The sequence below is a fragment of the Phoenix dactylifera genome, chromosome 3 (genome assembly GCF_051530095.1).
Source record: "Phoenix dactylifera cultivar Ajwa chromosome 3, Ajwa_hap1_PhDact_Kaust_v1.1, whole genome shotgun sequence".
NCBI lineage: Eukaryota > Viridiplantae > Streptophyta > Magnoliopsida > Arecales > Arecaceae > Phoenix > Phoenix dactylifera.
Genome location: NC_143192.1, coordinates 2,622,269 through 2,683,216, shown reverse-complemented (window position 1 = coordinate 2,683,216; position 60,948 = coordinate 2,622,269). Strand labels below are relative to the sequence as shown.

The following is a 60,948-nucleotide window of genomic DNA, read 5'->3' as shown; positions in this document are numbered from 1 at the left end:
CAAAGGGTTTGTGCTGTGCTTCTTATCCTTGTTTTGGATAAGAAATGCTGACTACTGTCAGTGACTCTCCCATAACTACCACCCTTCCAAAATTGCAGCATAGACCCAGTCAACCAACCGTATCGTACTTTCCACCGGGTTTTTTTTTATTATTTTTTCGCCTATACTTCAAGCTTGCAGTACATGGAATTCCTCAAAACAAGGAAGTCGATCACCAAACCTTCACAAAAGCACAAGACACCGTCGAAACCCACAAATGAAATGATCTTGCTTTAAAAGTCGGGCAACCTCCAACTAAAACTGGCCATCCCTCCCCCATGATCCAAACCACTATTCCCACAACGCCCTTAAAGAACTCATCTCAATCTTGTCTCGAGATTGGTGCACCGATCATGTGTCCATCCATTCCCTCCCCTATCTCAACCATCATCGTCACAATTTCCCCGCCACCTCGTTGCCACCTTTTAACCCCCAACCCAACGAATAAAACAACCACCAGACTGTACTTCCCCCCTGTATATTTTTCGCTCCCCGAGTCGCGGTTCCTTCGAGGTCTCCTCTTTTCCAATGGAATCGTTGTCGCCGGAGAACGAGAGTTGGTCGTCGTCGTCGTCGCGCTTATATTTGAACGAGAGAGAGTTTTCTAAATAACGAAAGGAAGAAAGGAAGACATGGGGCTGCAGCGGCGGCGCCACCCCGAGCGGTGGGTGATCCCGGCGGTGCCGCCGACCTACGTCCTCTCCACCGCCGCGCTCCTCCTCCTCGTCGTCTTCGCCTTCCTCTCACTCCTCGCCCCGCCCCTCCCCGACCACCCATCCTTCCCCCATCCTCTCTTCTGCCACCGCTGCTCCCACCTCCCCTCCCTCCTGGTATTCTCTCCATCCGTTCTCTCCCTTAATCTCTTTTCTTTGTTCGAGTTTCTCATTGCCATTTTCGGTTTGCTCAAGAATCCGGTGGAGCTGCAGAGGAATGTGGTTGCTGCGGATCCTTTTCGTGTTCCGGTTCGTATTTTTGTTCATCATCTCGATTGATCTCAATGTGTCCATGTCTGACAGTTTGTTCAGCTGGGATTTTTATTTAAATTTTATATACATATATATAGAGTGGAGGGGGGAGTCCGGTGAGTGATCTCTGGGGTTCGAAGCAGGCCAAATACTTCTACGGATGCAGCAATGCGAGCAGTGAGTTTGCGAGTATGTGTTAGCTTTTGATTTGGTTTGGTGTTGTTTTGCTGGAAACTTGCAAAGGGAATGCACAGATTACTTGGAAATTGATGATTTTGAGGTTTATGTTTTGTGTTGGTTGAATTTTTGGTTTTAAATCATACTATTGATTCATTTTTATCCTATTTGATTATACTTCTTTCTAAGCAAACTGGTATTTGTTTCGCGTCATTGTAGTTGGTTAATTTCTTCTATTTTACAGAAGAGGAAGCCATCACTCAACCCAATCGGTATTTGATGATCGCGACTAGTGGAGGATTAAACCAGCAGCGAACAGGGGTGAGATATTGTTCTGGTGTCAATACATTTCTTTCAAAAATTTTTCTTTTTTTTTGTATTTTATGTGGGATAATTTTGATTCAATTGGAATTCCATGGGAACTTTTCACTGAAACTAGTCCGATCGGGACCATGAATTTGGTGATGTTTGACCAAACCAGCTATGGCTTTGAAGTTTCTATGGGAAAAGAACTTGACCTTGTTGAATGATCTATGATAAGTTCGTTGGAACTTGACCTTTGAATTACTGATTGTATTTGCAGTTTGATAATATAAATTATTTTCCACATCATTAGACCATCCTTTTACTTAAAATATTAAGATATTTCCATCTCTGTCCCAGATTGGATTACTGATGTTCTTAAAGGCAAAGAGGAAAACATTGATCACCATCACTGTTTTGATATGAGACAGATTTCCGGCAGTGTACCATAATCATGGGAAACATGTTTCTTGTAGTTGCTAGCTGCTTTCTTGCTTGTTTTACTCACTTCTTTTTGATGTTGCCCTCCTAGCAATCCTCCCAAGATACTCCAATGTGGAAGTGGCCACAATGTCTGCCTTGCCCATGAAGTTAAATTCAGTGATAGATTTGATTTGAATTGATCTTAATTCCTATCACCGACATGATCATTAACTGCTCTGTATAATGTTGCAAACCTTCTGCCTCAAATTACATTGTAACAATATATTATGCCTTTTTATCACATCTTTTACAGAAGCTCTGAATCTCAATCTGTTCGACATCATGGAATCCTTTCGTGGCAGAGTCAACTTTTTAGTACATTCTTCTACTTCAATCCTCCCAGTTCTATGACAGATCATGTGCACTACTTCTATTTGCAGATGCTCCTGCTTATGCCTGCTTTTCCTTTTCTTTAGGAATCCATCTGAATGCATCACCAAATTACCTGATATTACTAAGTCATCATTGGAATCCTGTGTCTATGTCATCATTGTTTGAAGAATTCTCAATTGGAGCAACATAGATCCTTCATTGGCAATCATTTCCTTAAAGTTTGTTTGCTGTCCATTTCAGTCTATGGCAGTCTATTGCTACTATTACTCTGTTTAAAAGGTCTTTCATGCATTTTACCCCCAACCTCCCCCCCACCCCTCCAACAAAAAAAAGAAAAAAAGAAAAATCCTTTCATGCATAACTTGTTATATATTGTTTTTTATTTTATTCAGGATTATCTGCGGACGTGTTATGTATTTTTTTCATTTTAATCAGGATTGTCAAGTGAGCATGTTTAGCCTCACTTTGTTTCTTGTGAAACATGCTGGTTCAGATCCACAGGTCATTCTGTCTTTGAACTATAATGTGCCTTAACCTTGAGAACCATATCATGCTATTCTAAAAAGGTGAAGCAAGATAGATATTACTGCATGAGATAATTTGATAAATTCATAAATTTTTGTTACTTGTCTTGGAAGTTTTTACCTCATCTTTGCTTCAGATTTACAGTGAGCATTTTTATGAAGTATTCAGTAGTTCAGTAGGTATTTCAGATTGGATGATCTAGTATTTCACTATTTGATCGCATTGACTATATTAATAGGTTCACAATCTGCCTTTTTTTTTTAAGGTTAGGAGGAGCTAATCACTACCTTTACTATCCTTTACCCACCCTACCCTTGGGGTTGACTCCAACTGTAATTGAACCCCTGTCCCCTTAAGTGGCAAGGGACGATTCCGTCCGAACATGAGCTCGATGGTAAACTCCATACTTGTTTTCAATTAAATAATTTGTATTTTTGTGTTTTGTAATGAATAAAAATGTACTGAAAATTATGTAATGAGGTCTACTTTGAGTAAAATTGAAATTACACTTATAAAATGTACCTATAAGCTAAAAGTAAACATTGAAAATATGGTTTTGGTTTCTCCGGTATAACGAGTTTCAACTTTCAATTTATTCATCTTCGGCATTTTTGGTGATTCAGATCCAATTTATACAGTCTTGATATATATAAATAATTTAAACTAAAAATCAAATAACAAAAAAAAGAAGAATTTCTAATAAGTCAACAAAGTAATAAGAAGTCAATTTAAAGTTATCCATATTTCATGAGACCTTTGGAGACAGTAAAAAAATATTTTTTAAAATATCTTTTTTTCTTACTCTTCCTCTAAATCTTTTGGAATGTACTGGTGCTCCCAAAAGCTTTTCAAATCTCATGGAACTACCTTGAATAACGATATGATTCTTCTAAAGAAAATATAAACAAAATTGGCATAAATAGCTCAAATAAAGTTGACCACATAAGTCAGTTTCACCTCAAACTTCCAAACTTGTGCCCGTTTTTGGAGCAGTTCTGACTGAAACTGAAATATTTTGTTTTTCAGTTTTGGGGTGTTAGGCCTAATGTTTTAAGATTTTCTGTCTTGTTCCAATTGGTAGTCACTTATTTACAGTTTCCATTAACATAAGTTTTTTTGAAATTTGAACTCATCATGGATGATATTTATGATCATTTTAAACTCTATCACTTATTTGTCTCACTTTATGTATAGTTTGCCTTTTAGGGTCCTCTTTGGAGAACTAGCTCTCCTTCATGAGTTAATGGTCATTGTTATTATTTGGAATGTGGTCAAAATGAGGTGAACAGCATTTTGTCTTATTCATACAGCAACACTCGTGGTGCAAATGTAGTTCGTATAGAAGTTTTTTTTAGCATAATTTGTTTGAATGTGCAATCAATATAATGATCCATAATTCGTTGAAGGCAAACTTAATAATGCCATTTTTGGCAAATAATGGAAAAGAGTCACAAAATTTAGTCATTCTGGTTACCGGTAAGAAGGAATGTTTTGCTTCAAACCATTTTCCTAAACATTTTTGGACACCATCAGCCTCATCCTTCTCATTTGAATGTGGTGCTCTGAGATAAATCAATTCACCATCGGTGATACTCTTGGATCCTTTCTCCATTGACTTTTGTTTAACCCTGGTTCTCTTGGATCATCTATTCGCCCTGGGGATAGTCTCTAAGGTTGGGCACTAATCAGTCCTACCTTCTATGCTTTATGCCAGTGTAAAAATGGAGGACTGGCTAGAGTCCTAAATGGTTTTTATATTTCATATTAGCCATCACCAAAATACTCTGGTTTAGTTCTTGTTCTGCTCTTCCATTTGGTCAATATCCAAAACTTAAGCATAAGATTACTGATGGAAAATTTGCTGCTACTTCTGGTTGTTTCAGATAACAGATGCTGTTGTTGCAGCGCGCATTTTGAATGCGACGCTTGTGGTTCCTAAGCTGGATCAGAAATCATTCTGGAAGGATGCTAGGTATGCTCCAAATACTGTTCATTCTAGCTTCTGAAACAAATGAAGCACTGATAAAACAAGTCATCAAACATGTACACTGAATACATTTTGTGCATTTGTTTATGATTCTATTGTGCAGTGATTTTGCTGAAATCTTCGATGTTGACTGGTTCATATCCTCTCTCTCAAAGGATGTTAAAATTATAAAACAGCTCCCCAAAAAGGGTGGAAAAGTAATTGGAACCCCTTACACAATGCGTGTTCCAAGGAAGTGTGCACCAACATGCTATGAAACTCGAGTCTTACCTGTTCTTTTGAAAAAGCATGTGAGTTTTTAGCTGTGTAGTATATAAATTCTGATTCTTGCTTTTAGTTTCTTTGATGTCAGTTTGTCATATCCGTTTCGTTGCCTTCCTAATATTTTAGCTTTATTATGAGAAACAGATAAAAATGCAAGCTGTATGTGTGTATCTCTATAAAATATTAGGTTTTCTTTACTCATGTTCTGGATTAATGAAGTATCAGACCTAACAAATCTTTACTGTAAGTTGCATTGTCATAATGTTGGCTTTCTGTTTGGTAAATTTTATGAGATAGATCCACAATAAGTTTGATGGATGCATCCCAGTATCCCAAGGGGATGCAGTTATTTAAGGATGATACTAATAATTATTTTGTATTTCAAAATCTTGTGATTTGTTTCTCCAATGGTATTCAAATTTAATAGCAACATTTTTCTCCATGGCAAGCTTCTTCCAGATCAGCTAGCATGATGTCCTATCATGAGCATAATTGTTTTTTTTTCTTGCAGAAAACATTCTATCATGAACATAAATGGAATAAGTTATTGTCATTTCTTGTGACTGGCATCTTTTATCCATAATATCTAGGCTCTCTATGAACATTACGATATTCTGGTAAATTAGTAGATAAGGTGGACCTTTTCTTGTATTGCTATATAGCCATGTGCAAATACACAGTTAGACTGAAAAGTTTGAGATTAATTGACAATCAAGTTGAGATCGCTGAAATAGAGTTTGGAAGATAAAAATCAATAATAGATAAGTGGGGGAGAGGTGGTTGATCAACGGCACATAATGTTTTAATATTTTCCCTATGATTCCAATAGAATATTTTTTAGAAAACTTATCTCAAATAACTAGTGGCAATTTGGTTGAAATTTGAAAACTTGATATATCCATGGACTCAACTCATACTTCGTCATATGAGCATGATACTATGGTCTACTTTAAATCTTATTTGACATAGGCTGAACCAACATCATAGATGATGCATGATATATTCTTGTTGGAAATTTTGTAGGATGGGCATATACTAGACCACATGGTCTGGCTATTTTTTTTACCACTGTTAGATGCATACCCTCATCCTACTGGATGGGTTATGACCAGTCTTATATATTGTTTGCAAAGAGGCTTGATTGTATGTTTTATGGGTAATTGGAATTTGAGCTGATCTCTGCAGTCGTATGGGGCATCTGAGTAATTGAGTGAAAATTTTGAGCAGCATATGAAGAAACAGTATACCAGAATATATTGAACTTATTTTGTATTAAGTTGTTACATTTGCCATATTATGTCAGTTTCAGAATAATTATGAGATTTAAAAGCTTTTTCAATTTAGAATTGCTGCTCAAACTGATTTTGGGTACGTGCTTAAATATGATCGAAGATTACTTGTTTGAAGTGATACTTCTTGAGACTTGTTTATATTTTTTAACTGTAGTTAAAGTTTACATGTATTGTGGGTGTTGTTAAGTTGAGACCCAGTCTTCATGCATTTTTCAAATTTTAGTAAATCACATACTGCTCCATAAGGCTAAACGCCTAAACCTTGTAATATGGAATATGGCTATTGGTTAAGGCTGAGCGAGTGTTTTATGCTAAACTTCTAAAGGTGCAACTCTTTATTATTTCAAAGTCTTATTACAGAAAATAGGGTTTTCTCAGATACAATAATAGACATCAAGAATACAAATGTATGTGATTAATGTCCTTTTTTTTTCATGTTGCAATGCTATTGTAATTGAGGATTTACTTTGATGTTGTTCTCAATCCTTACTTAGATTTAGTCACTGCTGTATGGTTTCCCAATTTCTTCTGTCTAAATGTATCCTATGGTAAAGAAGTACCTGCTTATTTGGACCTATGCATGCATGCAAAACCAACATTTTTTCTCTCATGATGATGCAGATTGTTCAGCTAACGAAGTTCGACTACAGGCTTTCAAACAAGTTGGAGACTAATCTTCAAAAACTGAGATGTAGAGTTAATTATCATGCCCTTAGATTTACAGATCCTATACAGGAAATGGGCGATAGGCTGATTCGGAGAATGAAGGCAAGAAGCAAGCACTTTATTGCCCTTCACCTGAGGTAAGTTTTTGATGTGGTCACGAGTTGACCTAAGCTAGTAGTTCAACATAGATTTGTGGCATAGTTATTCAAATGATTTAGTTGCTCTGCACTTAGAAACAGAGATTGCTACACAATGATATTGGAGCCATTTCACAGGTTATGATCCTGTTTCCATTCCCTGCACCAAATATTACTTGTGAACAACATTTAATCCATCATTGCCTCATTCTCCTTTCATTCTCTATTTTGCTCTAGTCCCTTCGCCAGTCTTCTTAGGTTTTAGCATCAAAAGATCTAGAATCTGAAGATATATAGTTTGCTGAGTTCCACTTGTAAATGCTGGTATCTGAGCCATACTTTTACCTTTCCCTTGATATTGTGAAAAAAAGTTGACTGAGGCAAGTTGAATTTTTTGAGTCAACCATGTCATGTTTTTTCCAGCGTAAGATGAAAGGTTCTTTTGCACTTTCCTGACCGTCAACCTTTCCTTGCTCCTACCCTTGCTTGCAAACAGTGAATCTTCTGACTCTAAAATTTCCTAAACCTTCAAACAAACTTCTTCGCATATCTTTCTTCCACCACTATATCGCTTGACTTTTCTTTTTCTTCCATTTATTCTTTTTCTCCTCTATTATGTTTCTCCATTTTGACAATTCTTTCAATTTTATATATTATACTATTAATAATCAAAAGAATCATCTGCTGTCAAGAAATTACAGTTTTGAAGAAAATTATGAGCCATACCCCACCTGATGTTCCTTTCCAGTATTTAGTTATTCACACAGAGAGCATCACATGCTCATTCCTTCTCATTCCCTTACATTTAGGAGTCAACATTTGTGAAATTTTTGCTCTTGTGAAAAATTTTGTGAAATTGCTCTACAAAATCTATGACAAAGAGGTGATTGTATGATAAAATTTTTCTTCCCTATTTAAACTAAATGACAATATGCACATGTATTAAATTACTCAACTTTGTCAGAGAAATGAGAAACTAGTGTTACATGTTGCGTTACTATTATCCATAAAATAGTGGAGCTACTTGTGGAAGAACCTTTTTTCTTCAGATACTTATTGGTCCATTACCATGATATGCAATCGGGTCCTCTAAAACTTCTATGCAGCCAAGGATTCAATAAAGATTATAGAATGTCATGTGATAAATGAAAATTTCTGTTGTGGCAGATTTGAACCTGATATGCTTGCCTTCTCTGGGTGCTATTATGGAGGAGGAGAAAAGGAAAGGACAGAATTGGGTGCCATACGCAAGAGGTGGAAAACCTTGCATGTAAGGCCAGCAGTACTCCTTTTGTTGGTGAAGGTGTTATTCAAGAATTATTACCTCTCTATCTGGATGAAACTAGTTGCTTTAATAATATGTCTGCAGACAAGCAACTCGGACAAGGAACGCAGGCATGGGAAATGCCCATTGACACCTGAGGAGGTAGGCCTTTTGCTGAGAGCACTGGGGTTTGGCAAAGATGTTCACATCTATGTGGCATCTGGTGAGGTCTATGGGGGAGAGGAGACATTGGCACCTCTGAAGGCAGTCTTTCCTAACTTTCACTCGAAAGAAACTTTAGCAAGCAAGGTGGAGTTGGCACCATTTGCAGCATTCTCATCTCGCATGGCTGCCCTTGACTTCATTGTATGCGACTGCAGCGATGTATTTGTAACAAACAACAACGGGAACATGGCTAGGATGTTGGCTGGTCGGAGGTAAGTCTCCATTTTCATTGTGCTTACATTGGATAATGAAGAACAACTCCATTCACCTGCTAGGATATGCTCAATCTGTAGGAGATATTTTGGACATAGGAGAACCATAAGACCAAATGCTAAGAAACTGTACTCTCTGTTTCTGAACCGAACCTGCATGGCCTGGGAAGCGTTTGCATCCAAGGTCCGCACTTGTCAAAAGGGATTCATGGGGGAGCCCAATGAGGTTAGACCTGGTAGAGGAGAATTTCATGAAAACCCTTCAACATGTATATGTGAAAATTCCAAGAAAGAATCAGCAACTACCTATCACATTCAGTCAAAGATTGGAATTGAAAATGGGAAGTCTAATTCAACTAGAAGTATTGGGGAACCGACAGACAATCCTTCTAGTGATGAGGAGTCGGATTGGAGGGACTTTGATTATGGAGAAAATACACCTCTAGGGGGCTCACTGAATGGAACAGACCAGGAGTATAACCTCTTCATCAGATCTGAAGTTCCAGACTTGCAAGAAATGCTTTCAGACTAGAAAAGTCAGTTGGCTGTCAAACAGAGCATTGCATTTGACCCATTCTTTTATTATATTTCTTTAGTGTTTTGAAAGCTTTGCCTCATCAAGCAACTGATCTCTGCACCACTGCTCCATTGTTCAACATATTGCAGTGTCTTTTTTCATCAGAGAAAGGTAAATAGAAGGTAAAGCAGATAAGAATACGATACAGAACATGAAACTTTAAATTTCCATTTTTTCCTTTCGTTGTTTGATTTTCATGTGTCAATGGTTATAGTCTTTATATTCCCATTAAATAGGACCAATCATGGGGGCTTTTTCTGCATGCCGAAGTGGCCATCCCTCTACTAGAAATAAGTCTTCTATATAGGCCCTCCTGGAGAACTATGAGATGCTCATAGTTTTATTTCATTGACAGGCTGTTTAATCCTTCTTTTATATCAGAAAGGTCTGTATGCCTGTTCCTAGTCCATGAAGACCAAATAATAGAAGCAGATTCTAATATCAAAGCTTGTGTTATTATTACTATTATTTTTTTGTTTTTTTTTGTTCTTTCTTTCTTGTTTATATTTTTTTACTTACATGATGTTCTTTATGTTTTGCTTTATAGGGAAAGGCACCATAATACCACTGTATATAGAACTGTACGGTACTTCGTACACCTGATCTCAGAATCAAAGCAACATTTTAAATCCGCTTGGATACTGCAGAGCTTTGATGTGCATTGCTGAAACAATTTTTCTTTGTTTTGTTGGGAGGAAATCTGTCATTTGCTGGTGAATTCTGTTCTCCATGTTTTACTTTTTTTTTTCATATGTATTTGTCTGTAAATTTGATGCAGCACTGCAGTTAGGTTCGGTTACTTGCAGTTGTATACGAAGAACTTTGATTAAGTATTTATAAATTTTGGCAATTATCGATCTCTATGTGTGTTGCTAAAATTTGTGTTTTTGTGCATGTTCTTCCTGACTTATGATTCATTTATTCAAAAATGAGTTGTCATGCCTCCAGTATCAAACACATGAGCTTAGGCCAGCATATGCTTGCGACTGTTACAGGAGCAGCCCAATGCATTTGGGGGCCTAAGGCGAACTCACTAAGAGAGGTCTTTTTTCTTTTTGTTTTGTCTTTGAGGCCTTTTCTACAGTAAGCCGGCCTAAGGTGAACTCACTAAGGAGGGCCCTTTTTCTTTCTGTTTTGTCTTTGAGGCCTTTCCTGCGGTAGGCCTTCTTTGAGCCAAGGCCTTAGGCGACCGCCTCAGTCGCCTAAGATTTGGGCCGACCCTGACTGTTGAATCAGGAATGTTTTCAATACTGCTGGAAGAAAAAAAAAAGTATGTACCTGTTTGCTGATTTACCTTGGTAAATGTATCTCGACAGGTATCAACTCTAGTATGTTGATGTAGTCGAGTAGAAATTTGCTGTTCTACGAGGAGTGTGCATCGAGAGATGCTTTCTAAATATAGATTCTACATGTGTGTATATGTATGTAATGGTATGAGATGTCCTGATGTCAACTCTAGGCCAAGATACCTTTCCTATGACTGGGGTCAAGCTGCTGCAAACCAATATGGTTTCAGAAAATCTGTAAATTGCCTCCCTAACAAGAACAGAGACACCAACAAGTAATAACTTGAAGCAGAAAATTTTAGCAAAACTTGTGACAAGCAATCTAATAATGAAACAACAATTGATTAAAATTATAACTCCTAGGCTTTTATGTTTTAAATTTTTTTTAATATATTATGACTGTGAGAGATAAAGAGGTTCCTTTTCTGGTATGGAAAAGGATAAACAAGCCTAAAGGCTACATAATATTCAATTAGCAGAAGTTGCCATATTGATTGCCAAAATACGAAGTTGTTCATATGCAAAGTCTCTATCCCAAACCATATCCCCACCAATGATCGAGTCCACATCCATATCACAACCCCTAGAACAAGTGAAATTTAACATCTTCAAAATCTAAACTATTCTTCAAGTCGTGCGTCCAAAGTGCTGCACAATGGATGTGTCAAATTGATACATTCAAACATAAGAATTTTCCCATTTTTCAAAGCATGTAATCTGGCAATGTTCTCATGATTGGTTGCTTCTTCATTTTATCCATTTTGTTCCACCGTAAAATTAGAATGCAGATTTGAACCCTCAACCTCGTGAAAGATTAAAACCTACTCAACCATTGAGAAACAATTTAAATTTATTTTATTATCATGATCCATCATACGTACGAAAATATTTCAGGTAAGTTGCATACAAAGATTATATTTCCAGCAAGTTGTATATATTTCAATAATCAATTTTCCTTTTGTTTTGAGAGAAAGTAGATAAATATAATTTATTTAGAGTATTTTCAAAACTTTCCTATCTTAATAATTAAAACATCAATTAATTTTACATCTTTTACCATATATATTATTTTTATTAGAAACATAAATGATTAATAATTATTTATGTTTATGGTGCCATAAAGAGTAGTTCAAAATTTATAAAAATATTATCGATAATTAAATAAAATCGGTCTAATTTGTTGACCAGGCAAGTCAGTCTCTAAGTGGCATTTGATAAACATGGAGCAAAAAAAGATCGAAGCCGACCAGCTAGATTTCATTAAAAAAAGGATCCATCCTCAGCATTCTGCAACTACAAAACAAAGTGATGGCACCGAAATTTTTCCATATTGCTACAACATTTTAAGTATAATAGAACCACCCCGAACCCTACCGATGACGGACTATAATGGTTCCAACCTTCAAATTTTTTCTCTTTCCTTCTCCCTCTCTTCACCTCTCTCTCTCCATCCCCTTCCCCCCCCCCCCCCCTCCCTGCCGGGTCTTTCCGTCAATTCAGATCGGAATAACACAGCATGGATATATACCGCACCATCAGCCCACCGGCATGCATGCCGGTACTGGTACTGCGGACTTTGTTTTATCCCTTTCCCATCAACTAGACTATTTCATATTTCTCCAAGCTCCTGCTGGTCCATGGTTCCCACGCATGGCTCCTAGCCTACGCAAAAACGTTGTCTTTGATCCCGGTAAAGATGTCGATGGAGTCTTAGCTTTTGGCTAGGAGCCAGAGTGGGACTTACGAACCATAATCTAATTTATTTTGCAAGACCATCTCTGGTAGGCCTAACATAACAGGTTCAACTTAACCGGTTGTGGAGGGAGAAAACCACTCAAGAGAGATTCTAATCCATTTCATGATTTACAACAATCTAAGCTGCCATGAACCGAGCAGAACTCAGCCCTCATGACATGCATCAGATCAAAGCTCTAACACATGATTAATGCTAGGCATGCTCTTATCTGTTTGTGTATGATGCTTCCAGCATCATTGCATGTCTGATGTAATACCCTTTAGAAAAAATGGTTTCTCCATTGGATAATACACCAAACAGAGACACTCAACCACACCATGTTAACACTTGAGATCAAAGCAAGAAAAAAAATCATTAGAAATCTCCAACAGTTACATAGTATCAGAATGATGAAATGCCACCAAGGAGAATTTCAAGGAATAAATGAACTGATGAACTGAAGAATGAGTTTTTGGCATGTCTTTTTATACAAGAAGGGTATTTAGCACAAAACTGGAGTCCAATAAAAAATTGGGGCTACCTACAATAAACTCTTCACTGTGGAGGGGTGGGAGGTGTATCTGGTGGATCATCTGTTTTCCGGTGGCGATGACCCAAAATAAAGACCAGTATACCCACCTGGTGGCTTTTCCTGAGGTTGTATAGATAACAACTGTGTCGAATCGCCGACAACATCTGCCCATCCATAGTGAGGCTCAGCCCTTCAGAAGAAAGTATGTATTATAACATCAGTTTCATAAAACCAATGAAATTCAAAAACTACCACATGCAAAGCACACGATCATGAGTTGATAAAAACATCCGAAGTGACATAGCATGATTAAAGTTCCAACTATATGTAAAAAGTCATCTTACTCATAATAGGTTTCTTCGTCGACCACAATATCCCAGCTTTCTCCCGTTGTGCTGTTGCCATATTTATGTACTTTTCTGTAACATAAAAAGTTTTTTGAGGAAACTCTAACATAAAAAGTTGCAGGTGTCAAGATATCCACTTGGCTTGAATAGCTCATTCAAGAATCATTCTATGCTGACAGAGAAAAGAGGAATCATGACAGGGAAATATCTAAATATATGTGTTGGAAAATGCTACAAGTAAAACAGAAAATACACAACCACACCGCTGATATGGAAGTCTTACACAAAAAAAGTTTGCAGACTGTGCCACCTCAGGTACTAGCTGTCAGTGAGAACTCCAATGGGTGAGTTACATGATATCTATGTGCAACTTTTCCATGTGAAATTATTGTGTAACAGTAGCACTACTCATATTCATTCGATATGCTGTGTATCAGCAATAAGTATTTCTGCTGTTCTTAAGCTGGCAGCTAAAATATGAAGACCTGCAGGGACTGCAGGTTTACCTTGCTAATTTCAGACAAAGTTTGACCCAACTTCTTCAAGCTTTTCAAACTCTCGGAAGTAGGTTACCATGCAAACCTCCTCTTCAAGTCAATCTTCATAATGGACAACACGTTGATTTTGATTGGTAGTGTGTATAATAATTAGAAAAATCTTGTTGAAACATATAAAATTAGATATACAATCTTTATCAAGAGAATGATGGAAAAGTGCTGTATATAAAATTTTTTGTAGTACTAGTTCCTGTGACATTTAATCATCATACATCCTCTATAATAAGCTGTTTTCAGCAAGGAGACATTCAAAATATTACTGCTTTTAAAGTAATGAGTTTTGATAGTTTTATAAAGTTATCCATAAATTTGTCAGATAAGCTAATGGTATTGTATGTTTTTTCATTCTTTAATGTTCTCTCTTTATTATTACGGGGCAAGATTTATGAAGCCAATTCCAAACAACCTGGGATGAGGCTTGAATATTTCAACCTTTTCTGGCTAAAATAGGTCCCTGCAGTAAGCAACTAGAAAGCAAGAAATATATTTAGCTTTACAACATCCAGATATATATAACTTTAAACCATCACTGCCAGAACAAATTTGATAATCACTTATATGAAATCAATCATAAGACTAAGCATGACAGTTCCGTATGTTGACATTAATTGGTAGATCATTATAAGTTATGGACGCATAGTTCTGTCTATTAAAGTGGAGGTTCATTAAAAGCTTAAATCAAGTTATCTCTTGGCAGAATTGGATTTTGATGGTAGTTCAGCAAAGATATAAAAATCATCTGCATAATTAATTTGACCAAATTATTAATTCATATGAAGTATGGTTTCCAAGCTCTCATACACAGACAAGACTAATATTTACACCCATAGATGATGCAAAACATAAAAAAAGTAAAATAATAAGGTATCTTGGGCATATACCCATTTCCAAAGTGTTCTTCACCCCAGGTTCTTGACCAACCTTGAAAAATGAGGAACAAAAAAGAATTAGTTCAAGAGGCATGGCAAGAAGATCAAAATACTGATCATACCAATGAAGTAAACAAAATAAAAGCTATTCAGTGGGTGGAAACATTTCGAAAAGTTCTTAATAGGGGCGCCACAAAAGGACCACAATATTCTAGTTTCAACTACTTTATAACGGCATTAGAACAAAAGAAAAGTTCAAGATGCATGGCTAGAAGATCAAGATACTGATCATTCAAATGAAGTAAACAAAATAAGAACTATTCAGTGGGTGGAAACAGCTTGAAATGTGAGTTCTTAACAGGCACCACAATATTCTGGTTTGAACTTCTTTATAATGGCATTATATATTCATATCTAATAATAAAACTTAACAATTGATTCTGTAATATATTGCATAATCACCTCTTTTAAGAGCAGCATATTTGCAAGATAAAAAAGAGTGATCCTTTATAGTGCGGGCTAATATGTCCATCAGGCATGTGGAAGATGTCCATTCAACTCTTGATTTAGAGGAATCAGGAGATAGTAGATGGATTCTCACATTTAGTTGATTCTCTTGAGTTGGTTTAGTTAGGTTTTTCTGTTGTGAAAGAGGGGGAGGGGTCAGCAGGGGTAAAGTGTTCCATTCTCATGCTCATGGGTATGTTGCCTGCGTCATATGTGTGTTTCTCATAGATAGAGGGTGGACTGATGATGAGGGGGAAAAAGTGATTCTTCTTAATGATATTAGGAAATACCTACATCTCATTCCTCCACCGTGGAATCAGGCATCTTGGTCAACAATGTACATCTTATGTCCTTTATCTTGTTTACTTGTACTCAGTTGCCTAACTATTAGTGAAATATGTCTTCACTTGGTCCGCCACTGGAAGAATCCAAGGGATGGATTAGAGTTCTGAAATCCATGACAAAGATATTTGTAGTTTGAGACCCATGAGCATCACAGAAGGTATATTAGAGCTTAGACTTCAGAAGAAACAGTCTTGATAGGGAAGTGTTAGGAACCCCCAATCAGTTGGCTAAAGATAGTTCAAAGACATACAACATTGGCCGTTGGCAGAACTGTAAAGGACGTCATATGCAACAAGAACTACTACATTCCACTGCAATAAAAACCCATGATCATCAAGAATGATTGATAATAATGAAATAAGGTTGCAATGAAAAGAATCAACACAGGAAAGCCTTGTTTCATGGACAATGCAAGGTATAATGTCATAATGAATTTTTAGTCCTTGGGATTGGAGTTCTACAAAAAGAAAAGTCCACAGATTATCGTCAAGCAAAATAGAAAGCAAGTATATGTTAAAACCAAGATTTGCCGTACCAGTCGGTACCATACCATAGTACTACCGAACTAGTAAGTAGTCCCATACCATAACGACACTTGGTACGTCTCATCGTTTCATACCGTACGGCGTATCGACATTGTAATAGGATGGTACTTGTACGGGGTCTAGTACCGCGATAACGAACCTTGGTTGAAACTATTTAAAAGTTCAACAAGATTTTGTATTAATTGCAAAATATTGACTTCAAGGCAAAGAAAGATTTGTATATTGCTTTCTACCTTGCTTCCTTCATATGAGCATATGCAAACAAATATGTAAGAGATGGAGTTGGATAGTCGACCTACAGGTAACCCAGCCACTATAGAGTGGCTTAGTCCAGATCACCAGGTTCCGAACATTTGTTCTGATGTAAATTGAAGAGAATTTTGAACTCAAAGATCTAGGAAGAAATGATCAAGATACAAGTCTAAATAAAAAGAAGAGCTATAGTGTTATTACCCTATAGAGTATACCAAAGTAGGCAAAGTATCTACTATATGGACCTCCAAGGTTCGTTGTCTTGGTATTAGACCCTGTACCGATACCATCCTATTACAATGTCGGTATGTCTAGTACAAGAGCTAAATCAGTATATTGAGTGTTGGTATGCACCCTAGTACTGCATACCAGTTTGGTACGATACAGTCATACGCACCGGTACCGATCAGTACGGCAAACCTTGGGACCAACAAACATTAGAGTTTCTTGAATATGATAATCATGATAAAGAACTAACCACAAAGATAATTTAGATGCTTTCTTAGTTTCTATACATATTAGCTCTTGTAAAGAGATACTTAAATTTTGTATTAGTTGTTATTGTATTTATTTAGTAAAAGATTAAACTGATTCATATAAAGAAAAAAAAGAAGATATCGTTTGGTTGGGTGTTACTTCGAGCTACAGGATTACAGTTGTAACAGGTACGCGGTACCGACTGTACCGACGTACCGGTGGGCATCGGTACCGGTATGGTACCGAACCAAACCGAGCCGAACCGGTACCGTACCGATGGGGCTAAAAGCCAAAAAAAATTTGGAGCCGGTACGGACTGGTCAGTACGGGCCGATACCGGATTGGTACGGGCCGGTACGGTTCGGTACCGAAATATATAGCTATACCGTACCGGTAGGGTCCGGTACCGGTATGTACCGGCCGGTACCAACCCGTACCGACCGGTACGGCAGACCATGGTTGTAAGGGTAGTAATAAGCAAGATTTTGATAAATAATATATATTCTAAATGGGGTCAAACATCCTCCACTATGTAGAATAATCTTATATCACTTAGTTTGCTTGATTCCACAAGTAGCACTTATACTGAAAGAGGTGCAGTTGTGAAAGCAATATGAAGCAAGTCATGGTGAAAATAAAGGAAAGGAACGTATATCAATTAATCAGAAATGCAAATTGAGCCTGATAATGCTATTTGGGATAATCAAATTGTAGAAATGCAGTCTTCCAAGGCCACATGTTCTACGAGAGGGTAAGGGGCTAGAATCTATTTGTTGAAGGTAGAGCTATTACTGGGTCGAGCTTAATCTAGCCCACCTCAAGCTCAAGCTTGGCTTGTCATTTTGATAATCAGCCCAGGCCCAACATAGACCCACATAATGTGATAAAAAAAGGCCCAGGTGTGGCATAGTTCAAAGGCAACAAGGTCTCCAGCCCCAAACCGTGCATTCGACCCACGGATCATGGACCCAACACCTAAACTATCACCATATTAAGAAAATGGAGTAAAAAATATCAAACTCACCTCCACCTCTCACCCAACACAAACTCCCCTCCACAGCTCACAGCTACCGTGGCCTCCCCTTCACTGCTAGTTGCAGAAATGGCCTATCGTCTAGTACTTGTCGTTTATTGCTCCACCGCTTGCCACTCGTTGCTCATTCTGTCCACAAATCACTAATGCCACTCCTTCCATTCACTGCTCATCACGGGTGTTAATGCGGAGGACCATGGAGATGGAGGCTAGTCTCTAGTGGTACTAAAATTCACTTCAGACAACTTGGGGGATGCAGAGGTGATAAATGCCACCGCCTCCGGTTGGACTACAACGAGGTTGACCAAATTGGCATTGGCACTGCTGCCACTGAAGAGGTGGAAGTGGTCTTTAGTGAGGGTGCGGCAGCGGCAGGATAGGGTTGGGATTTGAATCTTGAGAAAGAGAAGAGAGGGGAGGTGCATATATACAAAAGAAATGAGGGATCAGGGTTAAGCAAAGGAGTTCTGGTTCACAGGTTGGGCTTGGATTTGCCCAGATGAAGCCTAGGGGCTCTGTAGGCCTAAAATTGAAAGACCAGGCCCAAAATATGGCCCATGACACTCAGCCTAACTTGGCCCCAAGTTGGCTCAGCCCATCGGGTCAGGGTTGGCCTAGGCCCATTATTAGCCAGAGTTGAAGGGAGCTTCAATAGAAGCTAGAGAAAAATAAGGACAATGAAACTAACAATTCACACTTATGCTTCACAGAATATATTAAGAGGATAATTTATACAGAAGTGATGCAAAACCAATTAGGGATGGCCCGCAATATGGAATGAACTAGGTAAAGGATTAAAATCCCATTAACTAGATAACTTATCAACTCCTAGCTATACCATAATATTGCAGCATCTTTGTTCACACAATAGTGACGAGCAAAGTAACCATCCTTGACTAGAAATCCTAACAAGGAAATTGTCAATTAGAACAGAATGATAAACAGAGGTCTGGGTGGCATAAATGAGAAAGAATGAAGATTGAAAAAACCACAAAACACTGTTAATCACCCAAGCTGCAGCGAGAGGGGTTTGTGGGTGGTAATAGAGTTCTAAAGCCATCAAAAACCAACTTTACATGTTTATGAAATGTGAATGTTGCGATTTAACTCAAGTCTTCACCTATTAAAATTGTTTTGGCAATATGGCAAGTTGAAGTCAAGAAGGTCCCATGGACAATTTGTATATCTATGCAACTGTTGTCAACCTAATGCAAACCCTCTTAAGAATCGCACCAAATGTCTACCTCAAGTCTGTCTAGGCAAGAAAGGGGAACTGCCATGAAACATAAAAGGCTACTTGATGGGCATGGTGACTTCAATGATTGTAGTTTGAGCTCAAGCAACCAAGGAGCATCACTTTGAAACCTCCAAGACTTGGAAAGAATTTAGATGAACAAGAAAGAAGGAAAATGATAAATGAAAGAGGAAAAACAGGAAGATAAGAGAGGTTTTGGGTGTACAATGTTTATGTATTTAGTCTAGGAGGCTCTCTCTCTTAAAGTACGTACATGACTATGTATATATAGTTCCACATTTAAATTGACATATTTCCTTGTTTGTAAAAGTGTCTAGTGCAAGGTTCGCCATCTCGGAACTAGACCCTGTACTAGTGCCATCCAATTATAATGTCCGTACCAGTACGACATGAGACGGTGAGGCATACTGAGTGTCAGTATATTATGAGACGGTGAGGCATATCCGTACCAGTACGGCATGAGACGGTGAGGCATACTGAGTGTCAGTATATTATGAGACTGCGTACTAGTTCAGTACTGCTACAGTATGGTACGTCTACAGTACCGATTAGTATGACAAACCTTGGTCTAGCATTCGAGTTAAGTGGTTATTAATTAGTCAATTGTTACTTTCCAATTCCAATGGTTTAATGATAAAAAGAAATGGGTCCCAAATAAATAGGAGAAGTCATTTCCAAACACTGTAGGAAATATCATAAAGTACCTGCTTAACTATGAATTTAGGAAATATAAAGTTTTATAATGACATGCTCATTAAAACATGACTTTACTCATTTAATGTCAGAATTGTGTTCACAGCAGATACCCTGCATAGTTGAATGGGAAGATCAAAGGTCTATATGACCAAATAGTAATAAAGGACCAAACATACGTTCACCGGTAGGAGATACATGCCATGTCTCCCCTTGTCGTGAACCTATTCCAGCAAAAAACCTCTCCTCCCATTTGTCTCCCCATTTGGTACCTAACTCAGTTTCTGCCCATTTATCGGTCCTGTGGAAAAAAGAGAAATACTAAGCTGCATATCTTAAAATAAAATTTAGATCCATAGAACATCTAGGAAGATAATCTCCTGACACATAATTTATCAAGTCAGAATATCTCATGAGAAATATAAAAGATATTACCATTTATCCACCAAAAAAAATCTCATTATTTAAGGTCACAAAAATAGAACTTTCCAGTTTACACAGGCACAAGATACAATCATTGAAATATTTGAATTACAATCTGCAGATCCTCCTCAAGAGAATCTCCTCAAAATGTAACAAAATGTGAAGATGTACCAATATTCTCATGAATTTGCGGAGCATAATAACAATATGAGTAGAAAGGATATTGGGTTGGCTGTGTCACCTGATCATAACCTTTGTTTCTACACATACTACCTGAACTTGCTAATGGAATATTAAATAAGGACTGTAGACTTCTAATTCTTATTTCCCTAGCACCTGTATAGTTTTTCAACTTCAGCCTAATATTTTTTTGCATTTATCAGAAAAAAACAATAAGCAAGAGGAGAAGAATATATACACATGTATGTCTATATATACATACAAAGATATAATATATAATGATATATGGACATAGTATTTGAGTATAAACATATACATATATTACATATATATAAAAATACTTAGGTACATGCACATACATATATGTATGTATATATACACAAACATACACTAACAAATATATAAAGTACCAATATCTCTTCCATGTGAAAACCTTCACTTTTCACCCAAACAACACGAACTTTCTGCTTATTTATACCCAAAATACACCATTAGGTTACCAATAATACACAAGGATTCGGTCTATGTATGTCAAAAATACACTTAAGTTTTAGCTTGTTATGCTCAATATATACCCTTAAGACTTGTATGCTTGAAAGGCATCCCAATGCGTAAGATTCCCACCACTGGAGGGACTGAGGGTCAAACGTATGCAGCTTTACTCCTGCTATGTGAAGAGGCTAGTTCCACGTTTCAAACCCATGACACCCAAGTTGCAATGGAGCTGACTCAATGTTGCACCAAGGTCGTTCTACTCCTATGTCCGAAGAGACCTAGCAATTGCTAACTTCTAAAAATGATTTAGCTTTGCAAGAAACTAATAATCTCAAAATTTATTTTACTCCCAAAATACACACAAATTTTAGTAGTCAACGTATACATTTATAATATTTCAACATACACATGTTGATTTGTACTAAGAATTTCTCCCATGATCCAAAATGAATATATGCACTTCTGCTATTCTTTTCAATTTCTTCCATTCTCCATTTTCCCTCTGCTAATAAGACTGGGAATTAAGGCTCGTCATCTTGGTACCGGACCCCATACTAGTACCATCCTACTACAATGTTGGTATGCAATATGTTATGAGACGATGAGGCATACCGAGTGTTGTACGGTATAAGACTGCATACCGGTTTGGTCAGTACGGTACAGTATGGATTGGTATGGCAAACCTTGCTAGTAATCAAGTCAGCAACACCCATGATCCAAAGATCCAAACATAGATTATATAAGACTAGACCAATAACTTTATATTACAATAGTTACTAGGTGATAGAACATAGATGGTACTATAATCCAAGACTCCCAAGTGATATGCCATAAAATTTGTAGTATATCATGACCTAATAAACTGCCACACCCTTCGGTGCATCTATTCAAGCTTATATTTCCATAACATGGTAATTCTTACCTAATATTTCATGACATAACATACAGCTGAGAGAGGAATAAAATTATAAAATGGTAACCAAAATCAGTTGGCATTATGTGCATGCAAGGTCTACTATTTGTTATATAACTAATTGATTGATTTATTTAAATTTTACAACTTAGGAATTTTAGATCAAAAAATACTAAACTAATTTTGGAGTTTCACGTGCATAAACACATGAAATTTAACCTGCACACACACACACAGTGTGTTAGACTACATGCTATACGTTAAATTGTTGGTATAAGATGTAGCAATTGAAAATCATTGATGGACCATTCAAATTGAAGATCCAAAACATCGAATATGATCTACACCATCAAAGTTCTAGGAAATAGAAACCTAAGATCATTTACTTTGGTGGTTTTTAACCTAAGCATCACATGGGTGAAAATATGAATAGTTTTAATAAGCATGACACTGTTTTTTTTACGACCTTCTGTAGTCAAAACTATTTTAAGGTTGTGTAGTTTTGAAGCTGACCTAACCCACATGCAAATCTAACTAAATTATCCAGTCAAATGGACCATTAGTTTGTGCAATGCTTCTCAATAAATATCATATAAAAATTGATATCATTTGAGATCAATATGGACACGAGGGTTGCAGTACATGAATAAGCATAAGAAAGATGAAGATATTAGTTTTTACGGGACAAAATTCAAAATGAAAAAATTAGAAGATACTAGAAAACTAAACACTAGAACCTAAAACAATTACCAACAAACTGATTATTTTTCTTTTGAAGGATGTTCAACTAATATGATTTCTAATATGATTTTTAACAATAATAACAAAAAGAATGCTCAGTACAAAATACATCCTGTGAAGACCAAAATTCCTCAACTGATATACCATGTTGCAATTTTATGATCTCTATCTTGAAAGTTAGAGTAGCATTTCAGATGATAGTCTCAAGAACTAAGGTATGTACAAACGTTTGAACATAATGAAAGATTAATCGTAGCTCTTCTGTGTGCGTGGGGGGGGGGGGGGGGGGGGGTGTGGTGTGGTGTGGGGGGCAGGGTGGGAAAAATTAGATCATCTTTATTTTAAAAAGTCTAGAAGCACTTGTTATCCTTTTGTTGAATTTCTTTTAGCTCATATTTCAATAAAAATTAAAACCGAAAATCTTTCTATCAAATTATTTTTGTATTCTTCTATCTACTCATGTTCCATATGGTTGGGACCAAAGTTCGTCGTCTCGGTACCGGACCCATACCGGTGCCATACTAGCACAGCATTAATACGGTACGGTACGGTACAAAATTTTTTGGCGTACCGAGTGTCAGTACGCAACCTATAACAGGTACCATTCGGTTCGGGCCGGTACGGCATACCATGGTTAGGACACATATAAGTCCCCATGAGTGACAAGTCATTTTCATATATTTGAAATGCTCTCCAAAAACCTAAGTGGATGCAATATCTTTTTTTTTTTCAAGGAAAAGAGCGGGCCTGAGCCCACCATCTATTAAAATAATAAATTGAATTACAAGCCCGCCGTTTATTGAGTCCCCTAAGAATGAATGCAATTTCAAAGATAAAACAGTCTCAATCTATTGCATGTATATACTTGAAAATGAAGAGGAAAAATTAGTTCGATCTGGCATGTAATATTTAAAAGATATTAATGATGGCCCTTTATAGAACTATTGATATTTCATAATAACAGAACAGGTTTCATGTTTCAACACTAAAGTATTTTCACAAAGAATTTTTATCCAATATGCAGCAGGTAGAAGATGAGCAAACCATTTAGCTACAAATCCTCTTCCATCATAATACTCTCCCCACTTTTCCCACCAGGATTGCTCATTCAGTCTTCCATACTTATAGGCTTTTTTCTCTGTTGAACCTTTTGCATCATATTTTTCCCACCTAGAAGCAAAGTAAAAATACTTGGACTTTACAACTATTCAGTGATTGAAGAGAGCAAACTGAATGTGAAGAAGCATGTTAAAATCATACGCTTGAGATATTTCTTACCAGTTCTCATACCATCCAGCATTTTTCGTGCCTGATTTTGCTTGTTTCTGTGCACTCCTCTCTATTCTTGCAAGATTACTGCACTCAGGATGACAGCATGATTATAGCTTAGTACAAATAGGTAATAGCATTTCACTGAAATTAAATTAAGACCTATCAAAGAGCATCTTGCATTTCATGCACTCATGGTCTGCCGTACCGCATGATAAGATGCGTACCATACCGTACCGGAAGAAAAACTGGTACGAAACTTAACTTCAAGCCGGTATAAGCCTCATACCGCCCCTACCGAGACATACCACCCCATACAAGCCGGTACCACATCATACTGCCCTATTTTGTTTCTTAATGTGCACATTTGTATCACAGACAACAAAATAAGTAAATGCCTGAAAGATTAAGTAGAAGCATAATCCCCTTTTTTTTCAGAAATTGGGTAGCAAGATGCAATTCACAACTGGCCATTCGGCAATTTGCATGACATAAGGTCATTCTAACAAAGCTGAAGAATGAGAATGCCTCAGAATCAAGTGCAATATTGATCGAAATATGAAAGGTTATGAAGAATCTGAGATGATATTTTCTTTGGATGATGTTTCTTTCCAGTTCGAAGTGGGATTTGACTATAACATTTAATGCATCAAATGCACATTTTAATACAAATTCATGATGATAAAATAATCTATTAGAATTACAACAATAATTATTGCATAGAACTTAAGATGTAAACTAAAATATAGAAGAGGTGGTGGAATTAAGGCTAAATTAGAAATAATTCTCAAAGGTCCAACCTAATTCTACACTGAAAAGATTAATCATCAGGATCATCTTATGCACTTAACTTTAGTAGAATTTGGAAATGAGCAAACAAAATTTCTTTGTTTGAGATATCACAAGAATTTATATTTTAAGAAATCAGAGAGAAATTCTTAAGATAATTAGTGGCCCAAGCTGCTGATAAACTTTGACATGATTTGTATACTGTTTTAAAACCTCAAGAAATTGCACCCAAAATAACTATTAAGAAAAAGAGAAATGTTCCTCGACCTTTACGTGGGAATTACCAGAAAATACCCATCTTAGGTCACTTGGTATTTCCAGATTTAGAGTTGAAGCAAAATAGAATAGATGACTGTTGAAAGGAGGGGAAGGAGATTGGCAGCTTGATAGCAAAGTAGCTTTACTTCAGCAACATCCCTTTGTTCATGGCATAAAAAACACATCTCTGATCCATGATCATCATGGTTCAGAAGGCCAGGCTAGTTGCCAAGCCTCCTATCCCTTACAAGATTTCTGGTACATACCTTAAGTAAGAGGTTATGAAGATCAGGATGTAGATCATCAACTTCAAATATAATAGAGTGACTACATTGATGAGGATGAGACAAATCATCTACATGTATGTTGCAACAGAGAAATCATCTTCCATAAGTTTGTACTGCACATGTCCAAGACCATTAGTACATCCTTAGATTCATGGAGATATGCAATAGAGGAGGTTGAGGAGAAGTATGCTGTTTATGTGCCCAAAACAACGGACTGACACATAAAAAGGCAGGTGAGGAGCTAATGCGTCAGAAGAAGCATCTTTCCAAGGACCTATGTTGGACTGGCAACAAAAATAGTCCTCAATGAAGCAAAAACCACCTAAGGTATTTTTTAAAAATTATTTATGAATAGATGTAATAAAAGGCATGCTAAAATTGGTGGTTTTTGTATATTGTATCAATCTCAGGATTTATTTGGTTCGTTTTTCCTCCTTCAAGATGTCAATAACTCATGTCACTGACACAGTAGGCAACAAAACCTAAGAGCACTCAAGATGGTCTTTTTTGAATGTTTGTATGCAACAATGCAACAAAAATCATGTTTTGCACGTTCATGCTAGATCTATAGGTAGAATCCTATTTTCAAAAAGGTAAATCATGTTCAATACAAAAATAATGGCCTTCTTCAGAAATCAATGGGAAAAATCAGGACATCTCGTCCAGATCAAGAATTACTTTGACTAGAGCATTCATATCTGACATAGCCATGTTATACACAAAATGCTTTTGTGTTTCTTTATAACTAGGACTTAAAAAAGGAAAAAAATGTATTCAAAAGTTGGAGATTTCTTGCCTTAAAATTCTGTTTAGCTTAATTGTAATAAAGTCTACCACTAAATTTTTCCCATAAATAATTAGAAAATTCACTGAATAAGAAAATTCAATTTTAAGAACTTTAACCTTCCCAGCTGTTCATCGCTAAAGCTATGGATCTATGTTAGCATGATAACTAAACACATCTTTACATTAGATATTCTACTTCCTAATTTTACATGTTAAATGTGATTAGATTTATCTTATTCAATCGCCAAGCATGCTATATCCGTTGGCATCTTTTTGGTCCATAAGTCATAAGCCTTAAGAGTTATTGATTGTAGAACCTTACTATGCCATTTGGTCTCTCTTGAAGTTCATATTAATTGGATTCCGATCCTTATCTCCCACATGGTTCTTGCTCTTGTTGCTTTTGGCCACATACTCTCCATCCTATTTTCTTCTTTTACTGGGGAAGTATACATGACCTAGCTTACGTGGATTCCTTTATGCTGATATATTTTCACCTATAATCCTTCATACATAGTTAGCTTGACCAATCTCTCCACTTGTCATCAATTTACTGCATCAAAAAAATTTCTAGTATTTACATCTTTTGAGTCTCCAACACATTCGTTTTAACAATCCAGCTAGTAGATAGGAAAACTTTTCTATACATAAACCTGAAAAAAAAATCATTTTGGCGATGTGCTATGCGTTGATTAGTCACTGTTTTGGCCTAAACCTTAACGTTGGAATCTTTGTTCTTGAACTAGAAAATCAACTGTTTATTCTTATATTTCAATTTTTAAGTATTTCTTTGGACTCCAATATAGGCTAATTCCTCATTTACATATAATATCTTAACTAAATTAAAAAATAAGAAGAATAAGAGGACATTTGGTTAAATGATATTCATTGTAAATAAGGTCTGTCTTGTAATCTATCGTCTCTACTTAATAGTCTTTCTATAGCTATATTTAAAATCTGCCTACACAGTCATGGTACCTAATGGAACTACTTGACTAACCCTGGGAAACTATACTTAGACATGACCTAGTGAACTGCTCTGCATGCTTATACAGAAGCCATAAGGACAAGTGATGGAGAGAAGAAAATGGGCATAGTCTTATGACAGAAAGAAGGGGAAAAAAATTTAAGTTATATACCCTATCCTACCCAAAAAAAAAAAAATTCTGTTTTTCAACCTCGTAATCAATTGCAAGTCTATGTATTGTTTTTGAAACTCTGAATTTTAGTCACTTTCTAACTTGTTGTCTTCTAAATTTTGTATCAACTTGAGTTTTATTATATCTTAAAGTTTTAAACCTCATAATTATTTCCAGAACTTTGGATTTTGTTTTAATTCTTTGGCTCCACAGTCGGCAACAAGTTTTATAGTTAATTTTTATGTTGAAATATATGATTAACTACAAAGCTCTTGATGTATTCTTCACTGAAAATTAAGTATTATGTTCATTTAAACTTATGATTTGGCTTCTATATGAAAATACATCATATGAATTTTTCAATATATACATTTGAACTTGTATGCATGTGTTCAGAGTTAGAAATGTGCTGCTGATAGAAACTCTTTTACTTTATTTTGCATTGAAGCTTTCTAATGAATATTCCTACAGAATTTGTAATTTTTTGCCAAATCAGAACTATTGACAGGATATATTTGAAAACATCATCATTGAAAAATCCATATGGACCTCCAGCCAGGTAGTATATTTGGCCCCAGTTGAACTACAGACACGGTATGTGTGGAAGTCTAGCCAAATGATATATTTGGTCTCATTCAAATTATTAGTGCGGATGTATAGACCTTCGGCCAAGTGATACAAGTTAACCTCAAGGATATGAGCAGCCTCATCTGAATTATTGGTGAGGATACAAGTCAACTTATCTGCTTTACCAATGAAGATATAAGTGGCCTCAAGGATATAAGTGAACCTTTATAAGAAAATGTAATCTTATATGAATTATTTTAATTCTTTTCAAATATTATTTGTTCTAATCATTTCACATCGCAGTCCTAGTTTATAATTGTCACTTCATTAACTGGTTCTATAAACACTATCTAAGTTTCCAATTGTTATAACAGAATGTATTTCTGTATTTTTCATACTGTGAACACAGACATGAACAAATATTAGTTTATCAAAGCAATGCTGTTAGAGATTCTACCTCCATTCATCTTGGTACAGAACTTCTTGCCATGTTTCCCACCATGAATCTCCTTCAGCATTTTTTCCAGATTTCTCAGCACCTAGGATAAAGATATAGATTTAAAGAGACATGTTTGACAATGTTCTATAAGGAGTTAGAAGTAAAACTTATTGGGCAAATTTGATGGATATACATCAACTAAAATCAAGCATATCTTGGTTTGATTCAATAAGTTCATTGGCAGAAGTTACTAATCTCTAAGTAAATACATACCTAACTCCTTGTACCCGGTCCAATCACTTTTCTCCCACCACTGTCAAGCAGATCAAGAAAGACAAGTGAATGCATTCACCTGAGTTAGTGATCATGGAAAGAACAATAATTTCATTTCAGTCATATAATGGTTCATATATATAATGCTCTATAACAAAGGAACAAATTCTGATGAGCCTAATTAAAGCCTTTGCTTTTTTCATTGCAAATGTTTGAATGCTAATAAGCATGGAAGCTGATCTAAAGTTGACTACTTTACTTCCTCCCAGAAAATACAGGGAGAAAGTTCTTAAACAAGATAATCTAAAATTGTTGCTGGCAATGTGGCAAAAATTTTGCATATCAGTTTAAATTTGCCTATAGGAGAATGAAGACCAATCACCTTCCCCTTTTGGAAAGAAAGCATAGGGAAAATATGGGTCTCCCCTTTGGAAAAGGAAACCCAAGTACAGTTGCCCTTCATCTCACAATAAAATCATCTAAAGTAGGAACTACTTTTATCTCAGATATGAACACATTACATTTAAACAAAGCACCTATCTTTTGGGGAGCACCAATTAAAATGATTATAAAAAATTATAAGCAGTTCCCCTGTACCTATGGCTTGAATCTCAGGCCAATAGCTAGACATTACTGTCTAAAATTTTTGAGTCATCACTCGCTTATTAAGTCATTTGATACTCATAAACAATCGCACATAAATTTTGACTAACTAGGAAACACATATGCTTCCAAGTTCAAACTACATGTTGTTTCCATATCCAATAAATACCAAATAGAGGTACTTATTGTTGAGTTAATAAAATTACTAAGTGTTCAGAGGTATCTTATATGACATATCAGATAAAGGTATCTTATATGATATATCAGATAGAGGTCCCTGACCGGGTCAGCTCGGTACTGGCCGAACCAGATAGTTCAGTCCGGTTCGGCCAATCTTGCTTTAACCCCTTCATTTTGGCATTACACTTAACCCTTTCAATTAGTTTTGGATGTTCATGACTTAATAAGATATATACGACGGAAAATGACAATTCAAGTTATGTTATAATTTTCGTGATTTATAATCTCATCTCACCTATACAATCCTGCTCCCCCTCTCTCTTTTGAATAATCTTTCATTCCCCCTTACTCTTCTCCCTTAATTTCTATCTTTTTCTTCATTTATTTTTTCTCTAGTCCTTGCTCTTCTTCTTAGCTCAGTTTTTCCCTCTCTTTTTTCTCCCCTCTTTTACTTGCCCTCTTCTAAACCCTTTCATCTTCTTTCCCTTTTCTATCTTTTTTTATATTCTCCTTTCAATTTTTTCTTTGTTTCTCTCCTATTGAATTTTGTAATATTCAGGACTTCACCCCAAAAAATAACTGAAAGGTATTGTTTGGATTATTTGGCCCTATATAAGTATCCAAGATCTCCCCGATGCACAACAGATATGGATGGGACTAAACTTACACCCATACGAACACGGTCCTCACATACTCTCCTATTTAAACTCCGGCATTCTCTTTAGGCTAAGGATCTAAATCCAATCATCCAATTACAAACACCAAAATTGACCATGGTCATCGCTAAATGGACCCGTGCAGCAGTGTTCCCCAATCCATATGGGTCGTGGGTTTAGTCTGATTTGATACCATTTGTAATGACCTATGACCTTACACAAAAAGGCTAGTCATAAAGTATTATTTGAATTTCTTGGCCCTGTATAAGTACTCAAAATCTCTACCCAAGATCACCTCAACGCAGCCAATGTAGAGTTATGTGCCATCATAGACTAACATTCTCGCCTCCTTAAAAAAATTTCGTCCTCCAAATTGACATATCTGAATCTTCAAAAAGAAAATCTTAGTCCTCATCTTATCCTTGAGCTCCAGAGTACCCTCTCCTTTGATGTGATTGCTACTCTGAATCTTGACATAAGGAATGGGGCGACCTCTCAAAATTGCTAAATCCTATCTACAATCCATATCAGATGCTCTTCAAAGGTCGGATCCTCCTGAAGCTGTATTGGCTCAAACTCTACTATATGGCTAGAGCCCAACACATACTTCCTCAACATTGATGCATGAAGCACATTATGCACTTCAGATAGGGTAGGTGGTAATTCTAATCAATATGCTATTTCATTTTCAAGAATTTCAAATGGACACATATCTGGAACTCGGCTAGACCTAAATTCTAAATCTCATCACACCCTTAGTAGGAGACATCTTCAAAAAAACATGGTCCTCTACTTGAAATTCTAGCTCACCCCTTCTGTTATTTACATAACTCTTCTACCTGCTCTAAGCTATATGGAGCGGCCATTTATTAGCTGAAACTTTTCCACAACTTGCTGTACTATCTCAGCTCCCAACAATTTCCTCTGACCAAAATTATCCTAGAAGATAGAAGAACAACACTTCCTACCATACAATACCTTTAAAGAAGCCATCTAAATGCTTTCTTGGCAACTATCATTGTAGACGAACTCCAACAAAAGAAAATGATTATCCCATGCACCTTCCAAGTCTAAGATACAGTCCCTCAACATATCCTCCAAGATCTAAATGGTTATTCTACGTGCTAGAGATGTCTCCATCTTGATCCGGCCGATCTTGGCCACCATAAGCCCTAGTAATCCCCTGATCTTCTTCTTCTTCTCCTTTGCGATCCCCCCATTTCCCTCTTCCCCATGCAACAGCCCCATAGCTGCCCCTCTTTCCGAGCGCTACCATCAACCAGCTTCCCTCCGCAGCCGGCCACTATCCCTTACTCCCCCCTAAAAATCCCCGCCATTCCACTATCATTCCCCATCTGCCTCATCCCCCTTCCTTCTTCTCCTAATCCCTCTATTCTCTCTCCTAATCCCTCTCCTTTAGGGTGATTTTTCATTATTTTTCTCTAATTTTGTTGGTTTTGATTACTTTCCTTATCATTTGTTACTCTTATATTTGAGTTGATGGACTCACATGCAATGAAATGATCATCTACTTTTCATTAATGTCATCTCCTATTATGTTATAGTAGTTTAACAAAAATTTTTATGTATGATTTGAAATAGATTTAATCGTGTCATGCTGTGACCATTTATGCTTTTTTTGCCTTTTTTCTAAAATGGGCCTAGTTCACTAGGTGATCTTCCTGATCACCAAGGCAGTAAAGACCCCTACCAACTAGGGATCACCTAACTGCCTTCATAACCTTGGTCTACAGCCTATCCCATTATTTTTCTCTAATTTTGTTGGATTGGATTGCTTTCCTTATTATTTGTCACTCTTATATCTGACCTGGTGGACTCACATGCAATGAAATGATCATTTGGTTTTAATTAATCTTATCTCCTATCATGCTATAGTAGTTTGGTTTTTTTGTTGTATGATCTGAAAAAGATTTAGCTGTGTTATGTTATGACCATTTATGGGTTTTTTTTTGTCTTCTTCTAAACTTGGCTGCCTAGTTTTCACTAGGCGATCCACCTGATCACCAAGGCAATAAAGGCCCCTACCAACTAGGAACCACCCAACCACCTTGACAACCTTGGTCTACAACCTATCCCAATGCGCGTGCGCGCGCACACACAGAGAGGTTACGATGAAGTACAAGTTGACTACCAAAAAAAAAAAAAGGTTCATGTCAAGTATGGGAACTTGGATAACATAAAGGTCCAAGTTGACTGTCCTTATGTGTATTAGACGCAAGATTCATTGCCAAGAGCAGGGTGAGTCCAAGATAGATGCATCAGTTTATGGTGTAGCAAGGATACAATGCTAGATGATATAAAGAATCTCAAGCAATGCGGACCGATATAAGGCAGTCACAACTGTGAAAGAATCTACCAACACACAGACTAAGGCCCTGTTCGGGGGAGCTTTTGAAGGGCCAGGAAGCACTTTCTGGCCCTCCAAAAGTACTTTTAGATAAAAAAATGGTGTTTGGTAAAATTTTTGAAAAGCTGTTTCAGCTTTTGCGGAAAGCTGAAAACAACTTTTGAGGAGAAGCTCCAATTTGGAGCTTTCCGAAAATGTTGTTTTCAGCTTTGTCGGAAAGCTGTTTTTTGGACCAAAATACCCCCATTTAAATCTCACTTTTTTCCCCAAAACCCTCATCCCACCTCTTCCTCTCTCACCCATCCTCTCCCTCTCCATCTCCCTCTCTACCTTCTTCTTCCTCTCAACGCCGCTGCCTCTTTTCCTTCTTCCTCTTCTTTTTTTTCTTTTTTTTTTGTTTTGGAAGCTTGTGGTTGCCCATGGTGGCAGCCACCATGCCAGCCACCACCCATGGCCGGCGACCCTTTTATATTTCAATGAAATAAAATAATAAATAAATAAATAAATAAAATAAAAAGAAAAATAATGAGTGTGGCAAATAATCTGATCTAAATAAATAAATAAATAAAAATATTAGTAATTATTTAACCAATTTTATCACCTAGCTAGAAAATTTGTTAGAGAGATAAATGGTCATTAGAAGGATGAAAAATTAATTTACACTAATAATTATAATATTTTATATATTTATTATTATATTATACTATAAATATAATATTATATTACATTATATCATAATACATTGACATGTTATGTTAAATAATTTAATATTATATTAAATTATTATTCTATAATACATAATGTTATAGTACTATATTATAATAATATTATGTTACATTACATTAATATTATACTATATCATATATTTCTGTATTAATACGTATTATATTTTATTATGCTCTGTTGTATAATACTGGTAATGTCCTTTATTGTCATTTTGTCACACAAAAGTACTTTCTCAATTTGTTTACCAAATACATGTTAAAGTGCCACAGCACTTTAGAAATTTAGTTACCAAACAGCAAACAGCTTTTTATAAACGCTCTGCTTCAGACAGCTCTACTTCCAACAGCTCTACTTTCAAAAGCTCTACTACTAACAGCTCCCCCAAATAGGGCCTAAATTCAGGTGTAAAATGCGTAATGCATAGAGACCATATTTATGCATTGAAGGCTACTAGCGATCCACTATCATTGAACAGCATGCCTGTATGCAGTAAGCACCAGTGTATGCGGAGTATCCCTACCCTATCAACTGACACCAGCATGACTCCAGACTGAAAATAGAATCTAACAAGGTGATCATACATGGTATGCACTTCAGAAAATGATCAAAGCAAAGGTACGGAAATAATGGTCTGAGACAAAAGGGCCTAATAAATTTATTAACCAAGGTCCATTCACAAATGACCTTTCAGCCCTCTAAAACTGAGAATTCAAAATTCATGCCATCAATATCTCATGTATCCAAAATACTTCACAAAATGGACCTCAGATATGATAGTTTAATAGTCCTTCATGCTTGACGGTCATTCATTCAATTAGACTGATTACACATGGTAGCAAGTAATCAAAAACTTGCTGTACATTGAGAAGGACAAAGAAAGAGAGAAAGATCCAGAAACACATCCAAACTGAGAGAACCTAAATGAAATTAAATGCAGCAGAATAATAAATAGGGACAGAAAAAACAGCACTTTGAGATCAAAAGGGGAGACAGATAGGAAAGTCGACTTAAAAGCCTAAGAAGCATTGAAATCCTATTCACTAGAACAGACTAATTTGACAAGAAAGCACTCAAACATGCACTGAAAACATGCACACGAACAATGGGCTATGTAAAATGAACAGCTAGATTTATTAGACAGCCAGTCCAGTTCAGGTCCGTCTCTCAAGTCAGAACCCTCATAATATTATATGGGATGATTCAGCAACTAGAGAGGGACCTCCAATCCAAATTTGGTGGTCCAATGATGAGAGAGATCAAGCTGCAACAGCAGGTTTCCATACTGTGGCAACTGCAGAGAACTGACCTGCCAATTTGACAGTTGTGTTCAACCCAGACAGACGGTGAATAAGCAAGAAAAACCTTCAAAGAAAATATCAAATCAAGTGATGCTTCAGGACTGTCTGGATGCTGATGTTAGCTATTTAGCTACTGAATTCAGTAAACTGTGCAGCAGAACAATCAGCATGGTTGTTTTCTAATCAAAGTATTGAGAAGATCCAATTACCAATCACTTCTAGAAGGCTCCAGTTATTGGTTATAATTGACTCCGACATTAGTCTGGGCCATATACACATGTCAAAGTAACCAAGGTGGTAAGCATTCCACCATCTATACAAGAGAAAAGCATAAATGGCAAAATCATTACATAAGCTTTAAAAGATTTCAATAACCTTCTAGGAGAAAACAGATGTCAGTCAAATGATAAAAGAACTTACGCATCATAGGAAAATTTAAAAACAAAAATTGTATGGTTTCCTGACTCCTTGAATGTTGGGATAGGCAAAAACTGACAAAAGGACATCAATGCTATGTATGCCAAAATAGAAATACTAAATTTCATGTCACTTGAAAGGGTCAAAAATATTACATTTTATTTCTTTTCAAAAAAAAACTTTTTAAAATATAAAACAATATCTGCTCAGTCCTAAACATAATTGCCACATTGTTGCTTGCTAGGCAAAGCTTGTGTAAGTAAAACTACTTTCATTTGGGAAATGGTCAAAAAAAGAAAGTCAAAAAAACATACAGTTTCTTTCCATTCTGTGGAGCCATCACGAGATTGGCCTCCCATCCTAGCCCAACGATATCTGTATCCATTATCACCAAGATCTTCTCCACTTTCCCGGTACCATGTACTACCATCTTCATTTGTGCCAGACTCGTCGACCTTTTCATCTAGCAGGTTGATACCCCAGTCCTTCTCACTAGCAATACCAGTGTCTATAAGGAAGATGTCAAAGAAGCAAATGTATTTCCTTAGAAACTACAAGTGATAGGAGTAGAAATTTAAAGTGTAGCAACAAGACGTGGAGCTTTTCCTTTGACAAGAAAAATATGGCACTAAGATGTGCATGTTGCTGGCTTATGCATAAATGGCTCTTGCTGGAACCAATTCCCTACATGAAAGCATATACCATAGTTTTGGAGCCTTTTTAACAAATTCATATAAATATTATCAACTAAAATATTTGGCAATAGAACACACCTCTCTTTGGTGGAGTATCACGAGACTGAGGACCAGAGTTTCTTGGACTGCAGCGAGGATAGAAGTCTTGTTGTTTGGAGAGCCCCCGTGAGCTACAAAGTTTGGAAGTCAACTTGTCAAATAATAGTTGAAACTAGAGTCACAATTTTTATTAATTAAAACTGGCATCTTTTTAAAGTCGAATATGGAAATCTTTGTCCTTGTATTCCTTCTTATGTAGAGTCACAGGCTCCATTAACTATAGAAGTTCATTAAGTTAACGTGAATTTTTTATAAACTTGTTTTGAGGCCAGGTTTGAGAAAAACGGAAGTTCATTGAAAAAATACATTATTCAGAAAAAGGGATAGCATCGATGTAAGATCAAGTGGCCTAATAGGTTGATTAAGCATATAAAATCTGAATTGGGAAAAGTCAATGCTTGCACTGTGGAAATAGGTCAGATAATATACAGAACAGCCAAACAGCTAAAGTAGGAGTTAACAAATCATGGTGTGCAGCCAACATCTTATAGATCTTTCACAACAATCACATACTATAGTGGAGAACAAACGAATGGTTTCAGAACTCATACATGAGTACTTTTAAGCTTTCAGCTCAGCCCTTTTTGCAACTGATGTAGGACACTAGATGTTAGAGTTGCTTATGGTGCAATGGTGGCCCTTGAAAGGATGGCTTCAGGTTCTAAAGAACTAGGAGAAGGGCTTCCAGGGTTTCGATAATCCAAAACCAAGGCCTAAAGGGCTGATGTGTATAAGTTCATGCAACAGTGCACAGAGTTCAGAAATTGAGGGGTGGAAGGGAAGGAAAACAAAAATCTAGTTCTCCCCAATGTCGGAACTAAACTCCAGGTGTTTAGGGCTTATCAAGAGATCAAAGGAATAACAAAATTAAATTTCAGAACAAAGGGAGAACAACAAAGGGAGAGAAATAGCCATACCAGGCCTTCTCCTTACTTTCCTACTCAAAATCAACTTCAACGGAACCGACCCTAACAGCCAGCAGTAACCCTTTTATATAGGCTACTAACCACCCAGAACATTGCCTGGCCCAATTAGCACTCTACAAATAAAATAGGAAAACCACTATATGCTGATAACAGTTACTGTAGCATGTCTTGTTTGCGCTACAAAGTTGTGAACAGTAAAATTGCTAAATACTTTCCTACCAAAACCCAACAATTAATGAAAGAAAGAAAATTCAGGAACCAGCTCTAAACAATTTCTCCATCAAATAAAGCAGAAAATAAGCTTGGATTGTTGGACTTCGATATCATACAGTTGAGAAAAAAATGTCAGCTGGATTTCAAGCATGCGATACAAAAAAATATTAGGCAATGACCCTATAAATATACAAACAATGGGTTATAGCTCACTCATGTCTTAAGTTGAGCAGCGTGGATATGCAGATACACACACACACAAAATTCTAAAAACATGTAGAAGCATGGCAACAATGTCTTGAACAAAGAGTTTATAACTTAATATGGAACTGGCTGCTCCTGATTTAGATGATAATTCTTTATCTGGATCTGTTCTTGAAGTTGATGGAATTGTCTCATGGTCTAGTAAGAAATGGAAGAAAAGGCAAAAAAATGATAAATCCATAGGGAATGTTGAGTATGGCACATTTCTTGCTTGAAAACAAGCTGCTTCAAAGAAGACCTTTCGCATCATATGAGTGTTGTCACCAATGAAAACTTGATTATGCTTCATCATGACAAGTCTGGTATTAGCAATGTAACAGACCCCCCCCCCCCAACCCCACCCAAAAAAAAAAAAAAAAAAGATATAGAAAGTTGAATTTAAATATAAAACTTGATCACGTATTAAACTGTACTTGTTAAATTTTAAATTTATCAAATAACAATGATTTTTGCATATACAACCTTGACTGATCTTACTTACATACATATCCTAAAAAGATTAGTATTTGCATATTGACCCCTCTAAAATATAAAGCTGCATATAGACAATTCTACTAACAACCACTAGGCCTTAATAGTTAAGTAGTGGAGGAAATAGGTCCTAATCAGAAAGGCAATTGAATTCCCACTGGATTAGGCCACTCTGAGTGAGATCAGGTGCCCAAGGCATTTACTCTCATTTCATTGTGCCTTCTCTCGGAATCCTCTTCCTTCATCAGTGCGTCTCCAAGGATACTTTTTAATGTCTTTTTTAAAGAGTAAAGTGCCTTCTTTAAATACTCCTCTTTTCTTAATTTTAAAAAAGAATTTGCAACAACTAAGATAATTATAGGGGTTAACATGCAAATATGCAGAAGTTGTTCTATAAATAGGATAGCTTGATATGATAGATTCCCAACATGTATAATCTAAAATTCCTAATTAATTTATTAGTACACTTAAACCAGATCAGGATGTACTAAACAGTATACCATCTAATACCAAGACAAATAACAGCTACCAGCCACTCACTCTAAAAATGTTGATGACATTCTCACGAGAAAATAGACAATAATTGTCCACTTGCCTAGTTTACACATGTATGATACACTTCATATAGTTTATTGACAGCTAGTTTTTTATCTTTTACATTTCAAGTTGATGCATAAATTGTATTTAGTAATCATAGTTGATGTATTATTCTGTTCAATTTCATAATATTAATAGATGATTTTGCACATTATGGTAAGGCTCGTTCTGTGATTTTTGTTATGTAAACTAAATCACAGCTGCATAGGTTCCATAGCACATCCACCCTCAGTGACAGACTTGTTAAATAAAGTAGATCAATGTAACCATCTCCACCAGGTGCATCCCCAGTTTGGAAGTAGATAGCTGAAACTGCCAATTTGATCAGTAATATTTTTCAGTGTATTGTGGGGACAGGGACAAGATAAGTATATCATCCCATGTTTGTTTTGGTCATTTACATTCTAACAAGTCGATCATGCTGGTGAACATGGATTTGATCAATAAAAAATTCCGTCAGTGGGTAAGATATTGACATACGATGAGGTGGGAAAGAGCAACTCATCAGCCTGTTCCTACCACAACACCTGGTGCGGCAAAATTATTAATTTACCTTATGTCACTATAGTGGCAAGAGACCAATTATATTGGGTACCTAGCTATAGAATCTGCATCCCTGTGTCTGTATATAAACAACCAAGGGAAGGCATTGACAACAAGAGAGGATCAACAGAGTGGACATGGTAAATTGGTGCAGTTTTGAGAATGCTTACATTTATGTGAAGAGTATGCTAGATGGGCCTACCAACCAAGCAACAATTGCTCATCTAGGCATAGGTTCCCCTGACTGTCCAAGATGCTTGGCATCAGGGTACGCCGGACCGACTGTACCAGCGTACCGATGAGCACCGGCACCGGTACGGTTCCGGTTCGGTACCGGCTTGGAACTGGTACCGAACCGGAGCCGCGCGCGTGGCGGCGAACGCGCGGACTTCAAAAAAAAAACAAAAAAAAAAATGCGTCCGCGCGTAATGCCCCCACGCGGGCTGGCAGCCCGCGTGGGCACGGTGCCCCGCGCGGGGAACCGTGCTCGGGCGCGATTCCCTGCTGGGGAAACGCGCGCGGGCGCGGTTCATGCGCGTGGAATCGCGCGTGGGCGCGCGTTCTCTGCTCGCGCGTCCGTGCATGTTTCCCAAAAAAAAAGCGTCCGCGCATGTCCGCGGACGCGTCAAATGCCACTCTGTGGACACGGGCTGGCAGCCCGCGTGGGCACGGTGCCCCGCGCTCGAGCGCGATTCCTGCGCGGGGAAATGCGTACGGGCTCGATTTCCCAAAAAAAAATTTGCCGCGTCCGCGCGTTAAATGTCACAGAGTAGCTTTAAATGCCACTCTGTGGCATTAAGAGGCCCACGCGAGCTCCAGCCGCGTGGACGCTTTTCCCCGCGCGTGGGCGCGGGGAAAGACCGGCTTGTACCGGCGCGAACCGGCCCGGTTCGCACCGGTCCAAGCACGGAACCAATCGATTCCGACCCAGTTTGGGTCAGAACCATTTTTATATGCTGTACTGTACCGGTACCCGCCGGCATCGGTTCGGTACAGGCTGAACCGACCGATTCCGGTCGGTTCGGCATACCTTTTAAGGAATGCAATAATATCTGCAATGTCGAAAACCATAGTGATTTGTAGATCATAGGGCACTGAAACTCCAAGCTACTTCTCTTGGGAGCTCACTATCATAGACATAAGAATTGACATTGTGGTGTGTGTGAGATGTGAATCCCAGACACGAGACATCCTGGCCAAGCAGAACATGAGTCCAAATCAAGTCAGAATATATGCTACCACAAGACCTTTTAACCTAGGGGTGGCCAATGGTTGGATGCCTAGCTTGGACTGTAGGAGGGTATGGCAAGGCTTTCTCACAATATGGCTGCTGAGGGCCTTGTGTAGCATGTTTTGGAGTGTTGTGGCAAAGTGCCATGATATATCACATCGATTGGAAACCCAAAAAAACCTTGGATATTTGAGAAGAGGTGCAGGCCAACAATGTAAGCCATAAGTCCCAAAAAAAAGGGTCTAACATGACACGATTTTGGGGTGAGGCAGCATCATGCCCAGGCATTCTTGCATGGAGATGTCTAGGATGATATTGGTTGGATAAGCAGACCACAAGGAAGGTAAAACCATCATAAACCGCCCAGTTTGGGGCATGTCGTACTGAACTAGTGTAGAATCAGGATGGTTTTGCGTATCAATTATAAAGCAAGAGAGTGGCTTAATTGGCTATTGAAATGTCCATAAGTAGTAGGGCATATAAATAGTGATGGTTGATGCTTGTATGCCACTTAATGGAAATGATTATATTACTGTAAGGAAATATAGTTGTTCCAACAACACACCCTTGATTATCTCATCCAAATTTATCAAGAATCTAATTGGCCATCTATATATAGTCAAAATTTTAGAAATTTTGAATCAGAAGAATTACCTATTCAGGGAGGAAGTCAAATCATGCCTAAAATGTTTGGAGATGTGATGACATAAGAAAGCGAATGGTGGCAACCAAGTGTTCTCATTGACTGGCTGGAGAGGGGGCACTTGTTCACATTAAAAGAGCTCCAATTTATATATCCTATAAAAGGCTTTCCAAAAATTTGGGGAGAGGGGGCCTACCTCAACTATACATAGCTCCGCCCTAACTAATGGGTTTCCTACTCGACTCCTTGATCTCATATAAGTTGATCATCTAGAATGTGGGTTTGTTCATTACATAGGCTTTGCCATTCTAACACCCCCAAAAGTGCTTTTCATCATTTTTTTGTGTTTTCTAAGACTAATGTCATGGCCTGAGCACAGTCGTATGTTATGGGATGCTATAGATCAAGGCTGAACATATTTGTCCCGGTGCCAAAATCACATCTAATCTCTAGAGTCACACAGCACTTACCATGGACTTAACAAGGAGAGCAACGTGCTACGAACTCTAAATTGGATGCTCATATGTTATGGCATATGATACTAAAGTTCATCTCTGCATATACCTAAGAACTATAAATGGTGAGAGGTTAAACAATTATGATGCGATTCAAGATCATGTTAGTGAGCTCTTCATTTTTGATAGCATGTGGAATGATGTCTCACTGGTAGGGTTACATTTAGAAGGAAGCATCTACTTAGCCTATCGTACCCATCATAGAACAATGTTTCAGAGTTTTGAACTTGATTCAGCTAGAAAACACAATCTCGAGGATCCCGAATTGCAGGTCTTCTGAGTGGAAATGCAGAAGATTCTTTCTATAGCAAAAAAAAAAAACTCAAAAGAATTCCAAAAGGAGAAAAGTTCTACTTTATTTTAGTTACCATATTTTTGGGATTGGGCTGCAAGTTTCTGCTAGATATTTCCATGTTGGAATAGGAAGCTATAAAAGATATATCTCTCTAAAATATGAAATCTACAAGTGTATAGTTAGTTACCTATTTAGATATGCCAAATCCATCGATCATAAATAGGTAACTAACTATAGGAGGAGGAAAGGAGGAAGAAAGAGGAGAGAGAGAGATTTGAGGGAGAGAGATTTGAGGCATGAGTGGGGAAAAGAGAGGGCACTTGCTAGTGACTTTTCTTTAGTAGGTAGACTTTGGTAGTTTCCTTGTTTTAATTACTTTATTAAGTCCTTTACTTATAGGGATATTTTTTAATCAACTTGAATGGGTTGTAATCCTTAAATTTATAACTAAATATTATATATTCATACACATATACACATACATACATACACATAATAGATACATACATATATTACTTGAATGTTTTCTAGCCGTTTCCACCTCCTAACTTTAAACCATGTCATTTCTGCATACCGCCACCCACACCTACTTCAGGCAACCGAGGGGTCACATGCTGGGTAGAATGTTCAAGGCTAACGGTACTGTGTAACTCAACAGGTCACTTACTAAAGTATGGTCCTAAGCTTCGGCCAGCCTACGCTTAGAATAATCTAACCTAACCCAAACCCAAGCCACAACATCATTTACTATAGCATGGCGCATTGTTGACTTGATTTGATCCAAGAACCCAAAACAAGCCAATTTTATCATACAGAATTTTTATTTACCAAAGTAATTTTCTTAAAGTTTCACATATAGCAGACAATTATCATATGAAAGTCTTAATATCCACATGTTGGGCATCTAAGTGCTATAAAGATTCTTTATTATTTTGCAACAACGTACGTTGATGACAAACATATTCTTATGCCATGCATTTCTGGGTTTTATTCAACCCAAGTTTCACTTAGCTATTCGGTTCCCTAATAACTAGACCATGCATGGCCCGAATTTGAGTCAAGCTTTTCAAGCTCAAGCTCAGCCCAACATAGTAATCACCCACCACGTTTGTTATGTGAATTGAGATGAGTTGGCATTGCCTAGCCCAATCCAATGTGCATCAATGCTCATCGCATTACTTCTAAGTTTTAGATGCCCACAGAGTTTATTTAACACTGCCAGAATGAATAGATGGAGGAATCCTAAATTCTCATGAAACTGCACAGTAATTTTGCTTAGGAAAAAAAAAACAAGTAGGAAACCTTTTACGCCCTGCTGCTTCAAAAGAAATAGGTCCTTGGGCCCTTTGCCTGTTAAAGACTAGAAGAATCAAACTTTTAAAGTCAGCAGAACTCCTAAGGCCTTGATAAAAGAATATTCCTTGAGAAGACCACCTATGTGGCACAAACCATAAAAATACTCTTTTCTTCATCCCTTGCCGCTTTCCTTTGCCATGCTCTAGCTCTTGTCTTAAGGCTTGACTAACAATATATGTAATTGAAAGCCTATAATTCCTTTTATCCCAATACTATTTCAGTTCTTTAAGGACTATTCAATTCCAATGCTCCATCCAAATGTATGATATTGCCATCCAAGACATGAGCTTCAGCCTCCAAGTCTTTGCTGTGCTTACCATGGGCTTTAAATGTGGCTAAAATTATAATAGAACCAGCACACCTCAAGATAGCTAAAACTTCTAAGACATTGTACTTAAGAACAACAAATCACCACCTTCAACAAGTCATCTCTTAATATGCCCCTTGAGAAGACTCGGTCAAGTTTAATAACCACAGATTCCAGTCTAGGTAAACCACTAACTTCCCATCTTTAATTTCTAAAAATGTATTATTATCTTCTGAAAAATGTAATGTACAAGGTTCGTTGTCTCAGTACCGGACCCTATATTGGTACCTTCCTATTACAATGTCGGTATGCTCGGTGTGGGAGCCGGTTTGGCATATCGAATGTTGGTACGGCTCCATACCATATACTAATTCGGTGCCGGTATAGAACAGTGTAGTCAGTACACACCAGTACCGACCGATACAGTACAGTACAGTCAATACACACCAGTACCAACCGGTACGGCAAACCATGGTAATATAAGTGCAGAGAGAGAAAAGGAGACCAAAGTTATTTAAGGATTAAAGCAAACTAAGGTACCAAGGTCTTGTGGAGCCTATATGCAATGCACCAAGTGAGGTATCTGCCTTAACAAAGAAAGGCACAACATATGCATATAAATATATACATAAACATATACTTACCTATGTATGTGCGCATGTGCATATGTAATATACAAACATATCAACGTATATATTCACATATTTCAATGTGTAAAAATATATTTGTATGTTTATATATGTTTTTGCATGTATATGCATACATAATATGTTTGTACTTAACATAACGAAAACAAACACATATTCACGCATGCACACACAAACACACACAAAAAAGAACCTAAATAATTTCAGCTACATCTTCAAATAATCACACAAACTGACAGCAGACACATACAACACATGTAATCACAGAGGCATGCCTTTTCTGCACCTCCATACCTCAGCTAGGGGCAACAAATGCACACTGCTAGAGAGCCTTGATCACCTTGAGGTAGGCAAGGCACTGAGATTGTGCCTAGGTTCGCCTTGCACCTCATGTGCACCTTTAACAACAATGAGATAAACTATCTCCTTTCAATAAGGCTCAGACATCAGTCTTACTAAAAATAAAAGAGTAGGCATTTTGTTTTTAAAATTGATTATCTATATCATTGATCATGATTTACAACATCTAAAGTTTTGATATGTGTAGTTCATAATCAATGGTTGGATTCAGAAGTTAACATTTGTCCACCAATTTTATCGGAGTTTTATTTCAGATATGGTATAATGTTTTCCTCTTTTTTTCTTTGATAAACATATAATGTTTTCCTCTTGTGCATCTTGCAAATGCATCAACTGACAGGCTTGAATGGGAAAATGGGTTATTGTCTTTTAAGGCATCCGGATCAATTTCCAAGCTTAAGTAGAATCATAAATCCAAGCAAACCCATTGATATACCAACCTTGCTTGCTGATGTAATTACATTAGCAGAAGTCAATAGATAAAGCTGATGAAACAACTGGGGAGCTAATAATAGGTAAGGACGAAAAGCATTCACTTTTGCAACCTGTCTATGATCCCATGCATTCAGTCATAGTGAAAACTATGAAAACAGAGTTATAAGTGTTTACTCGAGCCTGCAGAGCTTGCAGTTTACCACTGTATCTACTGTTACTAATCCGTTTAGTCAGTAAAAATACAGCCTTAATAATCAACACACAGGCATATTCCACTAATATTGATTGAAACTTCAATCCAACCAAACTAAGCATAAACTTTCAAAGTAACAATTCAGTTCCCAGTACATCTCAATCCAGCCATAAACTTTCAAAGTAACAATTCAGTTCCCAAAACAATAACCATACAGAGAAAAATACCAATTAGTCTACGACTATTATGAACCAGCACAACCTTTTATCAGGATATTCGCACCTCACTAAACAGGACAATGCACCAAATAACTCAGACAAGGAGAAGGCTTTTAAATTTCAAAGATCCGAAATTGATTAAACAATAGCGATTCCAGCATCCAAAGCAGAAAAACAATCAGATCAAAGAAGCATGGGTGCATACCGATGCGAAGGGAAGGGAACCGCAGGCAAAGCTTTCACGCAGACTCTCCGGGAGCTCTTCGTCGGTTCAAGCCACCGCACCTCGGCCTTCTCGGCGGCGGCATTCGTCCCCTTTCCGAGCTTCCGGAACTCCGCATCGCCAGAGCAACATCGAGCCCCTCCTCCCAGCCATTCCCTTCTGAATCCCAGTCCATGGATCGGCCGCGCGAGAGGAGACGCCGAGATCCACCTGATCCTAAGGCTGCACGGCGGTGCTTCCAGCCCCCTCGAGCTCGCCGCCATCTCTCATCCCAAGAAGAGAAGAAACGAGAAGAGCAAGAGGGGAGAACAAAACCCTAGCTTTATAGAGTTGGCAGAAGAGAGGTGTCCTGAACAAAGCTGGGGGGAGTGGGGAGCCTCAAAGCAGCGATTTTTGGGGGCGAAAAGGGAGGGAAAGGAGAGGAGAAGACTCGGAGAGACCCCTCCGAGGGGGGGATGTTAAAGGTCGAGCATCCGAAAACGAAAGCGACGGGATCGCGTCTCGCCGATCTCCTCGCTGGTTAAGCGGCTTTGGGGGCGACGGCACTCCGAAGGCTCCACTGTTGAATGATGCGGTGGAGATGGGGCGAAGCAGAGCGGGGCCCGCACTAACGTGGCGCTGCCAGCCATACACGCGAGGCGAGAGTGGGGCCCGCAGGGGAGGAGGTTAATCAGCAGAGTCTAGTCCTATAGGCTTGACACGTGGCGCGATTCTGGCCGTCCGGTGGTTGATCTCAGTTAGGCTATACTTGGAACGACGATGCTGCGGTGGAAGGAGTTCTATTGGATCACGGCGGAAATCTACGAACCTTTTCTTCAAACTTTCGGCTGGGGACACGGAAATTGTTCACGCCAGTCGCCGGGTCCCCAAGTCACGTGATCAGCCGGACGCTCCCTCACTAATTTAGTACATGACCGGTTCTTCTTATGTGCCACGTATTTCGAATTTGGGTTTTCTTGTTTTACGTGTCGAATTTTTATTTGATATCTACGATAGGCCATCGAGTTGGCTGAGTAGCTGATCCGGATGACTGGTTTGAAATTTCTTGTTTGGATACAAAAAAATAACTACGCAGACTCACCGGCGTCAGTTTCCCCCGGATCCCAAACTTGTCATCAAAAAGACCATCGTATTCTCAATCTTTCAAGTAAATTACAGAGAGACCCCTTTCTTATATGCAGTGCTAATGTAGGTTCAAGGGCAATAAAGTAATTTAACGAAAGCTCAAGGACTTTCTCTCGAGAGCGGGCGCTTTTCGGGGGTGAACCAACAACTACCGATGACGTGGCATCATGGCGGTGACCGACAAGGCGACAAGAGTCGTCCTGTTGGGAATAAAAATCGAACAAAAATCATATAAAGCGCGTGGCGCCCCTATTTCGGCCACGTCCAAGAGATGGGGTCGGCAAAGGGATTCGGGAGGTGAAGTTAGTTAATATCAAAATATCAAAAGATGGGGTCCGCGAATGGTGGACGCCGTGTCAACTTCGCAATGGGAATGATGGAGAGAGAGAAAGTGGGGGTTAACTAACTCACCTACTAACTTCACCTCCAGGTATAATAATGATTCATGATGTATTAATGATTCTCGATACTTGGTTCACCAAATTACAATGGATTTGATTTGATCTCTCTCCTTAACAATTAGAATTCTCCGGACATATCTTAAACTTTAACCGAGTAAAGTAGAATTATTAATATATGAAGAATCTTAAACTTTTGTTTTAAATATTTGACATTACCACCATGTTCATCCGATGACCACAGCTTTTCTTTTATTTTTGATACAAGATAGCAACATTTTTTTTTTTTGGTACGAGAAAAAAAAGCAATGGCCTTCTTATGACCATAGATTTTCTTTTGTTTTTTTGGTACAAGATAGTTAAATTTTTTTTTGGTACGAAGAAAAAAAGCAATGGCCAAGTTTGGAAGACGTTCCAAGAATGGGGTGAGGAGACATTCCACGGTTGGGGGAGGGGGATCTATCTTTTAGTAAATTGAAATTTCACCTCTTGAGTACTCTTCCAATTTTTTCCTAGCTAATTTATGAAAAAAAGAAAAAAAATAACAAAATGATTAAAAAACACTTTTTTCTTTTTTATAACATAAAAAATTATATACATACCATTCCTCATATTCCATGAACTCTTAGATACAAAGATCTTAAAAAAGAGAAAAATTTGGAGGAGAAAGAAACTCGAGGAGAGAAGGATGAGAGAGATGGGTTGGAGAGATGGCTTGATGAAGAATTAGATAGAATGGGAAGCTTGATGAAAAGAAAGAGAATATGAATAGCCTTTCTTCTTGATACGAAGGAGAAAGAGGATACGGTGATATATTTATTTTTCTCAACGTGGACTCCCGTTAAGGAATAAAAAATGACAGCTAGTGGCCCCAAGCGTCGACCGACCCCTTATGACGGGATATGGGGTTAACTAACTCACCTACTAACTTCACCTCTAGATATATTAATAATTCTTGATATTAACGCGCCCTATACCATTTTTGTTCGTCCTGTTGGCTGGACCAGGCCCCACGTCCAATCCGCCCGTACAATAATGGCCACAGCAGGTCACGTCGACGTCGCCAGCCACGTGTCATCCCCTCGTGGAGCGAGTACGTGGCAGGGGAATCCTGGATCTGGATAAAATCCAGGATAGATTACGTGGAGCAGCACCACGTTGGGGGGACACGAGCGGCCGAGGATTTGCCACCTCATCCGGAAAGAGGTGGGTGGCTTGAACCGTGACACGTGGTGGAGCCCTCCGGGGGGGGGGGGTCGATGGCATGATGGGCTCTTGTTGTTACTTTCTTTTACCCTTACATCATCACCATTGTTGGAAATGACAAGGTTTTGATCATGAATTTGAATCACGAGATACACATGGCATGGGGATGCTGAAGAAAGTGGTTGTTTTCTCGTGTAATCAATATCGAGTGATCCAATTTTAGATCTCATAATGCTGAGAGAGCCATGCAAGTCTTTTTATATCATATCTGGAGAATCGTGTAGCCATAGACCAGGAATTTTGGAATTGTTGTTGATTGTTTTGGAGGACGTCTCAGAAAGCTTCAGGTCATGTTGTTGAGTGGCCATTATATACCTTTTTACATGATAAAATTGAGATTCAATTTTTGGGACCCAGTCAAATTAGGCAATGTGTTGGTTATCATATCCACATATTAGCTCAAGTGCAATTCAATCAAATTTCCCACATGTAACTATCTAAAAGGGATAAGGTTCATGCGTTATTTACTATTTTGCTTTTTTTTTTTTTTATTTCGAGATGAATAAGGTAAGGATATGCTTGAGAAGGATTGTGATTCCTCTAATCTAAAATAGATTTGACAAACATATTCCTTATTTAATCTCATTTACTTGTTGCTATTATTTCATTTTAGACGGAACGTGAAGACACGTGTTTAATATAAATAAGATGCATATATGAGAGGGAAGTGATTGACAAGTCTACTTGCAAGGAGATAAAAAAAAGGTATAAGTAAAAGAAACATAATATATATATATATCAACGAACAAAATAATTAATTTTATGATTTTTTTATAGAAAATTGTGGGCTCTCATTTTCTAACAAGCTCATACCTTGGTGAATAATGAAAGAATAAACATTGACCAGCAAGATATTAATTAGCTGGCTATGTCGAAGTAGAAGAGATTGTTTATGCAAGGGAAGCCAATGAGATTGTCTATAAAAATGTTATTGTTTCTCTAGTAGAACCTAAGCTTAAAAATGATTACCTAATCTTGATACCACCAAAATTATTAGAAAATGTAGCATCTTTCTTTTTTAAAAACCTAACTAAAAGGAAGTAAATCTTGGATTTCGTTTGATTCTAGGGTACTGGCATTTTGTAATTATTTTTCTTTTTTTTTTTGATAAGCAAAAGAGCAAGCAAGTTGCCCTCTCATAAGTACAACAAAAGTGCTTATCTTCATAAGAGCGGAGAAGAATACCAATCTATAGCTACTTTGATAACTCCAAAAAAAGTTAACCTTGATAACTCCAAAAAAGTTCTATCAATCAAAAATCATTTACTACAAATAAATAGGATAATTCAAGCAATTATTGGAAGTGCACAAGGAAAGAGGATCAGTGATAGGGTGTGTATCAAGGAGGATAAGGAACCTTGGCATCTAGCATAGGGTAAGTGTTGAGGGGCTGAGCATTGGGAACAATTACTTATGGGATATGGGCAAGTTGTTATATTTAAAAAATCTTGTGATGCAAGTTGGTCCTAATTTGCTCTTTGATCTATTTGCTGCCTTAACTTGCGTTATCCAAGCCATGTAAGCATATATCAAAGGTCATGATGATGATAATATTTATATATTAACAATCATATATAGAATGGATTATGTTCTTGTTGAGATGATGGGTAACTATTTTTCTTAGATTCAACATCAATAATCGGGCATCCAAAGTAAAGATTCATAACATTGTACATGGTATATACTATTAAAAATGCTTAAAAACTAAAATTATGTATTTTAGGGATCTCTAATCTATGTTGCAAGTGGGTACAAAGATATATGATCAAAATGATATAACCCTATATTCACTAAATTTACTGATTTCCAATTTTTTTGAATACGTATAGATCATAAACAACAAGGTAATTTTTTTATATAAATATTTTATTATGTATCTTAACATACTAGCACAATGAAAACTATCCATTTTTTGTATTTACTTGATATAAAAGTTAAAAACCACCAAAACAGATGAATTTTGATTTTTAGGTATTTTTCAGTAGTGTAATTCACAATCAATTATGTGAATCTTTAATTTGAATGATCGATTATTAATTTTGGAACTAAGAAGAGTAGATACATTCTCCCTCATGAGGAGAGTATTCTATCTTATCATAATTAGGTTTCACAAACTAGTTTTATTAGACATACCCTCTTTCAAAGTTATAGATCAAATTAGATTGGACTTTCTTGGCTTAATAAACTCCACTTGTCTACAAGTAAATAGCAAAAATAGATAATATCAATGTCATATAGCTTTTAGACTTGCCTAAATAACAAAAGAAAATAGTGCCAGGTTTCGGAAGATTTTGTAAAAAATTAATTACTATTTGGTACCAATATTTTTAAAATATTATAAACATTTAATATATATTTGGCAAATATATTTAGAAAATATTTTTTTATGATAAAATGATAATATTAACAATATTTAACAATGAGAAATATATACATCTTAGACCTTGGGTTTCAGAGCCCACCTCGTCTTCAATTTCATATGTTCAATATTTTTATCTTGTTAAAATCTCGAAGCAGAGTGCTGTTGCTCCACGACTTCTTCGATCGCTTCTCAGACGTTCCAAGGCCACCTCAGCTTCAACTTCGTAAATTTAAATATTATCTCAATGCAACCATTTTCTTAATGCCAACCATGTGATAGGTGTGAAGGCCTGGCCCATTCACTCGAGTGGCCCATGTCTGGCCCAACAAGCCCTCTGCTCTCAACAAACATCAAGACGGAGTTAGAGATTTCATCCTTGGAGTTGGAGGCTGACTTTGCCGAAATTGAACCTCTAACCTTTTGACTGTGATGCCATCTAAGCAAGCACTCGATGTTTATGAGATATCATCTAAATGTAGTGATGGGTAAAATATCATTATCTTTTTAAACTTTTATTTGAAAATAGTTACTTGCAATGGTTACAACCAATTATATAATAAGTATTTTATTTTCATAGGAATCTAGGCAAAACTGAACTAGAAAAATATTGGTCATTATTTTTTTGATTGAATAGAATGGTTTGCGGATGGTTTATTGTTGGCTTCTAAACCTTGAAATGAATTAACCAGCCACATCTTAATTTCTTATGCTTGACTTAGATCAAAATATCTTGCTTGTATTAACCTTATAAGTGGCATTTGGTGGCCCAAATGGAAACATTACAATGACCTTAGATCACCGGCAATCCCCGATGATCTAAGATCACCACATTTGGTATGCTATGTTCAAGTGATTAAAGATCTTCTAGTATCCATAATTAATCTATTTGGTATGCTATGGGAATCCAAGATCACTAATCTAGTACTACCAAAATTGCCCCTAATATATTTTATATATTTTACAACTATTAAACAGAATTCTCAAATAAATTATAGTATAACACACATGAACATGAATCATCTTATCGAAGCTCATCGTCCCAGACCAATTCAAGAAGACAAAAAATTAATCAAAATCTATCAAAGTGACTTCAGGAGATTATCAAACCTTCCCAACTAGAAGAATTTCTTTTACGAGATTATCAAACCCTTTCCAGGTAGAGGAATGTTTTCTTAGAGATCAACATTTTTGGAAATAATTTTTCGCTAGACCGAGGAGCATTTTTGTCCTTAAATTTCAGTCCGACATTACTACCCTAGGATGTTCTTAGAAACCTATCTTCAAAGATGGGTTTAAAATCACTGAGTTGGATGGTAAATTTAGAAGCAGAGGGATTTAGGATCACTATCATATAGGTTCACTAGGATGCAACCAGACATGATGATCTGATCATCTCTACCTATATTACCACACATGGGGGACGAGGCGTGGACTTTGCTGAAGATCAGTTCATATCCTTCTCTCCATAATATGCCATGAGAGCCGATTTTACATGCTCGATGATGAGTGGATTCTTTCCATGTATGACATCATAAACCAAGTAATGTTCATCAGATTGAGGTGTCCAACATAAAGGATGGCAGCATTCAGGTCCTACCATCAGTTAGGTGTGAGAAGACTTCAAAAAATGGCTCTGAGTCTGATGTGGTTTATCCTAGTCTCTGCTGGATGTTGGAGGGAAGCTCATTTTGGGATCTTAAATGAGCATGCTCTGTTTTACTTTTTTTTTTTTTTGATAGATATTAGATTCTTATGCTGGGCTCCAATTTTATCTCTTGTACAGATGACAATTGTTTGCAAAAATTGTTGGTGCAAGGAATGAGAATCTCACTGGGTGAATACAGAACTATGACTTTCAATGCCATCAGCAGAAGATACTTCCTTTTGTAAAGAAATTGAAGGAATTTGGCATTTGGAAACGTCTTTTTTTCTTATTATAATTCTTTTTCCCGTTGATTGTGGAGGGGGTATGGTTGGACTCATCCAAAATAAATTATCCAGTTGTTGAGGGATGCACCACCAAAGATTTGAAACAGGCTCCCCTCTAAGCAAAAGTAGAGCTATAAGTACTGGAGCATCACCCAATTCACAACAATAGTTTAAGATTTATTCCTATATTCAAATAATTTACAGCATTAGTTTAAGATTTGTTTCTATATTCATTTTCTTTTCATTGATAAAAGGGGTTAGGATTTGGAATTTGGATTGAGCCAAGGTTTTTTTGGGGCCAGGCTTGAGTTTGGGCTTGGATCGGAGTCCGGCAAGATCCTGATAAAAAATTTTAAGCTCAGATCTGACCCGAAGATCGTCGTTTTTTTTTTTTTTTCTTTTTTTCGAGCTAGGTCTGGGTAGCAAGAAATCTCAGCCTGGCCTAGTTCCAACCCTATCTATTGCTCCTATTTTATAGAAAAAATGTTATCTTTAACAAATGGCATGTGTTTTGGATGCACTTCTTCATCACTCTGGTCTGCTGATTTTACGACCATGTCTCCATTTCCCTCTTTCAATTATTCCGCTGATCATTTTTTTCCTTTTTCCTCCCCATTCTTTACTTGAAAAATAATGTAGGAGTGTCCACTGACAAGTAATATGGTTAAGGCACTACTAGATCTTGCTTTACAAACTTGGGCATTAGATGGTCCCATCGAATCTAATATTCCTTTATGTGCACGTTTCTAGTCCTCTCTTAAAGTTATCTTTCGGTCTCTGGTTAGAAATTTATATGAGATTTTGTCTTACAAGGATTCATGAAGAAGATCGATTGGAGTTATTAAAAGTAAAACAAGTGAGCTGCTGAAGTTAGGTTCAAGATCCAACTTCAGTTGGCATTTTATCCAGGGGGTTAATTTAGATGTCCGCTCTACCAAACTAGTTTTAGAAGTCCAGGTTGAAAAATTGGTCTTTCGGCTCATATAGTTTTATTAATATAGTTAAATAGATGTATTTTCAAATAATAATACTAATAATATAATTCATATTTCATATAATATATAACATATAATGTTACAATATCAGGAAAAAGTTGGAAGCTACCATGGTAAGTTAAATAATAGGCTTGCTGGTTTTTTCTTAAACAGCAAAGTTCTTTTTAACTAATCTTGAATGTTAGGATGATCATAGATAGCCATAGAAGAGATCAACATGTTGATTAGTATATGCCAACAAACCCAGCTAATAACTAGTTCCTTGATTTTAGGAGATGAAGCTTAATTGGATTTATCACCTTAGCCATTTTGTGGTAATAACCTACATAAAGTCAGGAAGTCCTATCATCCATTGTAATATATCCACACTAATGCCTACAAGTTCTTCAGCCTCTCCACCAATTCCATCCACACCATCTCCCTCCTTGAGGCCCATGGAAAGGCAATCCTCGAACTATCCCTCGAATAAGATGGTGAACTAATGCTACTAGTTGTGGATAATTTATAGGTAGAGTAGGAAAGGGTGCTTGACAAGGACTATATCGTTGAGAAGAAGGTCATAGAAACTAGGCACCAGAAGATTGAGTCCTTTTGGATCGATAGAAAGCACCGGCTTCCTAAACAGCTAAATGGTTCATCTATTAGGATGGAATGCAGATTTTTTTTTATCTTCAATTATGATTTAGCAAGTTAAATTCTTCAAACAAGAGATTCAGAAGGATCACTGGACTCAATATAAACTATTCTAGCCACTATGAAGAGAGTTGAATAGGATCCAGGAGCGAGATTTATTATATTAAAAAGTCGAAGAATGTACCAAACCTTCGAAGGCCCTAACTTTTCCTACATCTAATCGAGGTATTTTTTTTGGAAAATCATGTAACTTCTTAAGCTCTACTATGTGATGCCAACTCCTAATGGTTCTGATATATGCACTTAGCAATTAGGGTCAAACTTCATCATTTGAGCCTCCAACGGGCCGTCTAAGGAAAAAATATTTTTTCAAGAAGTTTTTGATCAAGCATATCTCTCAATAAACGAAATAGGTGAAGCAAATGAAGATAAAGTTGATATAGAAGTCGAGATCTATCTATCATATAATTTAGTTTTTTCATGATCATTTGTACTAGATATGTTTATTTTGAAAAATTGTAACACCTTTTAACTTGAAGAGAAATCCAACATAAATTATATAAGGATGATCTCACTAATATAGATAGAGACTTGTAACTCAACTTTATTATTAATTATTGAAGGAAATAGGACCTAATCCTTACTTTCAGAAATAAATTTTCTATTTTCTAACTATTTTCAGATATTTGAGTTGAGTAGGTTGAAGTGTTTCTTCCTTCTCCCCCGTTGGATCATCAACTTCCACTTTAGCACTCAAGGATATAAAAATATTTAGTTTTAGAATATAAATCTGGTAAAAATTTCTAAACTTTTTTTTTGCTATTGGTGCATATGTCGGGAAGAAGTATGATTGTTTTTTGCAATTTGGTTGACTAAAAGGGTCTATATTTTATCTAGAAACATTGGTGTCTATTGGAGTTCATATTAGAATAAACTTTTATGCGGGATCTATCATAATAACATGTGAGTGGGTTGACTAAAAGAAGTCTATATTTTATCTAGAAACATTGGTGCCTATTGGAGTTCATATTAGAATAAACTTTTATGCGAGATCTATCATAGTAACATGTGAGTATGGTAGGTGCTATTCGGTCTTTAACACATTCCATTATAGAAGATTGCAAGCAGCTGCTACTTCAAATAAAAAAAAAGAGGAGGAAGAAGAAGGAAAATGACAAAAGTAGCTGATAAAAAAGTCTTTTTTTTTTGCTACAACGGATGACTCGTACAAGTCTAATGTAAATACATCCAAAAAAATAAAAAAGTAATAAGTCTCAGAGTGCTTTAGGCAGTTCCTTCTCTTCTTTCATGGAACTCCCCTAAAGTGATTTGCCATAAACGAGGCTACCTAATCCGCGGCTTCATTGGCCTCCCTATAGATATGCTTGGCCTGGAAGGCGACGTCTCCACATACCATGCCCCAAATGTCCTAGAATACTAGATGGCAGCCACCCATGCCACTGGTGCACTCCTGGATCTAGCCAATCATTGTAGCCGAGTCACTTTTGAGCAGGATTGCGTTGGCTCACAATATGCACTGGGCTTGACATAGACCAACCCAAGCTGTCCTCAGCTCCACCTCGAGGACAGAAATATCAAAAATCTGGCGCCCACCAACTGTCACCACCTTAGAATCTGGGTCTCTTTTCACAAAACCCGCACCACCTCTCCTACCACCATCCATCACACATCTGTCAAAGTTGACCTTAAGAAAATATGGAGGTAGAAGCTCTCAGGTGATAAACACCATCCGTGGCGCTACAAGAAGATGTAGAGCCCCCCATGCCTCGAGCTGTCAAAGGCCTGTTCGATGAACCTGCATAGGTAATCTCCGCAACCTGTACACGAGTCCGCTCCACAACGAACCTAGGTGTAGGACTACTCTTGCCAAAAATCCAAGTATTTTTGGCCAGCCAAATATGGTAAACATACTGGGTCTGAGGAGTGGCAGCTAAGTCATTTCTTCTTGTAAGGCCAACTACGCATAGAGAGAGGCCAATTTTGCAGCAAGTCATACAAGAAATAAGGAGCCTTCCTATGCTTAGGATGGGTACACTTTTTTCTTGTTTCCTTTTTCAAATTCATAATCCTAGTATACTAACCAAAAAATGTAGTGGCAATGCTTTGCCTCCTCATCAAGAAATTTACAAGAGAGTAAATTTCTAAAACAAAGTTGTTTTGAAGGACCAACTAACCGAGTGAATTAATTAATTAGTTAGATCAGCAAGGCTCTACGATTCCAATAGAAAGCGTGGCTAGTTCAACAATAATCCCATAGTTGCACTTTGGTAGTTATAGAACAGCACAACTGCACAAGGGAAATAATTTAGATCGTCACATATTGGGATCGCGGTGTGCGATGTAAGGTGAGAAAAAAATCATGGATCAGACTTTTTGAGACACCGTCAATCTGTGTTTGGCACTGGTCATTATTTAGATCCAAATAATTTTATTCTTTTTTTAAATGTTGGATTTCCTTCATTTTCTTCATACGTTGCAACCTAAACCAATTTCCTGCACAAGGTACATGCATGGTGATTACAACACACGTTGGATTTGATCATCCAACAACCACTGTCATGCTTTGGAATGCATGAAATGTCCAATAAAGTAGAGCTAATTTGCAATGCCATACATTGGCACCATGATGAGTCTCTAGTAACAATGTTGAATGATTATATATATCATTAAATTAAACTACCTATACTGATTTTGAAACATTTTTGTTTTTTTGGTAAACAATAAGAACTTCGTTCACAACAGATAGATGAGTCCCTCAACTATATAAATCCTCTAAAGTAACAGCAAAATACTAATTCCGCCAGTTATAACAAAGTTTTTATTCACAAAATAACTTCAACAACGAAAAGATAACTCAATCTTTTCTTATCCCTTCTCCTCTAGAAATAAGAGAAAGATCTCTCACCCTATCTACCTCTTCATATAGAGAAAAAAGAAAGAAAGAAAGGAAAAAAAAAGAGATATCTGCACACTTCAGCGTTTTGATGTATGCTGATATGTTTTACCCGTCTTTAACTAGGATTTCAGCTGACGATCGAGCTGATCCAATCCTTCTTTATACACAAATTTTTCTGAGCGGCTTAGCATTTAGAAGTTGAGTAAATTGGCATATGGAGACCATTGGTCTAGCCATGGGCTGCGCATCTGAGTCAAGAAAGGATCCTGCAACCAACAATCCGGGCTGTACTTTGGAACATCAATCCCTGGGAGATTCACTTGTCGAACGGAAGTGGATGTGACTTCCACTTCCTTCTGCACCTCTTCTTTCATCTCCTTTGGATCTCCATTGTCCAAAGGCATCGATGAACTCTGATAATTTTCCAGTTCATCCGACGACAAATTATCTGCCATGGACATGCAGCCATGAGACGCTCTTGTGTCTTCTTCCATGGCTGCTCTCTGCTCCAACTCCTTCAACGATGTTGCCTTCCTATAGATTTTGCACAACACTATATCCTCCTGCACAATTCGAGCACATAACCAGATTTCTTCTACCATTAAATAACCTTCCATAAAGACTCGCGAGTAACAAAGCATTCGATCATCTATTCTCTAAGGAATCTTCTTATTATTTGTTTCTTTTCAGATGCATTGCATTCTCATAATACATGTTTACAGTCCTATGACTACTACGATTTAAGACCTGAATGAAAGGATCAAAAGACCCACTATGCCTAGGAAACTTCAGGCAGGCTAATCTAGTTTGGTAAGGTGTTTTCCAAGCCAAACAACTTGGTCCATGTTGACCCCTCGCTGACCAAGCAAAAGCTTGAGTGGTCTTCTCTCCATGGGTTGACCTCACGACTTCCTTATTTTTCTTGTTACAAATATTAAGAGTATAATTGACCTAGGGACATAAAATGAATATACATATGCATGCATCCATCCATACATGCATACATGTATGCATGCATGCATGCATTTTTGTATGTGTGATCTATGGTGGTGGTAGCACTAGTACCTTGGGAGGAATGGAGTTGGCGGTGGAATGGGGGGTGTCGGGGAGGCGATATTCGTTCATGACCCAGTCGGTCTTGGTACCGCGTGGGGCCCGGCCCTGGTAGAAGACGAGCGTCTTCTTCAGCCCGATGAGCCGCTTGGGGTCCGCCGCGCTCCGGATCTGCCGGTCCGACCCGGTCGCCTTCCAGAACCCCCTCTCCGTCGTCCGGTTCGGCCTCCCCCCGTTCCCACTCTTCCGGTCCCTCGGCACAAAGAAATACCACTCCCTCTCCCCTATATTCGCCAGCCCTGCCACATACAAATCACCAATATATATATAGATGAATTACCATATCTTTCCTTGAGCACATATGGCGCCATGTTTGTATGAACTATAAATTAACGTAGTACCACGATATATATTTGTTAGCGATGAGAAGGATTGATGTACCTGGGAGTTCCCAAGGATCGTAGCGGTAGAGATTGAGGGTGCCGATGATGTCGAAGTTGAGCTTCTTGCCGAGGACCACCCGCCGGAGGTAGAAGTCGAGGAGCTCCTCTTCGGTGGGGTGGAACCGGAATCCCGGGAGGTCCAGCTCTGATCCGCCTCCCTCCATTAATCCTGCACCTTGCTGCTCCTTAGTATCCAGTATTACACACCCAAGCTACCTCAGCTCAGTCCTCCTCCTGTGACTCTCCTGGGGAGAGGCTCCAGGTGTTATATAAGAGAGCATGCACAAGGGGAAAGGCCCGGGGAAAATGGTGCATGGGCCCACACGCCTTTTATTTTTATTTCCGCCAAAGGAACAAATGGGGTGGACTCTAGCGAGTCTCTCTCGACCCCACAAGGAATAGGACGGGCAGGAGATGAGAGGAAGGAGCTGTGGAGTTTCCGTCACCTTTTATTCCCTTTATTTCTGATTTTTATTAAGCCTAAAGAACTGACCGTTTCAAAGCATAGACAAATGCCAAAGTTTGATTAGCTTGTTTACTAGTACGGATAAGGATGAGTCTTTTTGGGGCCATTAGTTAATGGTTTGTTCGGGGGAGCAGTGGTGCATTATAGTTCGTGCACGGGTGGCGGGGCTTAAAAATAATGGCGTCTGGAAGGAGATGTGGAGGGTCCAAGTCTGCATGCTGGCCCTGTTGCTTTAGAAGCAGCACCGATGGACTGAGGGATTTGATGAATGGAGAGAATGATGTAAGGATATTATTTTTGACCAGTCTTATTCGTGGAATTATAGTGATCATGCTGGCTTCCTGGAAGTGGAATGGTCGGCCAAATCTTACTCTTTAGCAGCTAACCCAACTTATACACTAACGTTTTTTGCTCTTTTTTTTTTTTTGGCCCTCCTATTTGACAGCAAACTAATATTAGGTTTTCTAGTTCTTTGTATTGGTCATTCATTTGTCTAATTAAGGGGGACCCGATCTTCAGATGGATTTAATATGAGATGTTAGTGACTCCCAATTAATGATATACATGCATTAGGAGTTAACAAGACATGGTTTACAAGGTCATGCATGAATAATTTTTGTGTTCTATATCATGTGATGGTACAAGAAGTTCTCTATGATGATCAAATATTGCAAGGGATCAAAGTCAATGTTCTTCTTTTTTGCAATCAATTGCTGCATAAATGAGAACATACATGAATGACAAAATTGTGTTCCACTTGTTGGTTGGACTGTAATTTTATGTATGATCCACATTTGACTAGAATATTTTTCTTCCTCTAGTTTGGATGACCATTTTATGATCAATCTCTGGCCTGCAAATAAGCATGTAGGACTTATAAAGATTTTGAATCTAGAATAGGCATAACCATGTGATAAGGCGCGCAGGTCTAAGTATGTGCAGGAGATTAAATGTAAATTGCTAGCAATGTAAGAACTGCAAGTAAAATAGCAACCAAACATATAATCAGGTATTAAGTTTCCTGAGATGGATGGATCAATGAATGGAGTGCCACTCACCCTACTTAATTATGTTGCCATCTCATCGCTCATCAAAGGAGACAAGGTCAGTGTCTTCCTACCTTATTGCTTAATTTGGGGGAAAAGAAAAAAAGAGAGAGAAATGATCTGATAAGATCGTAAGAGAATAGGGTTCCATAAATTAAACAAATTTTAAGAACAAAGAGGGTTTCATGAACTCATGTAAGTTAAGTTTTAATTAAGATAACTAAGACATAGATAACTGTAGGTAATGGAGGACCCTTTATGAAAATTGGTCTGTTTTTCTCATATTAGATATAACAGCAAATTAGCCTCTTAAAATAGCAGCTTCCTGTTAAAATGGTTCAAGAAATCTTTAATGCATGATAGGCAATATATATATATATATATATATATATATATATATATATATATATATATATATATATATATATATATATATATCGATAAACCTTACCCTTTATAACAATCTAGTGCCAAAATATATGAATGATTTGATTACAACATTTCATGAACATTTAAGACTTTCAATTGTAACCACCTGTCAAGCATTTGGAATCAAATTAGTATAATTTTTCTAGTTTGACTATATAAGAATGGCTTCCAACTCCTCTCCAACCCATAGGAAAAGGGGACAAAGCTTCCTACAGTTCTTTACAGATTGTAAGAGCCCAGTTGCGCTAGCTCATGCAGCTGATTAGGAAAGGATTTTGAGGTAACCATGCATTGTAGCCGAGTTTACCTGAGGCCAAATGCTTTTGGAAAATTTAAAATACTTCTTGGAGAGTTAGAAACTCTTCTGGACTTCTTTTGAGGTATTTGATCAAAATTTTAAAATAAACTAAAAATGTATAGTTGGAAAAAGCTTCAAATTAGAGTTTTTGGGCAAAAATTTTACTTGAAATACTTTAATTAGTTTTTTTTTGTTTCAATGGAAGACCACGATTTGAGTCCTACCAATAATGTTTTTTAAAAATAATTTAGAAATAATTTATACATTAACAATACTTTATAATGACAATCTTGGTAGTAATATACTATAATATAATTTAATAATATTATTATAATAAAATTATATTATGTTTTTGATATTATAATATTACCATATTATCATCATCATCATTATTATATTATAATAATCATATTATAACAATATAATATTATTATACCACAATAATATCATAATGTAGTACTTCCATAAAATATTAAAATAATAATATCATATTATTATATATTATTATTATACCATAATTTTATAAAATTATTATTATATCATATAATGAATTTAAAATTTATTATTGATTATATTATTTTGATTAAATATCAAAATATAATTTGTAAATTGAGAATATTATATGATAATAGTTTTTGATAGTACAAAGATGTTATCAATTATGATAC

At 37.2% G+C, this 60,948-nt stretch overlaps 3 protein-coding genes and 1 long non-coding RNA gene across 7 annotated transcripts; 2 read left to right on the top strand and 2 right to left on the bottom strand.

The window, feature by feature from the left end:
- The first annotated feature begins 477 nt into the window (after nucleotides 1–477).
- LOC103708736 (O-fucosyltransferase 16-like) lies at nucleotides 478–10,293 on the top strand. Of its 4 annotated transcripts, none has more exons than XM_089929400.1 (10): nucleotides 478–869; nucleotides 948–1,001; nucleotides 1,103–1,193; nucleotides 1,426–1,502; nucleotides 4,709–4,797; nucleotides 4,916–5,102; nucleotides 6,990–7,171; nucleotides 8,339–8,872; nucleotides 8,954–9,571; nucleotides 9,997–10,293. In XM_089929400.1, exons 1-9 carry the CDS (start codon nucleotides 672–674, stop codon nucleotides 9,402–9,404), a joined length of 1,863 nt encoding a protein of 620 aa, XP_089785526.1. In that variant the 5' UTR covers nucleotides 478–671; the 3' UTR covers nucleotides 9,405–9,571; nucleotides 9,997–10,293. The 4 variants fall into 4 exon arrangements, with proteins under 4 accessions (XP_089785526.1, XP_089785528.1, XP_089785527.1 ...); XM_089929402.1 differs by having other exon boundaries at nucleotides 478–1,001; nucleotides 8,339–8,441; nucleotides 8,541–8,872; XM_089929401.1 differs by having other exon boundaries at nucleotides 8,954–9,560; nucleotides 9,997–10,116.
- Nucleotides 10,294–12,824: 2,531 nt separating this feature from the next.
- LOC103708710 (inactive purple acid phosphatase-like protein) lies at nucleotides 12,825–45,497 on the bottom strand. The gene is given in 12 exon segments (XM_008793766.6): nucleotides 12,825–13,076; nucleotides 13,078–13,192; nucleotides 13,347–13,421; nucleotides 14,788–14,827; nucleotides 20,062–20,183; nucleotides 23,679–23,804; nucleotides 23,913–23,990; nucleotides 28,187–28,268; nucleotides 28,442–28,481; nucleotides 35,004–35,197; nucleotides 35,463–35,554; nucleotides 44,903–45,497. Coding segments are annotated over 12 exon segments (1,296 nt in total). The 5' UTR covers nucleotides 45,184–45,497; the 3' UTR covers nucleotides 12,825–13,025.
- Nucleotides 39,760–44,906, top strand: LOC149767858 (uncharacterized). The gene is made up of 3 exons (XR_016399732.1): nucleotides 39,760–44,209; nucleotides 44,357–44,612; nucleotides 44,663–44,906. It is a non-coding gene; the product is annotated as an uncharacterized LOC149767858 (long non-coding RNA).
- A 10,916-nt stretch (nucleotides 45,498–56,413) lies between the features above and the next one.
- Nucleotides 56,414–58,274, bottom strand: LOC103708709 (NAC domain-containing protein 22-like). Its single transcript, XM_088717427.2, has 3 exons — nucleotides 58,040–58,274; nucleotides 57,611–57,897; nucleotides 56,414–57,108 (listed from the first exon to the last, which is right to left on the bottom strand). Exons 1-3 carry the CDS (start codon nucleotides 58,203–58,205, stop codon nucleotides 56,737–56,739), a joined length of 825 nt encoding a protein of 274 aa, XP_088573553.2. The 5' UTR covers nucleotides 58,206–58,274; the 3' UTR covers nucleotides 56,414–56,736.
- Between the last annotated feature and the right edge of the window lie 2,674 nt (nucleotides 58,275–60,948).

Bases quoted from the DNA above. Each gene is read 5' to 3' on its own strand.
- LOC103708709 (XM_088717427.2), bottom strand. From the start codon at position 58,205: ATGGAGGGAGGCGGATCAGAGCTGGACCTCCCGGGATTCCGGTTCCAC. The intron at 57,898-58,039 runs GTACATCAATCC...TGTATGTGGCAG, and splicing joins CGATCCTTGGGAACTCCCAG to GGCTGGCGAATATAGGGGAG. The intron at 57,109-57,610 runs GTACTAGTGCTA...CGAATTGTGCAG, and splicing joins CCAACTCCATTCCTCCCAAG to GAGGATATAGTGTTGTGCAA.
- LOC103708736 (XM_089929400.1), top strand. From the start codon at position 672: ATGGGGCTGCAGCGGCGGCGCCACCCCGAGCGGTGGGTGATCCCGGCG. The intron at 4,798-4,915 runs GTATGCTCCAAA...TCTATTGTGCAG, and splicing joins TCATTCTGGAAGGATGCTAG to TGATTTTGCTGAAATCTTCG. The intron at 5,103-6,989 runs GTGAGTTTTTAG...ATGATGATGCAG, and splicing joins CTGTTCTTTTGAAAAAGCAT to ATTGTTCAGCTAACGAAGTT.